General features: G+C 43.8%; 2 protein-coding genes across 3 annotated transcripts in view; both read right to left on the minus strand.

Annotated features, from left to right (window-relative positions):
* FGF18 (fibroblast growth factor 18) overlaps positions 1-5,970 on the minus strand; it is a 34,741-nt gene extending 28,771 nt beyond the window's left edge. The window contains exons 1-2 of the mRNA XM_040630303.1: positions 5,850-5,970; positions 5,640-5,676 (exon numbers count right to left, since the gene is read on the minus strand). Of these exons, the coding sequence (XP_040486237.1) occupies positions 5,640-5,676; positions 5,850-5,881 (69 nt within the window). The 5' untranslated portion in view covers positions 5,882-5,970. The remainder of the gene's footprint in view (positions 1-5,639; positions 5,677-5,849) is intronic.
* Positions 5,971-14,282: 8,312 nt separating this feature from the next.
* NPM1 (nucleophosmin 1) lies at positions 14,283-29,436 on the minus strand. Of its 2 annotated transcripts, XM_008692381.2 has the most exons (11): positions 29,269-29,436; positions 27,169-27,248; positions 26,475-26,594; positions 26,045-26,138; positions 25,600-25,706; positions 25,418-25,485; positions 21,242-21,299; positions 20,812-20,895; positions 20,004-20,105; positions 17,502-17,576; positions 14,283-14,639 (listed from the first exon to the last, which is right to left on the minus strand). In XM_008692381.2, the coding sequence occupies exons 1-11, from the start codon at positions 29,324-29,326 to the stop codon at positions 14,601-14,603; spliced, it is 885 nt and encodes a 294-aa protein (XP_008690603.2). In that variant the 5' UTR covers positions 29,327-29,436; the 3' UTR covers positions 14,283-14,600. The 2 variants fall into 2 exon arrangements, with proteins under 2 accessions (XP_008690603.2, XP_040486234.1); XM_040630300.1 differs by lacking the exons at positions 14,283-14,639; positions 17,502-17,576 and adding an exon at positions 18,617-18,951.
* Positions 29,437-72,089: the final 42,653 nt, after the last annotated feature.

A 72,089-nucleotide genomic window follows, 5' to 3' on the forward strand; every position in this document is an offset into this window, starting at 1 on the left:
ACCCTGCGGAGTGGTACGCACCCAACGCACACACGGAACAGGTCACTGATCCAACAGCGACTGTTCCTCAGTTCTTTCCAGAGTGCCAGCCACCGTGCTAGCTACTCTGTGTGCATTATCTCACTTACCCCCACACAGTCACCTTTAAGAAGAAGGTCCCTCTCATCACCCCACTTCACAGATGGGGAACACTGAAGTGCAAAGGGCTGACGTTAAGAAATTGGCTCAGTAGCACAGACACGACTCAAACCTAGGTCTCCCGTATGCCAAAGCCCATGCATTCAAACTCCATAGGAGTCAGCTAGCTCACCTCGCTGATACCCAGGTGTGTAAACTGAGGCCCAGAGAGGGAGGGCATCCAGTGGGCCAATGACAAAGCCAGGACTGATCCCAGGGGTCCTGAGAGTGCTGCTGCTCTGTGGCCCACGGGAGGCTTGTCCTTGGCCCTATCTTTGGCACAGGAGCATTTTAAATGGCCCACGGGCATTATGCCATTAAGATGGCATAGCAATAATCCCCAAACATCTCCAAGCCCCTACCAGCCAGCCTGATTAAAGCCTGGGGAGCCAATTTACCCACTGATGTTCCAGAACAAGTCCTCACACTCAGGCCTAAAGTGGAGACAACAGTCCTCAGCCCTCTCTGAGGCACAGTGGCTCTCCTCCCAGCCCGGGCCAGCCTGGCAAGGCCCTTGGCACTGCCCTATCCCTGAGTGTTCGGCCACAGTATTATGAGTGGGTGGCAACTCGACCCAGCAAAAAAATGGGGCACACAGAGGTATAACGGAAAGCCCCTGCCCTCAGAAAGGAACCAACCCACATCTCCCCTCTCCCGGTCACCAAGAGGGGACAGTGCCCTGGGGAAGGGGAGCTTACCACACTGCCACACCCAGGGATGGGGGCAAGGGAGTCCTCCCAGTGCCCTGACCCCTGCTCGCCACGTTTAGGAAGCAGGGATTGTTCGGTTGGTTGTTTTCTTTCCATTTTACACATGCGGAAGCTGAGACCGGAGAGGTTTAGTAACTTGCTCAAGGTCACACAGTGAAGATAAGGCAGGGTGACAACGGGAACCAGGCCGGCACACTCTAGAACCCACATACTGCTGTTTAATAAGCCTGGAGCCTAGAGCGGGGTGACCCAGAGTTGAAGCCAGGTCTGCCTCTGTCTTGCTATGTGGCCGGAGGCCGGTGATTTCATCCTTGGAACCTCACTTGCTTGTTGGTAGAAGTCCCTAACTGCAGGCCGGTCGTGAGGCTGAGCCACCGCGCTGTGCGAAGTGCCCGCCCGTCCCACCGTAAGCACACAATGCCTGGCAGAGGCTACAAGTATCGCTGTTAGCCTGATGTGCCTGCACCCTGACTTCCCACACCTACACCTCTCCTGCTACAGGATGACGTCAGAATCCCAAGGTCCTGCTGAGGCTAGGAAGTCTCCTCCCTGTCGCCCTCCAACTCCCTTTAGGGGCCCAACGTGCCCTCAGAGCTACCCTAAGCCTGCAGACACTGGCGGTGCCAACCACGAGATATTTTAACAATCGACCTCCTTATCTCAGAGCAGGTGACGTTCCCGGACTGCAGGAAGGCTGGCAGGGTGCCCCCTCCCCTTCCCTGCTGGGAATGAAGCTGGGAAGGGACTACTGAATCCCCCAGGCCCTACCCTTCTAAACACCCACCTCTGGCTCTGGGACCCTTTCAGTCCAGAGCATTCCAGAAAAATCAGGGCCTGCAGACTCCGAGTCAGGTGCCCTCCGTCACAGACACCTATCTGGGCTCTGATCATCTGTACCAGGGAGACCCTACCAGTGAGACTCCAAGGGGAAGCTCTCACTGAAAACCCTTAGCATGCCCCTGGGAACTCCATTTCCCCACCAGCATTCTTTCTGAAGAAGTCCGTCTGGTGTCACGGAAAGAATACAAGATCTTGAATCCGGAGTCTTGAGTCTCAGCATTGGCCTTGAACAAATCCTTTCCCCACCCTGCGCCTCAGTCTCTCCAACTGTGAAGTAGGGATATTAGCCCACCTACGTCAGGAGGAAGAATGACAGGAAGAAGGAAACAAGCTTCTGGATGTAAGAGCCTTGGAGCCTTGCTTGGTGGACAGAAGCAGGATGTGCTTGCCACCCCACCCCCCCCGTACTTCTCAGGAGGCAGAACCACAGGAACTCTCCCCTCTAGAATGGGGGCATCTTGAGGCCAGGAGCTGACGAGTCTTATTCTCAGGGCCAGCAAGAAGAGGGTTTCCAGCAAGTATTTGTTGAATGAATACTTGACTGGACAGACAGACGGATGATGTCGCGGCCTTAAGAAACTAAAAGTACTACCCAAAGGACAGCTCCTCATCCTCTTCATGTCCCAAAGGACTCTGTCCCTGGCTTTCCTAGTCTAGCCAGCTAGAAGAAAGGTTCTAAACCTCACGGAGGAAGCCAGGTGTGGGGGGGTGGTCGGGTCAAGAGGGGGAGTGGAAGGAAACTTTGAATCTCGAACACACCATGCAGTGAGAGAGGAAGTGTTGCTGTGGGAGGGACAAGGGGTGGGTGGTGGAAGCCCCCCTTCCCTGGCCCGCCTCAAGCCTGGCCTGTCTGTGGAAGGCCAGGACCTAGCCGAGCCTGGCGGTAGGAACAATGTCAGGCAGGTGCCGGCCAAGCTGCGTGAAAGGCCCAGCCCGGTGTCATTGTCAGCGCTCAGCCAAGTGCAGAAAAGCAATTTACCGGTCACGCCGCCTGCTCCCCTCGGAAATTTTTAAAATTCTTCCGATTTGAGCTATCCGCAGTGTCCCAAGTCGTGTGGAGAAGGGATTTTATTAAATTCCCAGCTTCCTGCTTCCTGGGGCTGCTAGCAGGGGCGGGGCTCACCCCATGGGGGGCTGAGGGGAAAGGCAGTGTCTGGCATTGACCGTTGTGCTCTCTCGAAAATGTGGCTGGAGGTGGGGGCCCATTCTGGGCCTGATGGCTGATGGACGGGGAGAAGAGAAGAGGCCAGAAACTCTATTGCTAAGACTGGAACAGTCCCCCAAACCAGGGAGGTGGGGATGGGACGGACATACGTATATCCATTTCCCAGCAGAACAAAGTCCCCTCCTCGGGGGATGAGAATCTCCAAACCTTTCTTCCACACCTATCATGTATCACTTCCGCCTCGAGGTCACCCATTTCACAAATGATGAAGCTACAAGTGAGGAAAGATGAGGCTGGGGCTCAGGCCCAGTTCACCAGGTTGCAAAGCTCTGAGCCCTTCCCACGGGCAGGGAGGCCTCCCCAGCCCCTGCTCAGCAAGGGAGCTCCTGTCACCCCCTCTAAGCACGCCCTGCCAGGGAAGTTGCTGCTCTAGCCTCTGCCTGCTCAACACCACCTCACCAGGGACCGGACTTCACACGCCCAGCAACAAACACTTGAGGCCCACCCCTCATCTCTACCTCTAATTGCCACTCCACCTTTGTTCCTAGACCATGAATGGGGACATGAGCCTGCCGTTTCTTTATCTTTTAGGAATCATAGATGCTTTTGAAAATCTGTGGGGAGCTGACAGCCCTCTCCAAAACACAAGCACATTTGGGCACCATTTTGGTGCAAAGTATCAGGGGCCTGCCTCCTCCATAATCCCAACCTTAGATACTCTATGGGTGCATGGACCATGGGTTAAATACATCAGTCTTATGGCAATTTGGATGGGGAAAGTCTGAAAAGAAAGGAAGAGGTAAGACAGGGGGGAGAGGAGGCTCCATCACCTGCCTGAAGTCCTAACCCTGAACCACCCAGCTCTTTCCGGAGAGGCTGGCTCTAGCACTAGGCCGGGAGGTCGAGGTGGGATGCAGGGTCCGGGTTCCCTCCCTCGTGCTTCCCCAGAGAACACAAAGACCACCCAGCAACCCCTCCTGGGCCCTGCATTAAGGACCAAGAGGCAGCAGGCAGCAGGAGGCTTGAGCAACAAAGTCCGCAGATCTCTCTACCTCCATGCCCACTGCAGCATTCCCCCAGCCCCAGGTGCAACATGCAGGAAAAGAGCTCTCACCCGGGTCAGAGAAGCAGATCCCCTGGAGTTACCCTGGGGCCTGCCCTCTGCTTGGGAACTCAGCTGAAAATCAGGCAGGCCATGCCTGGCACTGGCCTCTCTCTCTGACACCAGCCATTCTCCACCCCTGCCCCCGCCACCACAGGGTCACATCTGCTTTGGCAAACAGCCAGTTTTAAGTTACTGACTCCAGTTATATTGATTCAAGGAGTCACTGGGGACCTCAGCCTGGCCAATGCTGGGGGAAGAACCCATTGGTCCGTCCTTCCGTCCGTCCATCCATCCTCACAGCCCCCAGCCCCAACTAGCTTCCCCCAGCCCAGTGTCCATGCCGATGGTAATGATCCTTCCAGGAGTGGACGGGGAGGTAAGCAGACCCACCACCGCACCAAACACTGAAAGAGGCTACTGGGTCTCAACAGCACTCAACACACACAACATTCCTTATGCCATAAAGCTGGGAGAGCCACCATTTTCCCTGCTCTCGGCTCTTCTGGGGCATCTCTGGAACCCCAAAGGCTGAAACCTAAGCATCCTCTCTAACCCTGTGAGGACACCTGCCTTCAACCCAGAGGGGGAAGGGGCAGATAATCTCTTTTGGCCCCAATCCAGCTCCTCCTAAGGCCCCTCCCTTGCAGCTCTAGGTGGGTGGGGGGCTAGGGCAGCTGGCACTTCCTATTCTCCTTCCCTTTGCACCCCCCCCCAACCAATATCCCTCAGGAAGCCTCCAGGAATCTGATTCAATTATCACAACTGACTTTAGTTATTCCTGAATGTTTTGTTCTTTCCCTCTTCTCTTTCTCTGCCCCCCCCCTTTCCTTCATTTCCACAGCTTTGGAAGCCAGAGCGTTCCAACTGTCTGCGTGCCAAGACCTTCCCGAGTCTGAAAGCTGCTGAAGTAACAGATCAGATTTTAGCAAGTGCTTTCCAGGCTGAGCGCCAAGCCCTCTTCTGATTCACAGAGAGCTAGCGAGCGGGGAGCAAGGCGGGGAACCAGCCGAGGGCTGCACCACCTTGGGCGAGGGTGTGCGGAGCGTGGCCCATTCCGGAGCGGCTTCAAGGGCAATGGCCTCTCAGCCCAAGCGCCCGTCTCTGCTACCTCTCACCTAGTCTCTCCTAGACCTGTCTCTGTCTCTCTCCCGCCCTCCCTCTCTCTCTTTCCCCTGCAAACGCCTTTGAAACCACAGACTAATTTACAACTGAAGCTTTCTCCCTGGACTCAAAATCCATTCGGCTCAAAAGAGCCTTTTTGTTTGGAAGAGCGAGCGGAGATATTAAGGGACGGTTGGCAAAAAAAATCCCCAGGTCCCAACTCCTCGCCCGTTGTGGGCAGGGAGCTTGGAGCTGGGCACACTGCAGCGGCTGAGTCCGCTGGCTCCCGAGATCTCCTCCCAGCCCAGGCCGACAGGGGCCGCGCCAGTCTGAGCCCTGCAGCAGAGCCCCTTGCCCTTGGCTGGTCCCCCGCCGGCGCAGGGCGCGCGCGGAGCCGCCCTTTGGCGCCCTGGGAACAGGTGCACTGGGCTCGGCGCCCAGTAGGGGTGGGGAACAGGGAGGGGGCGCGGCCCAGGGGAAGGGGGTCGACCTGTACCGCGAGGCAGGGGCAGGGGGAGGTCAGAGTCAGGATCCTACGTACCTGTACCTGGAAGCACAGCAGCAGGAAGTGTAAACACCTGCGAGAGAGAGATGGAGAGGTGGTCAGTGGGGCCTGAGGGAGGGGGGCGCGCGGACAGACAGACAGATACTCAGTCGGAAAGTCAGACGAACAGCCGGGAGGGCAGACAGAGTCACAGGCACACGGACAGACGGCCAAGCAGGGTAGGCAGCCCCGCGCGCGGGCGCTTACAGGCAAGTGCAGGCGGAGGGCGCTGAATACATCGCTGGGCGGGGGGGAGGCGGCGGCTCCTAGCCCAGCCTGCACATGTCCGCTCCGCGCGGCCGGGACCGGGCGCCTCCGCCGCCGCCGCCGCCGCCGCCGCCGCTGCTGCTGCTCCCTCCTCGCCGGCTGCTGCTGCTGCAGACTCTGCTGCTCCGGGGCGCTCCGCGGCGCGCCCTGCGGCATCAGCGCCCCGCGCGGCTCCTCCCGAGCGCTGCGCCCTCCGGGCTGGCGCGGGGGCTACGGGGTGGCCGCCGCTGTGCAGGAGGCGCCCGGCTGGTGCGGGGAAGCTTGCTCACTGCTGGCCGGCCGGCCGTCCGGGCGTCCGCGGGAGGTTGGCTGCTCGGTTCACTCCGGGGGCAGCATGCGCGGCGGGGCTGAAGCTGGGGCGCGATCTCCGGCCGGGGAGCGGGGCTGTGCGGGGCCAGAGGTCAGCGCTCCAGGGCCGGGGCGCGCGGCTGCAGCGGGAACGCGTCACGGCCGCACCGTCTGGGCGCCCGCCGGCTCATGTCTCCTCCTCCGCGTCTCTCCGGCCGTGCGCATCGCCGCCTCCCACCACTGGCGGCGGCCGGGGCGTTTTCTACGCGCGGGCGGCGAGGGGGCGGGGGGCCGGGGGCGGGCCCGGGCCCGAGTCGGCACAATGAGGATGCGGGGCCCGGGGGCTCCCCCCTCGGGGCGCGGCCGGACGGGCGCTCAGCTCGGCTGGGTGCGCCGCGCCCACATCAAAGGCGGCCCAGCCTGCTTGCCTGCCTGCCGCGGCCTCTCCACTGCCTCCTCCTCCTTCTCCTGGCGGCCCCGGGTTGGAGGGAGGCGCTCAGACTCTCGGAGACGGGACCCGCAGCTCCGAAGGGCCAGAGCCCGAGAGGCTGGAGCTGGTGAGCGCTGGAAGCCGTCGGAGCTCTGCGCCCGGGCGCAATGACCCGCGCCGCGGCGCAAATGCTGCCCGAATTGGGAAGGCGGCAGTCCCCAAGAACGCAGTTAGATGCGGAGCGTCCTCACTCACCCACATTCGCTACTAGCACTCACTCACACCCACTAGCGCTTGAGTGGGGAGCCGGGAGGGGGCGGGTCAGGCCCAGCCCCTGGGGCGGCTCCGTTTAAGGGGCTTCGTTTTCGCCCGCCCTGTGAGTCCACGCAGGACCGTGGCGTGTCCCAGATGCCCTCTCGGACGGCTGGCACTCTGAGACCCCTTCTGATCTCTCCGTCCTTGCCCCTGTGGGGGAGGGGGTCTCCAGGACTTCTCTTCCCCTCACCCCCCTCCAGAGCTCTCGGGTCGGTTCTCGCGCTCCCAGCTGGGCTCTCTGGTAGGCGAGCCAGCTTTGGAAACGCGCGGCTGCCACCTAGCGGTCCCGAGGCGTCGCTGCAACCCCAGCCCGGGAGGGCTACAGAGCGCAACCAGCAGAACTCTGGTCAGCGACCACTCTAGGCCCTCAACTGGCCACCTGGCTGAGACTTGCTTCCGTTTGCATCCTAAGCAGTTTAGTTCCTTTAACCAGGACTCCAATGAGGATATCTCTTCTCCCCGCCTCTCCCCGCTTCAGAGGCAACACTCCCGTCCTTTCCACCAACTTCAAAACGTAGGTGTTGTCATATGCAACTGCTCCTTCTCTCTAGCGCCGCAGACTGTCCTTTGGGCTGATGCTAAGGGGAACAAGTGGGAAACAAACCCAAAAAGCAAATTCAGGAACCCCTACGAGTTGGTTAAAAACCTGGTGTCGCTGGCAGTGGTTGAAAATCCCACTGTACTACAGCATCAACTGAGGTAGCTGCCGGAAATAACTGTTCCGTGTTAACTAGTCCTCTCTGCAAGCTCTTGTGAAGTTCCCTTTCAAAGCTGAGGCTCTTCAACAGGTTGCCTCTGTTTCAGCATTTCACACAAGGGCAGAAAACCTTTTTTGAAAACTAGGTGCTGGGTGACAGGGAAAGCTCCTGTGTGAAGGGCTGGGCTGAATTTACTTCGACATTCTCATTGCCAAGATTGGTCTTGCTTTTGTAATCACTACTACTTTGGACTACCTTTAAATGGAATGGGTATATAACAATCTTCTGCATAAAATGCTTGCAATTCTTTTCAATGTTCAGATGAAGTGTACCTGTCAACCTCACAAGTAAAACTATCACCCAAATAAAGATTGACCCAAAAAGTCCAGTCAAGAGAACAGTTCTGAGTAAGAGCATGAACTCAAGAGTCAGATTTGAATACTGCCTCCAACATTCACTTATAAATTCCAGCAAGTAACAGTCTGAGACTCTGCTTCCTCATCTACAAACCATGGCTAAGAACAGTAACAACTCAAGAGTTGTTTTCAGTTACTGAATGAGGTCATTCAGAGTCTGGCACATAATAAAGGCTCCAAAGGTTTTAGCCATTATTAATACTTATAATTATGTTTCTCAGATTTTCACTTTAATGATTTCATGAAGTAGGGAGGCACTATCATTCTCAAGAGTTGAAGAGGTGTCCAACCAGAATCTGTCTTGACTCCAACTTGTCATTTAACCACGTTTTTTCTTACCATGTACATCTCGAATATAGTTTTCACATATTTACTTACTATATATGTTATTTTCATATGAAGTTTTCCTATCTGAATTTGACACATTCATATTAATATGTACCACTAATTTGGTAGTCACTTCTCATCAGTTCATTCAATCACGATTTATTGATCCTACTGTCAGGCCATGGGTGAAGACAGACAAGTTCCTGTTCTAAAAAAGCCACTTCACTTTTAGGGAAAATGGAAATAAGTAAGGGAAGTCAAGAGATAAATCTAACTTATCAGTGCTTTGAAGAAAACCAATGGGATAGAGAATACCTCCTGGTAATACTTAGGCTAAGCCTCAAAGGTGAAGAGAGCTAGCCATGCAAAGGAATATCCCAAGCAAAAGAAATCAAGTGCCTACAAGTAGAAAAAGGCTAGGTACAGGCAGGATTAGCCAGGGGTGAGTGGCAAAAGTTCAGGGTAAAAACAGGCTTCTTACCTGTTTACATGCTTGATCATGCCTCACAGGCTCTCAGGTAGCCAAAGACCTTTTTTAAAGGCACGATTTATGTACAATTTTTAAGTCCATCTGTTTTAAGTGTGCTCAGTTTAACCTAGATCTATGTAAACACTTTTGTAAGGCATCCTCCCCACACCCATTGCTGGTCCCAAATTAGTATTTTTTGGCACTAGCTTCTAGTGTAATGTATATTGAACCATGTATACTATGTGCTATTTTGTGACCAGCTTCTTTCGTTCAGTATGTTTTTGAGATTCACCCTCATTCATTGTTGCTTTTATCAGGTTTTTTTTTTTATTGCTAAGTAGTACTCAACAGTGTGGATATACTAATTTGTTTGGCAATTAGTCTGCCAAAGGCTTTGAAACTAAGGGTCAAAATGAACTTGCTTTTCAAAAGCTTATCACAGGTGCTAAAGTAAAGAATGAATCAGAATGGTCCAACTGTGGCAGTTGGCAGGCCAAGGAGAAGACTTACAAGTCCAGGCAACTGTAGTTTGGGACGAATGGCTGTGTACTACACCCAGTTTCCAGTTGTAAGCTGGTAAACTTGCAATTTTCTGAGCAGATTCTCATCTGTAAACCCCCTTGTCTTATGCGGAACTGAAACTTTAAAGGGAGTTGAGAATGTATATTGACTGCTAGTGCAATGGGATGTACACCCGGCAGAGCAGTTAACTGTGTTGCTTACTGACTAATCCTAAACATCTAGAACTTTGGGACACAGTATGCAGTTAAATGTTTTAGATTCCTCCTATGTTTTTCCAGTGTGAAAGTAATATACAGCACAGCAACCTGACATTTACTTTCCACTTTTCTCCAACTTAAGACTCTCAAAATCTCAGGGGGTCTGTACAAGTATTTTGGATACAGAAAGAGAGGAGAACCTCCAGCCTAAGAACACAGCATAAACAGAGCCTCGAGCCTATCAATAGGATTAAGTAGTTTAATAAGAGTAGACAGACTCTTAGCACAGACGAGGCTCTACAGTTTTCTCAAACCCAGCTCTTAGAACTTTCACAGCATTAAACAGGACCTGTACTGCCAAATGCATGAGTCAGGGAGCAACTGGCTCCTTGGCAAGAACTGGCTGGAAGGTAGCCTTAGACTTTCTGAAATAACGTTAACCCTTTATTGTTAACTACACTAGAATGTTAAAAAATTAAAACAAACTTTAACCCTTTATCTCCAGAGCCCAGACCACTACCTTTCATTCAGAATCTCAGTGTATGTGACCCTCAACTTTCTTAGGACCATTTCAAACAAAAGCCCCACACCCTAGACTATTTCTCTCCCTCATTAAGCTACTGGTTATCAAGACCCATAGTAGCTCTGCAGCTTTGCGACACACTATAAACCTCATACTAGTATCATTTGCATGGGTCCACATAGACAGTCTGCTATCCCCAAATGGCCTTAGTAACTTATTTTGTTCTGTGGCTGAAACTGAAGTTAACAAACCTTACATGATTAAGGTTATCAAATGAAGAGAAGCTTCCCTCAGTTACCCAACAAGAGCAAGCACTGCCTTCCAAATGCTGAGGATTCCCTGTTGCTTTTCCAAAGGGTCTGATCTGATTATCCATGAAGTGAAGCTAATGAGCACGACCCACCCAGACAGTTCCTAATTGCCGTATTTTAAAAGACTGAGAAAGAGCAAGCACGAGCAGGGGAGGGGCAGGAGAGAGAGAAGCAAACTCCCTGCTGAGTGGGGAGCCCCATGCAAGGCTCGATCCCAAGACCCTGACACCATGACCCAAGCTTAAAGTCAGAGGCTTAACCAACTGAGCCACCCAGGCGCCCCGGCCATTCTTTACAAGAAATGGATCATTCTAGGTCTGAGAAAGAAAATGAAGATGAACCTGGAATATTGTCTCACTAGAAAAGCAAGATGCTATCAGACTACTAGAGTCTGTGATGGTAGAAACAAGCTCGAAGGGGACTCCAATAGCCAAAATAGATTAAGGGTGAAACACCAATACATAAATATATAAATCCAGGATACTTAATTAAAACTCACTACTGAGGTTGCTAGAACATCAACCTATCATTCTGAAAACTGGTAAAGAACAGAACATTAAAATGTTTTTCAAAAGTCAGGTACAGAGGCAATACAAGTGGGGATTTTAAAGAAAATGCCTTCAAGATAGTGAATGGTATCGCTAAAGAACTAAGTCATTAAACACTCATATTCAGCAGACTGGCTTAAGAAAGGGAAATACAGTTATTCCATCAAAAAATACTTTAAGAAACCAAGTATTATTGCTGGTACCATCTACTATAAATTCCCAAAATTAAGGAGAATAAACCAGGCTTCTCTTACAGGTCCCTCTACCACTATGAATCAAGATTAGGGACACTTGCGGCGCCTGGGTGGCACAGTCGTTAAGCGTCTGCCTTCGGCTCAGGGCGTGATCCCGGCGTTCTGGGATGGAGCCCCACGTCAGGCTCCTCCATTAGGAGACTGCTTCTTCCTCTCCCACTCTCCCTGCTTGCGTTCCCTCTCTCGCTGGCTGTCTCTCTCTCCATCAAACAAATAAATAAAATATTAGGAAAAAAAAAAAGATTAGGGACACCTGGGTGGCTCAGTTAAGTGGCTGATTCTTGATTTCAGTTCAGTTCATGATCTGAGGGTCTTGAGATCAAGTCCCTTCTCCCAGCTCAGTGGAGAGTCTGCCTGAGATTCTTTCCCTCTGCCCCTCCCCTCACTGAAATAAATCTTAAAAAAAAAAAAAAGTTAGTACTAGGGGGACACCAGGGTGACTAGTCAGTTAAGTGTCTGCCTTTGGGTCAGGGTCATGATCCCAAGCAGCTCCCCCTGCTTATGCACTCACTCTGACAAAAAATTTTTTGAAGATTTTCTATTTATTTGTCAGAGAGACAGAGAGCAGCAGGCAGAGGTAGAAGTAGGCTCCCTGCTGAGCAAGGAACCAGATGGGGGACTTGATCCCAGGACCTTGGGATTACGACCCTGAGCCAAAGGCAGATGCTTAACCAACTGAGCTACCCCGGTGTCCCATAAATAAAATCTTTAAAAAAGATTAGTAGTAGGGACAAGGGAATTGTTTTTTCCTGATTAGTCTTAGAAAACTAAAAATGCTTTAATTTTTTTTCATTTTCTCTAAGTAGCTTAATTCTATTTGTTTTTAGCAATTAAACCAATATTGATGTAAGTATGGCCAATCTCACTTAACAGTTTGCACTGCGCAAAAGTGTTTTTTAAAGGAAGAATTTCCAGTCACAAGCCTAGGAGTTCAATGTTCAGATTACCATATTTTGTTGGCTAAGGTCCAGTACCAAGCACTATTAGGTGACTTTGGAGGCACCAGAAAACATGCCCTACCTGGAATCTTCTTTTACAAAGATGGATCTGATCGGCTTTATTGAATGTGCAAGAACAGGACCACCAGTAAGGCCAACAGCTTTCCCTCAGAATGGGGAGAAGTCCTTTTGGTTTTCCTGCTACATTAAGTAGCCATTAGCTAAACCCAAGAGTTAACTTCTACACAAAGCAACTCAAATAATAAACATACCAGACCTACATTTTGGTTAAGACATTATAATCCAAGTATACTTCTACTTCTCAACATTTTAAGCAACTAATTACCTAATATATAGTCCTACAACATCACATACTGTGTGATGTGAAATCACATCTATCTAGGGAAGGAATGACTCAACTTTAATGTATTTAGTTCTTGGTACAACTCTATGGCACTATTTAACACCAGTAACTTTTTCAAATTCATGTGGTTAAGCGTTTTGGGATTCTATCAATTTAAAGTAATTTAAAGTAGATGACCTTTAGAACATTAAACATAAAAACATCCTTTAAAATAGTGGTACTTTCCAGTGAAATTAAGAACAACGAACATTTGCCATTTCCAACTGAATCTCCATTAAAATAAAATATAAAAAGGGAGAAGCTACAAGGACAGACACCCTGGAGAGGAAACGGAATAATCCAAGAAAACCAAAACCTAAAGAAATGACTAGAAGAGGCACCTGAAGCCTGGAAAGTAGGATTTGAAAGACAGTACTGTACCAACCCTTTCCACCCTTCAAAGTAAGGTTACTCGGAGCGCCTGCTGGCTGGCTCATCCCATAGGGCATCTCTGACTCTTGATCTCAGGGCCGTAAGTACAAGCCCCATGTTGGAAGTGGAGCCTACTTAAAGTAAAATAAAAAAAAAATAAGGTTGCTCTACCAAAACCATTCCAAAGATTAAAAGGCTGGTATCTGCTCATTCCCATCAAAGTATCTCAAACTACAGCCTACTCAAAGAGATCAATCCTAATCAATATAAAAAGCTAGAGGGTTAAAAAAAAAGAGTAAACAATGCATGATGTGAAAAGGGTTTCTTCAAACTTTAATATGTCCGCAAACACCAAGGAAGAGCATTTAGAAGTTAATAAAACAAAAACCAACACAAATTTGATGACATAAGTCCTTTCTCCTAAAGTTTAAACCAAAAGGAATGATGAAAAACATCCAAGAGAATCAAACCAAAGGCCCAAGAACAGACAGAAGGTAAGCAGGACAGCAAAATCTCCCAAGAATACGGTCCCAAACTGGAGAATCTCTGGAGAACACACCTAGTCTACCCAGGGCCCAGAACAAAATATAAAATTTCAGGAAACCAGCAATAGGGCAATCTTAAACCAGTTCTCAGGAAAACTAGTCATATCCAAAGAACATATGAAAATGGCAACAGACTAAGCCAAAAAGGGCACAATTAAAATTCTGAGGAAAAGATTTAACAGGACTGAATTTTATGTCAAAAGTTTTCAGATTAAAAGTAGTCAGAAAATACTTCCTCCATGTATTAGCCAACTACCGGGAGACACCACAGCGAAACAAGAGGAGTAATAGTAATCTAACCACAACCATCACGCAATTGGGCAAAGGGTAAAACAGGTAAAAGATGCCCAGGATTGGCCCCGGAATGTCCTCATGTAACCACCACACGCAATAAATTTATCATTTCCCTATGGATCTAAAAATGTATAAATTATGTGCTATTTTGGGCAAACTGAAAAACAGTCAACAGAATTCATTTTCTGTTCTCGTTCAGATGAAGAATCCAAGTTATAAAAAGCTGTTGCAAGGTGTTCGATATGCCAGATTTTCCCAGTAAAAACTGGGCTAAAGTGGATAGGTGGTTTGAACATTTGGAAACACACTTGCATGGTCATAATTATCTGTTGTCAAGGTGGGAAGCTTTAAACATTAAATGCTTACAGTGAAAAATAGATGGGTTAACTCTGAGAGAACTATTTGGAGGGGTAGGGCAAGGACTGTTTCTCGGGATTTTAGGATATTATTTGACACTTAACTACGTACATTTATTTCTTTGACAAAGTGTAATAAGGGTAAATAATAGAAAGAGAAACAGTGCTACTTTATTAAAATACTGAGTTTATTTCACATGTATATTTTTGTCTCCCCACCATTTCCATTTGTCTGACCACCACTACTACTATGTCCTATCATAACATTCCATACATACTTAAAACCAAGCAAAGGGTGGAGTTCCATCTTTAAAAACTAAACAGGCATTTTGGACAACACATTCTTGGCAATGGAACCTGGACAACATTTATCAGACACGGTAGGGAAAGTTCTCACTCTGCATTATAAAAAGGACAGCCAGATATCAACTGTTACAGAAATGAAATAAGACGGAAAATTTTAACAAACTGTTTAAACTATTTTCTTAAAGAGACTTCCTCCACTGCCAGAGATCTTGAATAGCCTGGAAAAAAAAGAAATGCGGTTAAAGAACCACAACACTTTACATAGACACCAATAAATTAAACCATGTCTCTTTGTTCAACATATCTATTTTTCATCCTACCACCAAAAAGGTTCACTACATAATTAAGAACTGATTTCAAGGAAATTTATACTCAGACATAATTTAATTTCAAATACTTCAAATCAGACATAAAATCATGTGAATCTCTGTAAGCAGAGTCAATGGTACTAGTATGTATGTAACAGCTTAGATAAATGAAATGGAAGAGTAGAGAGACCCGTTTCGCCAATGCCATCTGCTTTAGGGCTGCCAGATTTAGCACATAAAAATACAGAACATACAGTTAAACACATTTATTTGTAAGCCTATGTAATACATACTAAAAAATTATATTTACTCGAAACACACCAGATCAACTACTCTAAAGACTTGCTCTTATCTGGTTAAATCACTTAACAACAATCTTCCAAGACACAATCTGCTTTTCCATTCTTAAAATCTAATGATTTAATGTTGTCTACGGAAAAAAAGAGCATCCCTGTCCATTTCTATGTCCTCCTTCATTCAACACATGAAGTCTATACTTGTTCTCATGCTAGCATTAACATCCATGTGAATCACCCTTCAAATGACTGTCTCGTTTAAGTATGGTTATTAATTATCCATTTCAAGTTGGCATTTCTTTTCCTAATCATAAATAATGTTCTTTTTAAAGGCATCTTAAAATGCCTGGCTAGCTCAGTTGGTGGAGCATGTAACTCTTGATCTTGGGGTTGTGGTTCAAACCCTGTGATGGATGTGAGGGTACTTAAAAAAAAATCTTTAAAAATATAAATAAATAAAAATAACAGTCCTGACATTTGTCAACTCTACAGGGTTCAACAAATTCCTTTAGAACAACGGAGTACAGTTCAGTGAGCTCTTTGAACTTCTCTGAATTTACATAATCCTATAGCTAAACAGCTATTTAAAACTATATGTAAGAAATAAGTAGGCTTTATCCAATGACCCATTTAAAAATGTCACTAAAAACATTTAGAGTCTTTTCTTCAAAAGTATGATTCCAGTGCTTCAAATAAATAGCAGGATTCTCTCTACTATTATTCAACAGCCACTAGGTTTCAAACACAGGGACACTAAGTAGCAAATGTGAGCAAATCTCACAAAAATCTTCCCTCTGTTCATTCAGTTCAATATAAATGCTTAAAAACAATCTTATGACACTCCAGTCAAAAGAAACATCATATGCCACTTGAGCAGTACTATGCAGAATAGGAGGACAGCAAAACACCTTTTGCAGAATCATCACTGCTTTGAGTAAACATTTTATCTTTACATAAACATTCACCAAAATTTGATCTGTCGTTTCTCCACAAAAAGCAGTACAATTGTTTTTATTAACTTTTAATTCAAGAGCTTCTGCAAAAGATTTGCTAGTATTTAAAAGTGCCATCTGGAAGGGATTTTTTTTTTACTAGCCAAATCCTCATAAGCAACTTTTTCACACAAAAAAATTGCATAAGCAATGGAAAAAAAATTTTATACGTTGTGACCTGTATCTGTAGGTATGCTGTAAAAACATGAGGCACTTATAGTTTCGATAATCTTTGCAATAGTAAACAGAACTACTTTTTACTTCTGCAGAAATTTCATCCTTCCACCTGAAAATGGGCTTTCAGTTTTAGACTCAAAATACTTCTGAAAGCAGTGAGTTCACAGTCATTTCAGCTGCCAAGACTGATAATATACTGTGTAGAAGGCCTTTCAACTTTGGTTTTTATCTTCTCCTGAATTTTTCTTAATCACAGATTTTATTTCACCACTTTCTTTGGTACTAGTGATTATGCTTGTTAGTAAATGCTGGTTTACATCTTTCCACTATGCAATATTGAACTAACAACTGCATACTGCAGTTTCACAAGGATTTTTGCTATAAATGGTCCACTATTCAGAAGATTCACACTTGAATTTTGGGGTTCAAATATACACAAAGAGAATAGCAACCAAAAGAGTGTAAGATTGAATTTCATCATTTCACAGCCATGTGTCAATAAAGGCTGAGCTACCAATAGTAAACAGCACTGAACACTGAAAGGGTTTCAAACTGGAGAAAAATAGTGCTGCCATTTAAGTCATCTAAGTACTAAATAACTGGCAGAAAATTAGCTCAAACTGACCAATTTCTTCATTTACTGAAAAAAATTGAGGCTTAGGGATTCTTGACAAAAACCATTTAACACAGAATGTTCTGTATATACAAGACGCCTAGCAACCTTACCTGTTTTTACATTTTCCTTTACAATCTGAGTCAGCAACCATAAATAAGACAATAAAAATAAATCCATGAATTTTCTATTGACAAAATAACACATAATATAAAACTTAACAGCTGACTCAAACTAATATATTGAGTATTAACCACAATTTGGCTTCTTGCATCCAGATTTTACACTTTAGGTTGATTTTAGTAAAATGTGCTTCCCCTAAGACCTATGGAGTAAATGGTCTTCTCTTCACAAGAAAGCAAAAACTTCCAGACTACCTCAAGTACTCAAATGGAGTAGCAAGGAAACCACAGAATACTTCCTTAGCCAACAGAGTACCAAAAGTAAAAGTGAATTCAGTAACCAAGAAATAATTTACCAACTATATAAAAAGCTGAGCAAAATCTACTAAAGAGTTATCTTCTCAATCTCTGCCAACTAAATTCTTAAAAGTTTCCATGTATTTATAATCTGAAGTATTGTCTGTGTTTAGGAAGCTTTTAAAAGAAGCCAACACTTAAAGAAACTAAAAAACTCATAAATAAATCACAATAAAGTATTTGGATTTGGTCATGTCCCCTGAAAACTCAGTTACCTCTTGGTCAGTCATCCGGAAGCAATTCTTCACATAATTGATGAACTTGGCTTCCACTTTGGGAAGAGAACCACCCTAGGAGACAAAAGCATTATTAAGGGTAAGTACAGAAACACTGTTTTTGAGATACTATGAAATTCCTCACAGATTTTCATGCTATTACATGGATCATTGGTTCATTCCATATCCATTCAACTCTTTCACTTTAAATACTTTGTTTTTAGGCCCAGAAACACCTACTGGGCAACAGTATTTAGAACCTAGGTCTTTCATTAAGGAGGACAACATGATATAATGAGCACTGGGTATTATAGAAGACTGATGAATCACTGAACTCTACCTCTGAAACTAATACTACACTCTATGTTAATCAACTGAATTTAAATTTAAAAAAGAGGGGGAAAAAACCCGAGGTCTTTCATAGTATTCCCATACTGATAGCTTGTCAAAGTTCCAAATTCTCTCCAACCACTCTAAAAATACAAAATATAAGTTACACTTGAGATTCTTCAGGCACTCAAATGTCAACTATTAATACACCGCCCAGAACGAAACACAAATGTATACCCCCTTTTGAGCACCATATACAAAGAAATCAAAATTGCTTTATCACTTAATACTAAGAACTAGGTCCCTACAGCACAATGCTAACCCAGGATTCCATTCAGGACGTATATGAAATCGAATGGGGGGGGGATTAGTCCCACATTTCACTAACTAAAACTTGGAACCTCCATCAATTATGGACATAGGGAAGAAATCATAATAGTATCAGCACCAAATTGTTTACAAAATATTTCGTCACCAAGTATTTTCAAACATAGCAATTACTGCAAATATCGAGATGCTCATATTCACTACTTCTGAATGATCTTTTTTAACATACTAAGTATATCCTTTGTTTCCTCTTTTGATAACTAAATTTTAACTTTCCTTGTCACCTAAATCTTCTATGCATTTTTAAAAGATCAAGGTTTCAGAATGCCAAAGGAAGCATGGCACAAAATAGGTTAGGGATCAGACGTATAGTGTAAGATCCTTAAATTGCCTCTATAACCTAGAAAATAAACCTCACTGTAATTTCCACTTTTAAATTATTGTCACATACATTCTTATTTGATTCATTAAAATATTTATTGAGCAGCTAGGGAGATACAAAAGCGATTAAAACATCGTCAAAGAGGTGAGACAAATGCACACATCATAGAAAGCCAAGTGTAAGGGGTCACTGGATCACAGCAGTCAAAAGAAAAGTGCTTTAGGAGATCAAGAGTGAGATTGCTTCCAGCCTGGAAGGGGGTGTGGGTGGGTGGCAAATCAGGAAAGGGGATCTGAGACTTCAGTCTGGATTGTTGATGACAGTCAGTATGGACTATATTTGTCTCTCCTTTTCCTCTCTCCCCAGCTTTGGGTTTAATTTACCAGTAGTGCCCAGGACTGTTCAATTCGCCTGTAATTAAATCAAGGAGACAGGACCATATTAAAATGGGGGGGGGGAATCTAAAAGATGTCATTTTAGCATTGTATGCAAGGGATAAAAATAAAGCAGTGATACCAGAAGCTAGAAAGGTATACAGTAGTCTAAAGCAAAAACAAACACACTCTGGTTCTACATGTTATTTTTCCAATTGACTCTTCGCAGCACAAGGAAATCTACTGAAGCCAGGTAAAACTTAGAAAGCACAGGAAAAACATGGGAAAAGGAGAGTCAGCAACTTTTCCTCACCATCCCACCTTTACTCTCACTAACTGGGGTCTTATATTGTAACTCACAGAATTATAGCTTTTCTCAAATGTTTCAAGACATTTAAACTGTTTATTCCATATTACTGCAAGTCCAAGTTCACTAAGGTTTAGTAAGTTTAGTTCCCCAATCAAGTAAGCAGCAGGATGAGAGCTAATTTCTTCTCAAATTTGCATGTAAGACAAAAGGAAACTAAATGTAAGCTTATCAAAGATTCAAGATATTATCACCTATATTGACCAGTAATATCTTAGTGTAAAAAGCACAGAGAAAGGACTCAAATTTGTTAGAAAATGTTTGATAAGAGGCAGTCATGAGTATTTTTTTTAAACTATACCACCAAGCAACCAGACTGTCTCCACTTTTCCAGTGGCTTGCAATTTTATAAAAGACTCAAACGCCCTCTGCTGGTTCTGTAGCATCGTACAACCACAAAGACGAGCAAAGGAAACTATCAAACTTTTAACACCCAGGTCAGAATGAATCTTAAAACCAACTTACTTGTATTTCTTTTATAAAAGAAAAGAAAACATACGTAAATTCAAGTACATACACAAAAAATCATGAGATTACAAACAAATGTAAAAAACCAAATAATCCATTTCTGAAAACAAAATGAAAAACACAACACAAAAGGGGCAGGTAGATCAAGAATAAAAAAATAAGCAACAATCTAGTTCCAAGCCTTCACAATAGTATTACTTTAACAGAGGGGGAAGAAACCTATCTAGTTTTTCAGGAAAGATCCTTTTACTCACTTTTTCTATACTTGCTTGCATTTTTGCTTTAATGTCTTCTACAGAACTAGGTCCTTTCGGTGTTTTGGGAGTCTTTTCCTGTTTTTTGAAAGAGTCCTGACCCTGGGGGGGAAAAAAAGATGAATTTCAAAAAGGTCCCTAGAGTTTGGCTCTTAAGACCCATCTCCTACCTACCTGGATTTTCTCAAGAAAATCCCTCTTATTTACAATCCTTCCTTGTAAAATATACACAACCAGTGTTGGTGTTGTTATTGTAAATGTTTGAACAATTATTTTTCTCGTAATTACCATCCCTTAATAAAGGAATAAAATAGTTTCAGCTTGTTTTTATAATCAACACCAGAGCAGTTCTACACTTAAGTATGCACTGAAAGGAAACCACTTAAAGGTTTCAAAATTGAAACCCAAAGGCCCCAAGAATGAAGCAAGTAAATGTGGCTTGATATGCCTGAGGCCCATCCTGTAGCTTCTAATAATCTCTAAGTCCAGATACTGTGGTTCTTTCAAACTGTTAACACACAGCCAGGGTTGAAAAACTGCACTCTGCCATAAAATAATACTTTTAACAAACTCCTTACAGGACACAACTGTTTGTAATGCAATAAAAATCTTTCTGTTGGCATCTTCCTTCACTAGAATGCCAGCAGTCACACATATATGACAATAATTACCAAGAAGCACAATTTAGCTTTTTAAGACATAAATTACAAGTGTTCTCAAATTTCAGACTAGCTTGTTTCACAGGAAAACTTTTAAGTTTTCTAACTACTTCAATGAATGCTGTGTTTATGTGTATGTTGCCACTTACTTTTGTTCTTGGTGTTGATGGTTTTGAGTCTTTTCCATTCTGGTTTGATTTTTGTGCATTTTTGGCTGGAGTATCTCGTATAGACTGCAATTAGAAATTCATCTTAATCAATGCCCTCCTACACAAGACATGAGTGCAAATAAAACTTCCCCAAACCACATAACAAAAGCAGCAGCCATTCTCACAAAAGGGGTAAAGAACTAACATAAAGTGGGAGAAGGCCACATGGATAAAGGAAATAGATCTTTCTGCACTACTAGGAAAGTTCTTAGGACGACAACCCTACTCAGGACTAATTTAAGTATGAGATCATCAACTCCTCCCAAGCCAGCTTTCATGAACTACAAAACAAGTGAAAAGCACTAAAAAATTTCCATCATTTCTGTTATTAGTTATTTCTGACAACCTCATACCATTGTATCCTACTTACTTTCTTTACTGGAGCCTTTTCTTCGGCTTCCTCATCATCAAAATCATCATCATCATCACTACAAATTAAATAAGTCATTACTGATTCAAAGCACTCATAAGCCAAAAAAAGCATAATGTAGAAATTGGATGAACCTACAAGTTAGTCAATCAAGACTTAATCAAGATATTAGGACTTTCAAACTTTTGGGGATTGACAAAAAGAATTAGAAGCAGGATCCTGAAGAGCTATTTGCACGATCATCTTCATTACAGCATTATTCACAATTTCCAAGAGGTGGAAGCAACTCGAATTTCCATTAACAGTTAAATACATAGGAAAATGTCATACATACAATTAATGGAATATTCACGTTATTCTGAGAGTTATTACAATATTCAGATTTTTTTAAGATTTGAGACAGCAAGCAAGCATGGGGCCCAACATGGGGCTCTATCTCAGGACCCTGAGGACCATGACTTGAGCTAAAAGCAAGTCAGACACTTAAAACGACAGCCATCCAGGGGCCCCTGGAATATTATTTTAAAGGAAATCCTGTCACATGCTAAACACAGATGAACCTTGAGAACATTATGTTAACTGAAACAGAAGTCATAGAAAGACACATACTATATGATCCCACTTAAATGAGGCATCAAAATTAATCTTTATACTCCTTATAAGAACCCCAGAGTAGACTGGTGGTTGCCAGGGCCTGGAGAATGGTGGAAATGAGGGGTTTTCATTCAATGAGTATCATTTTCAGTACTACTAGATGAAACAATTTAACAGCTATTACACAACAATATGAATATGGTTAACACTCCTGAACTGTACACTTAAAAAATGGTTAGGATGGTAAATATTTTATTCTTTTACAACTAAATGAATAAAAATAAAAATTGGAGGTTGTGGTTTAAAGGTATTAAACAGAAACACATCTTATGTTCACACATCAGTAGAAATATTCTTACTAAGGTGGCAACACTCCAAATTAAATCTACAGATTCATCACAATCCCTAAGAGTCCCAGCTGGCTTCTCTGTAGAAATTGATCCTAAAATCTGTATCAAAATTCAAGAACCCAAAGCTGCCAAAAACAATCTTAAAAAGAACAAAGTTGGAGGATTCACTTAGTGTTTTCAAAAGAAACCCCACAAAGACTACAAAGCAAAAGAAATCAAATTGTGTTTCCCAGTGTTTAAGGATAGGCACACATCAATAAAACTGAAGAGTCCAGAAATAAACCCATATATTTATAGTAATTATTTTCAACAACAGTGATCAGACTGTCAATTCAATGGCAAGAAAAGCCTAACAAATGGTGCTGGGACAACTGGAAACATACATAAGAATTTAAGTTGGTCCCCCACTTCACACCATATACAAGAACAGATTCAAAATGCATCAAAGATCTAAACATAAAACACAGTAAAGGTTTCAGAAGTTTGGCCATGGCTTCTTAGGTTTAATACCAAAAGCAAAAGCAGTGAAAAAAATAAAACAGACATCGCAAATCATTAAAAACAAAAATTTAAGCTAACGTGACATTGTATGGTCAACTATGCTTCAATTACAAAGAAGACAATAAAGAAATTAAAAACTTTTGTGCAAAGGATGCCACTCAAGAGTGGAAATACAACCAACAGAATGGGAGAAAATATTTGTGAATTGTAACTGATAAGGTGCTTGTCCAAAAACATAAAAAACCTCTTATAACTCAATAATATCAAGACAAATACTAGTAATGCTACAGCATGCATGATTCTTAAAAACCCAAGACAAAAAAAATCACATATTGTATATCCAGACCAAAATCACATATTGTAACGTAGGATTCCATTTACATGAAATATCTAAAAGAGGCAAATCTATAAAAGACAAAGTACATTAGTGATTCACTAGAGCTGGGGAATACAAATATGGTTATAGTATGGTTTCTTTTTGAGGAAATGAGAAGTATTAAATTTGTGGTGATGACCGCACAGCTGTGCAATGTAACTAAGAACCACTGAATTGTACATTCTAATTCTACATAGGTGAATTGGGGGGGGGGAATCTAATCCGAGAAGTCCATTTAAGTATTAGCTAATAGTGGATCCAGTTCATGTTTTAATTACTTCAAAAACTTACTTTTATACTAGCTAAAATGTTTCTTTTCCACACTACGTAGTCTCTAAAACAGGAGCAACTGTGTGCACCAAGAAAACACCCATCTTTCCAGAACCGGGGTAAATTTAATATGATGGCCTAGTATTATGTAGTACACATAAAGCTATATATAGAGAGAGAAAGTCCTTTATTCTCAACAGTGATTCTTTCAATTTTGGCTTTAGAACCCAATCCCTGTATGTTATGTTCCTCCCTACATTAGAAACAAGATGACAAGGATTTCTATAAAATCAGTTATCATAAGCAGTTTTATTTAACTATCCCTACCTATAGATTTAATCTGACTACCTACCCTTTCTTCCCTTATATGAAAACTTACAAATTTGGACCTTGATTAACATCTATATATATTTATTTCATTCCTCCCTATCAAACTTGAAGACAACTTAGAGGGGACATGAAGAACACAAACTATTCTACACTGTGGTTATATCAGGAAATGCACCCAATTTAGAGACAGGAAATCTTTCAACCCAAGCAGAATCAAGGTAACAATCGAGTCCTACTCCAAAGCCTTCCTAGAAGGGATTGTCTCCTCACTGAATAGGCTACCGGACATAAACACTAAACCTATACAAAGGTAATTTGAAATCAAAGACTCAATAAAATTCAAATTTAACTAAGCACATATACCATCCATATTTTTCATTTCTGTTTTAAGTCCATTTCCCATTCTCTTGGGGTATATCATTTTAATTCTAATGATAACTACTCTCAAAAGTAGTTAACAGTGAAGTGAGGGGCGCCTGGGTGGCTCATTTGTTAAGCGTCTGCCTTCGGCTCAGGGCGTGATCCCAGGGTCTTGGGATCGAGCCCCGCATCGGGCTCCCTGCTCTGCTGGGAGCCTGCTTCTTCCTCTCCCACTTCCCCTTGCTTGTGTTCCCTCTCACTGGCTGTGTCTCTGTCAAATAAATAAATAAAATCTTAAAAAAAAAAAAAGTAGTTAACAGTGAAACACCAACTACATTTTAAGTCTGACATGCAGGTAATCTTGAATTTTTAAGCATTCAACTCTGTCTTTTCCTATTTTCTGCCTTCACTGTTATGCTCAAAGGGCTTTTTTAACAACTACCAGCTTGGCTAGTTGAGGTTAGTTACTGAAAACCTCTCATATTTGATCATTACCTAGTATGTGCTTGATGGGTCTTTCTTAGATTCTATTTGAATTATGTTTTCAATAAATATATATGGACCTACCTGGGAACTCAGAACAAAGCTAACAGGTAATTGAAAGTTCAACCTATCAGAAGTTACTGGTACTACTGCACATAGGAAAGACCAATTACAAATAGCATTTTATTTTGTATATGCATGTAACTCTACCTTTGCCTGATCAAGTTTAAAAAAACTGTCATCAAATTGTTTCCAAACAAATTTTAAATCCTCCACAAAAATCATCTTAATCTCTTTTTAAAGATTTACTTGAGAGACAGCGCACAAGAGAGAGCACGATCAGGGGCAGAGGGAGAAGCAGATTCTCTGTTGAGGAGCTTGATCCCAGGACCCTGGAATCATGATCTGAGCTGAAGGCAGACGCCCAAACCACTAAGCCACCCAGGCACCCCTTCTTAATCTCTTAGAAGAATCTCATTTTATCAGTAAGGACCAAAGAGAACCATGAGCCAAAATCCTCTGTGGGGGGGAAAGAATCATGAAGTGACAACTTACAAAATGAATGTAGCTGGAACCATTCAGATTCTTTATACCCAAACCACTTACCATATACTGCTCAATAAAAACGTACCAGGAGACTATCACAGGTTCACTAAATCCTCCCCAGAAAAAGTATCTAGTCAAATACATTTGGGAAATGCTTCATATTCTTTTGAAAATTTGCAATACAATGCAGCATTTAAAGGCTCTTAATCCCATAATATTCTTTAATTCAGCTATTTTAACTCAGACTGACAACCACTGACGGTTTACCCTTTAACTGTATTAATTTCACAGGATGACTGTAGTAAATAATTTTCATAAACTACTCCCCATACAACTGTGTCAAGCTTCTAAGAGCATACTACTTACTCTTCATCATCATCATCATCATCATCATCTTCATCATCATCTTCATCAGCAGCAAGTTTTACTTTTTTCTTAAAAAAACACACACACATATAAATATATACACCCATATACTCATGAACAAGTGCTGACCTTAATCACAAAACTAAAGGTCCGAATAAGATAGCCACAGTAATTTCACCTACCTGTGGAACCTTGCTACCACTTCCAGAGGCAGAACGCTTTCCAGATATACTAAGGAGTTTCACGTCCTCTTCCTCTTCATCTTCTGACTCTGCATCTTCCTCCACAGCTAAAATAAAATTTATTAGCCACTATTAAAATTCAATCAACAAGCAAGAAACTCAGGAAAAAAGAGCGTAACATACAGTAATGAGCATTTAAAACCAAAGACTCTACTAGAAAAACAGCAAAAAGGGAACAGAGATTTTTTAAAAAGGACTTTTCAGGGCCAATATTCTACTAGGTTTTAAATGCAAAAAAAAAAAAAAAAAAAGCTGCTTTTCCAGTTATTTCCATGTGAATGATTACAAAGACAATAGTATTAGACCTAAGCATGCTTTACAAAGTTCAAATAGGGAACAAAGCAACTGCATTTGAGAATAAACAGCCTAATACGTAATAACATACCTACTAAGTGCTGTCCACTAATATGCACAGGCCCTGAACCACATTTCAACCGTAAGACCACAGGTGGTGTTATTTCAAATCCCCCAAGGGAAACCTAAAAAGGAGAAACTTTTAAGGTTAAATGTTCGGTATAAAAACCTGTTCACAACAGACTTAGAAAAATGTTTGCGTTAATAGGCATTACAGGCAAACTCACAAGCCAAATGAACAAACCAGTGAACCTGTTTTTCCACTTCTGACGAACAACCAGCAAACCACTATGTTCAAGAGTTGATCATTCAACCCCACAATGACAGAAGACGCAGCTACGGCTACTAGTAGAACCAAAAGAAATTCCTCCTTCTAAGTTCTTGGTGTAACCTAAATGACATCTACTTTAATGCAACAGAATTAGACCTTGACATAAAATCCAAAGGTCAAGTGCTCTTACCGTTGGCTGTACAGACATTTTCAAAGTTGCCAGTGTGACTTTAATTGGACTGCCTTCATAATTCATTGCCTCTGCTTCAACAATGTGCAATTCATCCTTTGCACCAGCTCCTAAACTGACCTGAACAAAAAGAGTATTTCACCTTAAGTTCCTATTTTACAATCCCCCCAAAATTTGTCTTCGAAGAAAAAACAAAGCAATTATAAACCTATTATTACCAATGATAGGAAACTAATTTGTGCACATTTTCTTCAAGTTTTTTTATCGCCTTACCAATCAATTTTTCATATTTGATACATTCGAACAAATGCATAGAAATATATTTGATGGTGGGTATAGCTGTAGGTATCAGCTACCCACAGTATGGATCACCTAACATATACTGGCCACCTACCACAAGTTAGGCAGTAAGGCTACAGGCCTTACTCTGGAGTGCAAAAGATTCATCGCTGTCATAAAGCGTTTTATAATGCAGCCAAAGAAGCAAAGTACATTAATATGGAAAGCTGAACAGAAGTGTGACTGAACTTCACATGATTACCAAATGACAGGTAAAGATGCTACGTTTTATACCACAGGTGTATATACAATAATCAGTTATCAAAAATATTACTGTGAAAGTGTTAAGTCACACAAAAAAGAATACACAGATATCAAGAAAAGTAAAGCAGTTTATTTTGGAAAATTTAAGTACCGTTCTTAAAGATAACTGGTGCTCGTTTTCATCATTATCCACCTTGAAGTGATAATCCTTGTCAGCCTTTAGTTCACAACCTGTAAATGAAGAAAAAAAGCAACAAAGAATAACACTGAAAACTTAAGGGAAGATAACCAAAAAGGTAACAGTTTTGTGAACAAGTTTTCTACTGTGCTAGCTACCAAAAGGCAAGGCAGAAGTAGCTCTTCCTGGATTTCTTGAACACAAATGCCTGTAAACATCAAGTACCATCCATATACAGCTTTATAAATTCCACTTCCCCACTTAGTATACTATTTCACTTTCAACTACACTACTATTACTGTTTTTAGGTAGAAACAGGCTCGAAGATCTAGTAAATCTGGAACTGAAACCAGTATCTAATACTAAGTCTAATGTATAATATTGATAAAACCCTACTGTTTAAAAAAGATGAATTAGCTACCTAAGCACCCAAGTGGCACACTTAGAAATGAGAATGGTTACACAAACACGTACATGAACAGCTTCTATTTACAAGAGAAAAACTACAAATGTAAAAGAACCAAAACTTGCTACAGGGGTCAATACCCCAACTTTGAAGTTAACAGAAATGATGTACATTAAATTATGCTCAGAAATTATATTTAATAATAGATATATCCTAGGGATATTTCCAATAGAAAAGATTAACACAAAAATACGGTATAAATTGATCAGAAACTGTGGCTACTCAAAAGGGCTAGGAATAAAAGCCTTAATGTACTGTAGGAGTTATCTACTCCCATTCCCATTCCATCAATAGGCAAGTTGTTTCAAGTACCATCAGAATAACATTTTAATTAAATGATTCCATTTAATTGCCATCTAACAGTTACTGGTACAGAGATGCCTAAATGTTATCTCGATTAACAAATCTCAGCATGATATATAAGGAAACAAATGTGGGGCAGGATTTGCACTTCAAAGCCTGACAAAGACAGGGCTTCAACAATTTCATGAAGATTGAAAACCAAAGCTATGGTACCGGGAGAGGAGGGGAAGATTCCAAGAGTACCAGCTCTTACTGACCCAAACTGAACCCTACACACACTTCCCATCTTTTCACAGGAGCTGTTTGCTCAACGCAGCACAGAAGGCTGTTTCCACCAGCCTCCCTTCAAAAATAAATAAAGCACCACCTATAGAGGCAAGGGTCTTGGGTTAGATCTACCTAGTCTCTACCTACAAGTACAACCTTCGTTAAGTCACTTCAGTTCTGAGCATCAGTGTCGTCATCTGCAAGTGGACTAATTCAACCTACCAATGTGAGATAACAAAAAAATGCTCTATAAATGAGAACTGCCATTATAGATTTTAAGCACTGAACAAAAGACTTCCAGAATCTTGGCTCTACCAGCCACTTCACCCAATATTTCCCGCCCAAGAGCTTCAATTAAGCCCCAGGATGCCAGGCTCCGGGGTGACAAGACAGCAAGGAGACCCGGATGTAGTGCCCACACCCCCTCCTTCCCCCAACCACGTGGCAACCACGTGCTCCCAGCAGTTGCGGCCTCCTCACGCCCGGCGGCGCCTCCCCTCCCCCCGCAACCGGCCGAGGCACCGGGGCTGAGTCTCGGCCCTAGAGCTCCGCACTCCTGAGACCTGAGAGCAACGCCAGGCTCTAAATACCCTTTTCCCCCAGAAAGGAAGACCATGCCCCACACCACGGACTCCGACAACCTCCAGCACCAAGCCCGGGCCCAGCATCAAAGACACCAGACAGGAATCACAAGCCTACGAAATCACACAGCCCAAGAGAAAATCATGCCCGTGGCTCTACCGCGTGCCCCAAGCAAAGCCGAATCCTCGGCCTGTTGGTTCTACGTTACCTCAGGCCCTGGGCCTCGGATCGCTCTATCCCCAGGCTTCAGGCCGCCCCTCCTTCCACCGCTTCGAGCTTCAACTCTCCTCTCCTTACCTCCCATCTCTTAGGCTGCAGGGTCCCGGGACCTCGCTTCCCTCCCTCAGGCCTCCAGCCTGCCCAGCTTTCTCTACCAGCCCAGGCCTCAGGAAGATTCCCGCCCCCCCCCAAGCCACCAGGCCCTGCTCGGCCTCGCCCCAACCCCCAGCACTTACCGAAAAGATAGTTCTGGGGCCTCAGGGGGCTCATGTCCATGTCCATCGAATCTTCCATGGGGTGGTGGCACGCACTTAGGTGGGAGAGAAGGCGGACGGAGATAAACGACTACTGCTCCACAGAACAGCCGCGCAGGACGGAATCACACCAGGGAAAGGACGCGGGCTCCCTGCGCACATATATAGCATCGTGAAGATCTCGCGAGAGCTCTCCAAGTCCCGTCTCCGCGCGCGTGCTCGGGAGCCCCCCTCCCCGGACGGTCGCCCTCTCGCGCAAGCGCTCTTCAACCCCACTCCTTTCTACCTCGCCCCCGACCTCCTTCAGGTACTTCGCGGGCTCCCACCGAGCACGCGCGCTCGTACCCCGGCCCCACCCCTCGGCCGCCGCCGCCTCCTGTGCGCACGCGTGCTTTCCCCGGGTAGCGCGCGCTACCCCTCTCCAGCCCTTCCACGTCCTCTCCGGCTCTGGCGGGCCGGCCGAGCGCCAGGATTCTGCGCTGCCCACCCTGCAAAATGGCGACGGCAACCCTTAGCTGTACTAGGTACGGAGGGCGAGCCGGTTGTAAATGAGCCAGAGAGCAGCTCGGTTCACCTTTCTCCATCACTTCGTACCTCTCGGGGCCTCCAGACAAGTATAACCACCTCGGGATTTTGACTTACCTGAAGGCTCGGAGTTCATTGTTTCCCCAAAGTTAAAGCTTTGGGTGGATTACTGATTATTCTTTGTTGGGAAGAAAAGATGTAGCTGCTGTCCGGCCTTATTCAACTGCTTTTATAGCTCTTTCCTATCTGAGGAAACCTCTCTGAAGTTGAAATCCCTCATCTTTATGTCATTTGGGGGCCCAAAGGGGACTGAGTGAGCCTCTTCCATATGAGCAGGGCAGGAACCAAGCCTGGCTGATTTCTCCAGACACAAGATTTTAAAAGGGCTGCATACCCGCAATATGTCCCCATGTAAGATCCTGTGAGGCATATGTGACTATACCCACTCTGGAGACAAGGAAACGGGCCAAGTGCCCAAATGGATGTGGTAAGACAGGATGCTCTAGCTCAAAGTCCAATGCTAACATCCCTCTAAAAGACTGTGGAGGAATATGTGTAGTGCAATTCTTAATCCAGTTCTTAATCTTTAATATTGCTAAGACTGTCTGACCCCTGAAGAAAACATACGACTTATAAGAAATGCAGACACCTCGATTAGACTCTTTGGGAGTGAGTCTGGAAATTATTCTCAACAAGCTACATCTTGACAGAGGATCCCCCACCCCTGGAGCCCCTCGGCACTGGTGCATTTTAAGGACTCCCCTATTTATCTTGTTTACATCAACAGATTAAATAATTTAAGAAATAGTGGAAGGAATAAAAATAGAGCGGTGCCTCACCTTTTCTCCAAATACAATCTAGTTGGGAAGATAAACTATAATACAGGTGAATCAACTATTAATTAACAGAATCATAATTCTAAATTTGGAGAAATCAGTGAAACTAATATGTGAAAAGGAACAAGTTGTGCCCCAGCCCCAACTGAAGAAGAGTCTTCACCAGTCTGGCTCTTGGATCTTTTGAGATGCAGAGTATGGCCAATTGCTAGAGAAAATGCTGACTTAGGTGGATATATATGTAAAGAGCTGAGAAAGGCCGAGAAAGGGAAGGACAACTAAGCAGAGGATTTGAGATTATTTAAAAATAAAATCTTAAAAAAAAAAATACTTGGGCGTGAGAAAGCCTCAAGAGGAGCTGTATAGGAGAGTGGAGGATGAGAGGTTACTTTTCTTTGATGCCATGCCAGTATGAGTTGGAACTACTTTGTACTTTCTTTCTGGATTCTGGACCATGATTATTCAAATGAAGCTCTGCACAGAGCCTGAGCCATGTGAACCTTATCTCATGTTATATAACAAATACATTTTTTTTTTAAGATTTTATTTATTTATTCGACAGAGACAGCCAGCGAGAGAGGGAACATAAGCAGGGGGAGTGGGAGAGGAAGAAGCAGGCTCCCAGCAGAGGAGCCTGATGTGGGGCTCGATCCCAGAACGCCGGGATCACGCCCTGAGCCAAAGGCAGACGCTTAATGACGGCGCCACCCAGGTGCCCCAATACATTTGTTTTTTAGATATCTTCATCACCTAGTCTAGATATTATCTCACGGAATCAAGCAGTTTAAAAAAACTACTTACAGCATTTTTTCAGATTTTCAAATGTAATGAATGCTCACTTCTTAAAATAAATTAAAATTAATTAGGCTTATACAAAGTGGAAAAGTAAAAGTGCCCCTCTTTCCATATTCCCATTCCTATTCCCAAGGATTAGTCACCGTTAATAGTTGTGTGTGATTTTTTTTCCTTCCAGACTGTCTACCTACCTATGTGTACAGAGAGAGATGATATAGTTGGAGGGTCTTTTGCATTTTTCTTAATGTGGATGATTCATATATTGTTCAAGTTGCTTTTTTCAATTTGTTTGCTTTATTCAAGAATATATTTTGGGGGGCGCCTGGGTGGCACAGTCGTTAAGCGTCTGCCTTCGGCTCAGGGCGTGATCCCGGCATTCTGGGATGGAGCCCCACATCAGGCTCCTCCGCTAGGAGCCTGCTTCTTCCTCTCCCACTCCCCCTGCTGTGTTACCTCTCTCACTGACTGTCTCTCTGTCAGATAAATAAATAAATAATCTTTAAAAAAAAAAAAAAAGAATATATTTTGGAGGGGTACCTGGGTGGCTCAGTCCTTTAAGTGTCCCACCCTTGATCTCAGCTCGGGTCTTAATCTCAGGGTTGTGAGTTCAAGCCTGAAGTTGGACTCCATGCTGGGTGTGGAACCTACTTAAAAAAAACTATATATATAAAATTTGGACACTTCCCTACACTGGTATATAATATGGATATGTTATAATTTACCTGTCCATTCCTCCACTGATGGACACTAAAACTACCTCCATAATTTTACTATAAGAAATAATGCTTTTGTAAATATTATGGACTGGAATGTCTGTGCCCCCCCCCCAATTCATGTTGAAGCCCTAAGCCTCAATGTGACTATATTTTGAAACAGAGTATATTGTGGAACTTTTGGGTTTTCACCAATCTTATATATGGGTAATGTGGTTGTAGACTTAATTTGGACTTGTCTTTTACCCTATTTATTTAACCACTTCTCCATTGTTGGATATTTGGGTTATTTTTAGTTTTTCAGTGCTGTAGACTATAGAATGATAAACATGCTATTTTTTAAAGATTTATTTATTTATTTTAGAGAGAGTGTGTGTGCGTGTGAGTGGGGGGGGGCAGGGGGAGAGAGAGAATTTCAAGCAGACTCCCTACTGAATGTGTGCAGAGCCCAACACAGGGCTCTGTCCCATGAACCTGAGATCATGACCTGAGCTGAAGTTAAGAGTGGGACACTTAAGCGACTAGGCCATCCAGGCGCCCCAAATGATAAACATCTTTAAACATACACGTATTCTTGAAAATTAAACCTACAGGTCAATACCATAGCTTTGTTTTATTGGTTTGTTTTTTTAAGAGATGAATGATTTACAGTAAAATTCACCTTTTCTAAGGTACGGTTCTACAAGTTTTGACAAATACATGAAGTTGTACAACTACTACTCCAATCAATATAGAGAACAATTTCATCACCCCAAAATCCCCCGGTCTTTTTGTAGTTAACCTCACCCTACCACCTCTAGCTCCTGGCAATCACTAATCTGTTTTCTCTCCCTATAGTTTTTGCCTTTTCTAAATTGCCATATAAATGAAATCATATAGTACATTGGTATTTGAGTCTGGTTTCTTTCACTTAGCATAATGAATTTGGGGTTCATCCATGCATCAGTTGTTTATTATTTTACTGCTAAACAATATTCTATACTACATATACTGCAGTTTATTTCTTCATCAGATGAAGGATTTATGAGTTGTTTCCAGTTTTTAGCATTTACAAATAAAGCTTCTATGCACTTTCTTACACTGATATCTATGTCAATATAAATGTTAATTAAAAATTAGGCAACTGGGGACACCTGAGTGGCTCAGTCAGTTAAGTGTCTGCCTTCAGCTCAGGTCATGATTCCAGGGTCCTGGGATGGAGTCCCACATTGGGTTCCTTGCTCAGTGGGGAGCCTGCTTCTCCCTCTACCTGCCGCTCCCTCTACTTGTGTGCGGTCACTCTCTCTCTCTCTTTCCNTCTCTCTCAGACAACTAAATAAAATCTTTTTAAAAAATTGGTAACTGTTCAGAAGTGGGATTGCTGGATTAAGTGGTAATAATGTGTTTAACTACGTAAGAAAACGCCAAACTGCTTTTCTAAGTGGTTGTAGCCATTTCCATTTCCACAGTCAGTGTTTGGTGGGAATACCAGTGGCTCCTTCCTCCATGCCAGCGGCTGCTACTGTCAGTTCTTTTTTCCTTATAGCTTTATTGAGGTATTTCAGTAAACGTACATGTTTCAAGAGTGTACAAACTAGATGGCATGCCTTGGGTTTCAAAAACAGCTCATGTCCAACTCAGGAGAAGTCCTTTCAGAGGAGGTGGCATTGGAATGACCTGCAGGTCGTTCTTGTGTCGAAGTTACAGTAAGCAAAAAAGATCCTTTCACTGGGTAGTGGTATTTAGAAATCAAGAGATAGGTGCTAGATGTGCTTATTGGTAGTAGGAAGTCATCTATCTGTAAGTGTGTGGGCGTATATATATATATGTTGCATGTATTGTATGTATATGTACACACACACACTATTAGTTTAATCTCCAATTCCAAACCCACACCATAGGTTTCATTCAGCCTTTCCCTTTCTTTATTTTAACTGCTTTCTCTGACAGTGAGAAACCTGGCTGTCACTATCTACGATATATTTACTTACTGGCTTCAATATACATACTGTAGTTTCAGAGTACTAATCCATATCTGTGATAAAAACAAACTACTAAGTAAAGTATTTGTGCTCAATTTTTCCCCTTTGGCTTTAGAGCATATTAGTGTGTGTAGAGTCAAAATATTTCTTTCCGAAGTTACTTAGCTTGGTTCTTTTCTGCTGCCACCCCCAGTATGGTTATATTGTTCAATACAGTTAGGTTTTCGTGTATATTCCATTTTGGGCTCTATCTCATCTTTGTTGATTATATTTTGTTCATATTTTTAGTATGTGAAACATTTGCATGGCGTTAAAAGTCAGAAATATATAAAAAGAATTGCTCAGAGAGGTGTCCTTACCCTTTCTATCCTATCCCCATCCACTGCCCGTACCTAACCAATCTCATTAGTTTTGCTTTATCCTTTTTGTGTTTCTTTTTGCACAGTTGAGATGCAGAGACCACATTATGGTGAGGAAATCACCTTTGGCACAGAATTAAGAGGGGAGGAATCTGTAGTCAAAATAAATAAGATTTTAGGGGTGCCTGGGTGGCTCAGTCGGTTGAGTGTCGACTCTTGGTTTCAGCTCAGGTCATGATCTCAGGATTGCGGGATCAGGCTCTGCATTGGGCTCCACATTCAGTGCAGAGTCCGCTTGGGATTCTCTGTCTCCCTCTCCCTCTGCCCGTCCCCGACTCACGCTCTCCATCTCTCTCTAAAATAATAAATAAAATCTTTAAAAATAAATAAATAATATTTTAATGCAATATTTTTAAAAATAAAAATTAATGCAAAAAATCTGTGATGACAAGATTTCAAATTTTTTAATCACTTTTTTAAAAATTTATTTTTATTTGAGAGAGAGAATGAGAGAGAGAGAACACAAGCCAGGGGGAGAGACAGAGGGAGAAGCAGACTCCCCAGTGAGCAGGGGGATCCCGATGCAGGACTCGATCTCAAGACCCTGGGATCATGACCCGAGCCAAAAGCAGTCGCTTAACCCACTGAGCCACCCAGGTGCCCCAAGATATCAAATTTTTGAATAAATATGACCATAGAGTTGAGCCATATTGGAACATGAGGCAAAAGGAAAAATGTGAGCCTTCCTGTACATGTTTTTAGATAGTTTTCAATGACTGATATTCCCCAAGAACATTAAGACAGATGAAAAAATATTGAAAAATTAAAAAGTAGGTAGATTAGTACATTATTTATTTTTATAGCACAACATATATTTCAAATGGACAAAAAATTAGTATTGTTTACTATATCTTAAGATAAATTGCCTTTGAATGGGAGCTCCCTTTCCAGTACTTTGAGGTCTACAAGACGTATCTAGCAAATGTTCTACTGTGGAAAATGAAGACTGCTTAAATCGAATGGGGGGACTGTGGTTTCTTTTCAATTAATTGCTGTAACACTGTCCTTCAGGTGGCTGAGGGAGTTTCCTGTTTTCTTTAGACATCATTAGTTACCAAAGCTCTTGCAGGACAACTTTGATGCTATATGAATTCTGCCATTTTGCCAGCAGTGATATGGCTCTTGGGTCCACCACTCCATTGGAACTATTAACTCCATTCATATTCATTTTTGTCACAAATATTACAAAGTGGGGTGCTTCTGGGTATTTAAGGTACTTAGGGCTGCATATTTGGTTTTCATAAACTGTCCCAGCCGGTGGTGGCTGCCATCTTGCATCACTGTTGCTCCTCACAACATTATTTTTAATTTAAATATTTTATTTATACCAAAGCAGACTTCACTATAATTTTACTTCAGCTTAAATTAATTAAAAATTATTTGAGATTGCCACTTGGTCAAAAGAAATGATCAAGGAGCACCTGGCTGGTTCAGTCCACAGAGCATGCATCTCTTGATCTCGGGGTTGTGAATCTAAGCCCCACATTAGGTATGGAGCCTACTTTAAAAAATTATAATAAAATAAAATAAGTGATCAAACATGGCAATTCGCTCAACCAAAAACAATATAAACAAATAAGTAGATTTTTGAGAATATTTATGAATTTGCTTCCATTAGAGCCAATGGTATATATATTCCTTTTGCCTAAGCTCCACATGGCTCACAGAGCATTGTTGAGCAGATATATGCATAGTTTCTTAGCTTCCCCTTCTTTATTATACAAAAGGTAGCATACTATGGGCACTCTTTACACTTTGCTTTTTTTCATCCTAGACATTTCTCCATGTCAGTTCATAGAGAGATGAAGAGATGCTGAGGGGAGTGACCTCTGAATGGTCAACCAGAGGGTACAATGCCCAACCCAGCAATTGTGCCTTATCGGGGGCTGTTTGTGACGAAGACATGAAAGCATCCTGCGAGACCCAAGGCCAGCATTTGGGCATTTGCTACAGGAGGTCAGTGATGCTAGCTTAAACCACCACCATCAAGTTAGACCCTGCTTTGCTTCCTCCCGTCCCTCCTTTCCACCCTGACTGGGGGTACTAAGAAGCAGCAGGAAGCATAGAGAAGTAGGAGTGAACATAAAGAAGAAATAGAAAACAACAACAACAACAACACACTTTTCCTTCACTCTCACAGGTTTCAAGCCTGCATGGACCTCAGAAGATTTCATCTACACCAGAAATTGAAGATCTGACTTAAATCCACCCAGATTTTTGGCACCTGAAATGAGACTATTCTAATACCTAAAAGTGATGGAAAATCTGATGGAAAATCTAAGTGGTCTGCTCAATATACCACACAGATGGAGAATGGAGAATCGACCAAGTAGGTTTAAAGAGTAAGTGGTGAGAAAGAATAAAGCTACTTCCTGCTTCTCTCCTACAAAGTCTTGGCCACTAAATATGCCATATTCACAAGAGAACCTAACTCAAACTCAAACTAGCCGGGGAAAAAAGATACAAAGCAGCATTCAGGTAGGATTTGATAAACAGTGGTATAACGTGTCATCAAGGTCACTGTAACTTAAATTCTCTCTGCTCCACCCTCATCAGCTCTGTTCATGGTTTGAATTCCCTCATAAGACCAACACAGACAAACTTCCTGTTAATATCTGGGGCTGGGTGTTGAGAGGGTAGAGACATCCTTCATCAAACTGTCAAAGAAAAGTCTAGGGATTTTCTCTAATTTAATTCTTAGGTCACAGGTTCCTCCTCACCCCCATCCATGATCTGAGAGATGCTATGTGATGATTGGCTCAGGCCTAGGTTACCTGTTCATGTCATCTAGCCCCTGTGGGAGTGGAAATGGAAAGAGAATTACAGTGAAGGGTTTAGGCCACTCAGAACCCACCCTGGAATTGAGGAAGGGGTCAGTCCTACCCAAGGCACATGGCTAGAAAGTTCAGGATCCTCTCGGTCATTGAGTGAAAATTGAAGAGGCGACTTCAGGATATGTTTTGTTCCGGTAGATGTATTTGTTGGTGGTTGAGTCTATTAAGCTACTCTAAACAGTAATAATAGCAACCAGTTTTTAAGTACTTTTTATGGGCCAATCACTATATTAAATACTTCCTGTGCATAATCTCATTTAATCCTCATTACAACTCTGTGGGGCTGGAACTATTTTAATCTCTGTATTAGTTTGCAAGGGTTGCTGTAATGAAGTGCCTCAGACTGGGTGGCTTAAGAATAGAAATGTACTGTTTCATGGTTCTGGAGGCGGGAAGTCTAAGACTGAGGTGTTGGCAGGGATGGTACCTTGGCTTTTAGAAACATCATCTTGATCCCTGCCTCCATCTTCATGTATCATTCTCCCTGTGCACGTGTATGTGTCCAAATACCCCCCTTTTTAAGATTTATGTATTTATTTTAGAGAGAATGAGAAGGGGGAGGGGCAGAGGGAGAGAATCTTTAAGCAGACTCCCTGCTGAGCATGGAGCCCGATGCAGAGCTCCATCCCATGACCCTTGAGATCATGACCTGAGCCGAAACCCAGAGTTGGACACTTAATCGACTGAGCCACCCAGGCGCCCCCAGATATCCCTTTTTAAAAAGGACTTCAGGGGCACCTGGGTGGCACAGCGGTTGAGCGTCTGCCTTCGGCTCAGGGCGTGATCCCGGCGTTGTGGGATCGAACCCCACATCAGGCTCCTCCGCTATGAGCCTGCTTCTTCCTCTCCCACTCCCCCTGCTTGTGTTCCCTCTCTCGCTAGCTGTCTCTATCTCTGTCGAATAAATAAATAAAATCTTTAAAAAATAAAAATAAAAAGGACTTCATTTTTGTTGGATTAGGGACCCACCATACTCCAGTATGACCTCATTTTAACTTAACTAATTTTATCTGCAACAACTCTGTTCCCAAATAAGGTCACATTCTGAAGTATAGGGGCTCAGACTTCGACATATGAATTTTGGGAGGACACAGTTCAACCCATAACAATCACCATTTTGCAGGTTTGTGACAATGGGATTAAACAAGTTAAGTAATTTCCCCAAAACCATAGCTAGTGAAAGGGAGAGACAGACCTTTGCTTGCCTCCTAAGCCATGCATTTACCTCTGCTATTGGGCTGTCGTCAGATTGTTACCCAACAGACTATGCTTTCTACAAAGGGAGTGGGACCATTCAACTCAGCACTTCTCTTCTATGTTAACCCATTAGAAATAAGGAAAAATAATTTATATAAATGCATAAGATGGGATAAAGATAATTGATCTGTCAGAACTTACTGCCTCTTCCCTACCATCCTCCTATCTTTTCAGTCCACCTGCGCAAAGAAAATTTTGAAAAACTTTTCTTTGAATTAAGAAATGTACTTCCCACTATTTCACTTTGACGTTATCCGAAGAGACTTAAGAAGATTTGTTGAACTGTATTTAATTGAAATAGATGCCATGCAAAGACTATGCAATATAAAATTGGAGGCTAGATCAAAGGATGAGCCTAAACTGCCATCTTCCCCTCTACTCTTCTATTATCAGATTTTTTTTTTTTTTTACTTTTTTAAAATTTTAAGTAGGCTCCATGGGGCTTGAACTTACAACCCTGAGATCAAGAGTCGCATGCTCTGCCAACTGAGCCAGCCAGGCACCCCTGTTATCACATATTTTAAATCCATTTTCTCATCATGCCCTTGCTTGAGGCTTGCAGATGCTGAGAGGAGAGAACAGAGTCCAATGAGAGCAAATGTAAGGACCGCCATAGGTGGGGATGACAATCAAGTGGCCAAGGTGTACTATATATTTCAGGATGTCCCCAAACAGCTTCCTTCAGGATGGAGAAATCTTGCTGCAGTGAGGCTTAACCTAGTTAGAAGAAGGGAATTCCTTCCATTGACCTCCAGTAATAAACTTCACCAGGTTTTACTGTATTTACATGACTCTCTTTTCTCACAGTGAGTTTCTCAAGGGTAAGGAACTAATGTTGCTTTTGCATGCTCCCCTAACCCATGGACTAGAAGGAAGAAAGGAAGGGAGGGAGGAAATACTAATGCCTCTACATTAGGATTGTACTAAAGTGTTTCATGCTATTTGAATTCTTTATCTGTTTTCTAGGTCTGATAATTTTTTCCGGGTTTTTTTCCCTGGCCTACCATATGACAATAATTAGAAGAATCAATGATACCATCCACAAGTTAACCCCTCTTTAAGAATATTGCCTCTTTAAAAAATTATTATTTTCTTTTGGAGAGGGTGGTATAAGTAGAATTAGTGAGCAGAAAGAATGATAGTATACTTAGAAACTATCTTCACATTTTTTATTAGAAATTATTCAAGTGGGTAATAAAGATTAGGTCACTAAAGTTTAGGATCCACAAGAAATCAGTATGTATAATGAAGGTAGAAAATATTGCAAATCAGCTTTTACAACCCTATTCCAACCTCCTAATAATATAGGATGATCTTGGGAGCAAGCCCTGAGACAAGGATTCAAGCAAAAGTGATTGATTAGGAAGTCCTCCCAGGAAAAGCTGGCAAGAGTGTGGGGAAGTAGGTTGGGAAGGGAATGAAGCCAAGCCAGGGTGTGATATCTGGTGAAGTGCCATGGTGGGTAACTTTGGCTCAGTTCCACAGGAGAGCTCTGGACAGTATAGACAAGACTTACACTGTCCTGATGGGGAACAAGGGAGCTAGAGAATGTATACCTCTATGCCCTTCAGTGATTGGTTAAGGGCTGGTGTGTGTGTGTTGAGGGTGGGAGAGGGGAGTGGGAATTGTAAATTCCCAAACACTTTTGGCCACCTGTGCCCAAAGGGACAGTGGTGCCAGCAATCTGGGGGCACCCCTTGGACAAAAAGATGCAGGTGTTGGCTGTTGGAAGAAAAGGCACGTGGGAGCTGAGGTGTCCCGAAATTATAAAGGAAACTATAAAGGAGGATATGGGGAGCATATGGATAACTTGCACTATTCTTGTGTGCTTCACATTAGATCCAAACCAGTGATTCTTTGGGAGGTTGGATCATCACAATTTCTAGCCAAAGAGATGTGTAAGAGGAGAGAGAGTGGAATGAGCTACAGTCCCTGCTTCTATAGTTGGTCCTGAGGCTGTAGTTGATAGTTATCATCCCCTACTACCTACCTGTTCTAGAGTCCCTCTCACGTCAGCTAGCACTTTAATTAGTCTGAATTGCTTGCCTGTTGGGGCATTCTAGACCTTCACTCCAGGTGGCTTGAGCCTTTGCTTACTGTGTGCTTGTCAGGCCATGGTTGCTGAATTGTCCATTCACAATTAAAACCAGGCATGGCAACCTCAAGAGATGCCCAGTGGAGTCCCTGAGTTACAGACATGTTTTTCCTTTTTCCTATTGTGTCAAAGCTACTCTATATCCCTGTAGAAGGAAAAAGGTCAATTACTCCTGACAATATAACTTTTTTCTTTGCTGATCTTCTGTCATGAGAAAGTCAAAATGACCAAGTAGCAGCCAGAGCTTTAAGTTCAGTAGAACATTTATTGTCCCCTGATGGACAATAAGTAAAAGTTCTCTCCACCTACCCTACCCTCCCATCACAGGCCAGGACCTCCACATGCACCTAACCTAAAGTTGCAGAGATGAAAAGTACAGAGTCCCCAAGAAGACCACTGAAAGTGGACAGAGGGCCATTCTTAGCTACCATTCCTTGGCTCATGGACCTATGTATTCTATCTAATGGGAAAACAGCTCCATATAATAGCAATTTATATATATCACATCTGAAGGTCAGTACCCCAGCCCTACAGAGTTATCTTCAGACTTAGCTGCATCTTATAAAGGCCATTCCAATGTTCTAGTAGTCTAGAATTTTGGGTGATGTTATATATGCTAAGACCAATAGACCCTATAGTTACATGTCTATCAATCCTCCTTTAGTACCATAAAGTGGGCCACTTGGTCCAAGGTGATATTATGTGGGATCTTGTGTCAGTAAGTCAAAGACTTACTGATTTCGGCAGGATGAGTAGAATGGAGGGGGTCTAATATTACCAAATCACCACCAGGTAGTATGGATGGTTGTATGGATCTTGGAGAATGACAGTAGGTCATCATAAGTGCAATCAGTGGTAACTTCTCTTGCATTGCTGTTCCAGATGTGGTTTCATTTCTGGAGTGAAGGAACACATCTCCAGGACCTGCTATTAAGCTATTGGTCTGAAGAATGTTTTTCCCCCTTATACCTGTTAATTAAGACCATGAGATACAGTTTACTTTCAGATGGGAGGGCTAGCAATATACTTCAACAATGTACCTCAGGGCTATATCAACTGTAAGGCTCTCTGTCATGATCTAGTCTGGAAGCACCTTGATCGCCTTTCTGTAGGACATTAAGCTGATTCATATATTGATGATATCATGGTGCTTGGAGCTGGTGCACAGGAAATAACAACTACTTAGGTATCTTGCTAAGACACTTGCCTACAAGAGCAGAGGAAACAAATCCCACAAAATTTCAGGGATCTGCCACCTTGGTGAAATTCTAGGGGTCCAGTGGTCTGGGATATCTCAAGACATCCCCTCCAACATGAAGGACAAACTTCTGTGTCTGTCCCCTGTTACCACTAAGAAAGAAGCACAATGCTGAGTGAGCCTCTCTGGATTTGGTAGGCCACGTATATCTCATTTGGCCATGCTGTTCTAACATATTTACTGAGTGACCCAAAAGGCTCCCAGGTTTCAGGAGGGCTCAGAACAAGTGAAAACTCTATAGTAAATCCAGGCTGTGATGCTGTTCCACCATTTGGGCAGCATGACCCAGAAGATCCAATGATGCTTGAACTATCTGTGGAACATAGGGATGCTATATGAAGACTTTGGCAAGCTCCCATGGATGACTCATGGCTCAGACACTTAGGATTTAGGGACAAAGTTATGTCATCCTCTACAGATAACTATTCTTTTTTTAAAAAATTTTTTTATTATGTTATGTTAGTCACCATACAGTACATCATTAGTTTTTGATGTAGTGTTCCATGATTCATTGTTTGCCTATAACACCCAGTGCTCCATGCAATACATGCCCTCCTTAATACCATCACCGGCCTATCCCAGTCCCCCACCTCCTCCCTTCTGAAGCCTTCAGTTTGTTTCCCAGAGTCCATAGTCTCTCGTGGTTCATTCCCCCTTCTGTTTACCCCCCTTCATTCTTCCCTTCCTTCTCCTACCGATCTCCCTGCTATTTCTTATGTTCCATAAATGAGTGAAACCATATGATAATTGTCTTTCTCTGCTTGACTTATTTCACTTAGCATGATCTCCTCTAGTCCCATCCATGTTGCTGCAAATGTTGGGTAATCGTTCTTTCTGATGGCTGAGTAATATTCCATTGTATATATGGACCACATCTTCTTTATCCATTCGTCTGGTGAAGGGCATCTTGGCTCCTTCCACAATTTAGCTATTGTGGACAATGCTGCTATGAACATTGGGGTGCATATGGCCCTTCTCTTCCCTACCTCTGTATCTTTGGGGTAAATACCTAGCAGTGCAATGGCTGGGTCATAGGGTAGCTCTATTTTTAACTTTTTGAGGGACCTCCACACTGTTTTCCAAAGTGGCTGTACCAACTTGCATTCCCACCAACAGTGTAAGAGGGTTCCCCTTTCTCCACATCCTCTCCAACATTTGTTGTTTCTTGCCTTGTCCATTTTTGCCATTCTAACTGGCGTAAGGTGGTATCTCAGCGTGGTTTTGATTTGAATTTCCCTAATGGCTAATGATTTTGAACATTTTTTCATGTGTCTGTTAGCCATTTGTATGTCTTCATATGAACAGAAAGTATCTGTTCATATCTTCTGCCCATTTTTTGATTTGATTATTTGTTTCTCGTGTATTGAGTTTGAGAAATTCTTTATAGATCTTGGATACCAGCCTTTTATCTGTAGTGTCATTTGCAAATATCTTCTCCCATTCTGTGGGCTGCCTCTTTGTTTTGATGACTCTTTCCTTTGCTGTGCAGAAACTTTTTATCTTGATGAAGTCCCACAAGTTCATTTTTTCTTTTGTTTCTCTTGCCTTTGGAGATGTGTCATGAAAGAAGTTGCTGTGGCCGATGTCAGAGAGGTTACAGCCTATGTTCTCCTCTATGATTTTGATGGATTCCTGTCTCACATCAAGGTCTTTCATCTACAGATAACTATTCTTTTGAGAAAGGCTTGCTCTGGGCACTAGTGGCAACTAAACATTTGACTGTGGGGCACCAAGTTACCAAGTGTTGTCTCACTCATCCAATCATAAAGTTAGACATGCACAGCAGCACTTCATTTTCAGATAGAAGTGGTATAGATGAGATCAGGCTCAGGTAAATTCAGAAGACACAGGTGAATTTCATGAGCAAGGGACCCAGGTGCCCATGGTCCTCTCCTCACTTCATTGCTCCTTTCTTTCAATCTGCATTATGGCAGATTGTATTTCTGAGGAAGACCACAATAATATGTCTTATTCCAGGTACTCTTCTAGAACCTTGACACCCTCCTTTAAGAAGTGGAGTCTATGTACCCTCCCCTTGAACCTGTGTCTTTACCAATAGAATTAAGGCAGAAGTGATGTTATGTGACTCCCAAGGCTCTTGGAACACTCACTCTTGGGACCTAACCACCATGAGCAAGACCAGGCAATCTGTGGAGGTGCCTACCTGGAGAGGAACAGAGGCCTAGCCTACAGTCCTGACTACACCTTAGCCAACAACCAGCACCAACTGGCCAGCTGTGTGATTGAACAAATTGAAAGTCCATCCTCCAGACTAACCCAGCTAAGTTTCAAAAACCAACTATTCAGACATGGAATACAGATGAGCCAGCCATGCTGAAGGCCCAAATAACACATTGACAAGCAAAATAAATTATTGTTGTCATTTTAAGCCACTGAGTTTTGAAGTGGTTAATTATATCACAATAGATAACTGATATGCCACACATGGCCCTGAAGTTCCATGAAGAAGAGACATCCTCTTAGTAGGCAGAACTCTAAGCAGTGCACCTGGTCATTTGTCCTGCCTAGAAAAAGAGATGGCCGGGGGACAGATCTACCATGATTCATGGGTATTTGTCTGGCTAATTGTTTTGCTGGATAGTCAGAAACTTGAAAGGAGCATGATTAGGAAATCAGTGCCAAGGAGGTCTGGGGAATAGGTATATGGGCGGAGCTTTCCGAATGGGCACAGGATATGAAGATATTTGTATTTTATGTGAATGGTCATCAAAGAACAACCTCATCAGAGAAGAATCTCAGTCATCATCTGGGCAAGATGACCTGTTCTGCCAACATCAGTCAGCCTCTTTCTCCCATGACCCCGTCCCTGCTCAGAAACTTATGGGAAAAAAATGGCCAAAATGGCAGAAATGAAGGTTATGCATGGTCATGAAAACATGGATTTTATAGCCCCACCTGCCAATGGCAAATATCAACAGTGAGCTTCCAGTGTGGCTCCATTTCCCCAAGAGATCAACCAGTCATAAGATGTTAGATTGTTTTCACTGGATCAGTTCCATATTGGAAGGGATAGCATGTTGTTCTCACTGGAGTAGAAACCTAACTGTACATAGACTTGCTTGTCCTGTCTACAATGCTTCTGCCAAAACCAACATCCATGGACTTAACAGACTTTTTCACTGTCATAGTGTTCCATAATGCATTCTTCTGACAAAGGAACTTCCTAGCAAATGAAGTGACGCAGTGGACCTATGCCCGTGGAACTCTCTGCTTCCATGTTTGTCATCATCTGGCCTCATTGAATGGTGGGATGGCCTGTGAAGACTCACTTACATTCTCAGCTAAACGGTAACATCTTGTTGGGCTGGAATAATGTTCTCCATTATGCAGTATATACACCAAATCAGTGGCTAATATATAGCAGGATTTGTGGAACCCCTTCCATTTCCACCCCTAGTGATCCCTAACAAATGTTTTGCTTCCCATTCCCTTAACATTGCTGGTCTAGAGGTATTAGTTCCCAAGGGAAGAAGGCTTCCACCAGAGGTTATAGCAATGTTTTGATTAAACAGGAAATTGAGACTGCTGCCGGACCATCGTGGACTCCTCAGGCAAAACAGGAGTTTTTGTACTGACTAGGGCGAATGATCTTGACTATCAAAGGGAAATTGGGTCGCTAGTGCAAAATGGGAGGAAGGAGGACTATGTGTGGAATGCAGTCATTTCCATGGGATGCATCTTAGTTCTGTGTCCTACTGATAAAACTAAATGAAAAACTACCACAATTCAATAACTCAGTATTTAAATTACAGGGTATCAAAGGTGGAGTGTGACTCAGCTATAGGAAGTAATCCTTTACAAAAAAAGGTGGTTCTTTATATCCTGTGTTTGAGAGAGGGTTAGCATGCTCTTTACTGTATGAGGGATACTTGTAACATGTTAGCCAGAAGCATGATTTTGCTGTTGTCTTTATTTGGAAGATAAATATGGTTGATAGAGGTAAGGTGAACTCTGGTGGTTTTGTAGGGTGCCAACCTGGCTAAAGTGGAACTATGTTACCTGGAATTCCCTTCCCTGAACTCATAGTTTAAGGTTGGTCACAAGAAAAGTATGGCTGAGATTTGGAAGGTGAGAGCAAACAAGCGGGCTTTAGGGCCTGAAGATCAGTATGGGGGGACTCCAGGTGCTGCTGCAATGCACTTATTTTGTCCCTCATTTGCTGGCTCCTACTCTGCAATTTCTCCTTCTGTTCCTCTGTGTCCCGGGCCGGGTGCATGGCAAAGGACACCAGCTTCTTCTGCAGGTCATCCATGGCATCAAGGGTGGAGACTCTCAAAAACACATGTAGGTTCCAATATGTCTTCCTGTGTTCCAGTGTGTCCCCATTCTCTCCTGCTTCGCATTCCATTTTTATTTCCCACTTCCGGCCCTGTTGACCTACAGCAACTTCAGACACAAAGATTTGCGTAGACTTCTTCATTGGCTACTCTTTGTCGTCCCTGGCTAATGACTTCTCTCTGTTCCTCTAACTGTCCTCTTCCAGATTTTTACTGCCCCAACTAACCCCAACCTGACCCTGCCCTGAACTTGACCCTGCAAATTTCTGTTAAAAACCAGACAAGAGGGGCAAAATAGAGTCACTTGTGCTAAGCCCCTCATCACCAAACCAAGATTTAATTTAATTACAGTTTCAGCTCTCCCAGAAATGGAATCTTTATAAACCAGTCAATTAGGAATCTCCTGATCAGTGCTAGTTAGGTTATCTGCCTGATAGACCCCTGCCATCCCCTGAAGGAAAGTAACCTTGCAATAACCATCCCACTTGTTTGCCTAATATAACTTCCTTGTTCCTGCTCCCTTCTGCCTCTAAAAGTCTTTCACTTGTACAGCACCTTGGAGCTCCTTTTTATCTGCTAGATTGGATGCTGCCCAGTATGAATAGATTTTTGCTCAAATAAACCCTTAAAATTTTTCCTATGCATCCATTTATTTGTTTAATATTTTATTTATTTCTTTAAGTAACTCTGTGCCCAACACGGGGCTCGAACTTATGACCCTAAGATGAGGAGTCCCATACTCTATCAACTGAGCCAGCCAGGTGCCCCTATTTTTTGATATTTTAAACACACTTAAATTTGGGGCACCTGGGTGGCTCAGTCAGTTAAGTGCCTACCTTAGGCTCAGGTCATAATCACCGGGTCCTGGGATAGAGCCCCACATCGGGCTCTCTGCTCAGTGGGGAGCCTGCTTCTCTCTCTCCCTCTGCAATCTCTCCCATTCTTGCTGTCTCTCAAATAGATAAATAAAATCTTTAAACAAAAATAAAATAAACACTTAAATTTTTTAAAAATTTCTGAAATTCAAATTTAACTGGATGTCATATATTGTTACTTGCTAAAATCTGGTAGTCTTAATTGAGGAATAATTCATAGTGATGTCTGCTATTATATATAGGATTTTATATATATGCTTGGTCTTTCATTCTGACTCAAAAAAAAAGAGATGGGGGGCGCCTGGGTGGCACAGCGGTTAAGCGTCTGCCTTCGGCTCAGGGCGTGATCCCAGTGTTATGGGATCGAGCCCCACATCAGGCTCCTCTGCTATGAGCCTGCTTCTTCCTCTCCCACTCCCCCTGCTTGTGTTCCCTCTCTCGCCGGCTGTCTCTATCTCTGTCAAATAAATAAATAAATAAAATCTTTTAAAAAATTAAATAAAAAAAAAAGAGATGGCCAGGGGTATAGATATACAGTGATTCATGAGTTTGGTAGAATTGGACTAATCATCAATTTTGATCCCTAATGAAATAACAGGTCCAGTTCATGATCTCAAGGAACATTCATATAATTAGGAGAAATGTTTAGAATCTTTATGGTGGAGGGACCAGGGCCACACCACCTGAACCCACTGATCAATCTTAGATTCTCTGAAAGAAGAATAACAGACAACGTGATGCAATAGAAAGTACACAAGGGTGTTCATGAGTTCCTGTTGTCCACAAACAAAATTCAGTCCAATCAGGTCTTTAGAATAGCTACCAGCTTTTAGGAAATACAGGGTTTAGTAGAATAAGTTAGATGATATCAAGAAAAAGCAATCAACCAAATACATAATGTGAAACATTCCACACTTAAAAAAATAACCTGGTTTCCAACAAATCAAAGCACAAAAAAGAAGGGTGGGGCCTGTGTCGAATAAAAGAAACTCATGAGACCACACAGCCATGTTTGGATTTGGAATCAAATAAACCAGTTGTAAAACATCGTTGAGTATTGGCTGGTATTGGATATCTCATGGCTGAAGAAATGAGATCCATGATCACAAGTTTTATACATAATACTATTTCGTTTTTCCTCCTCTCTTTCTTTCACTTACTACATTACATAGAGCAAGTTCAAATACAGAGTATTAATATGTGGTTATACCAGAAGACAAATGAACATCACTTAGAGATGGATACAGTGATGTTTGGGTTTCTTTTTGGGGAAAAGCTCATTATTGTTTGTATGAGGTAGGAGTCCATGAGGAAAGTATGTTGGTTCTGGATATTATTTTCGTTTGGAAGGTTTTTTAAAGATTTTATTGATTGATTGATTGATTGATTGATTCATTTATTTATTTGAGAGAGAGCGAGAGAGCAGCAGAGGGAGAGGGAGAAGCAGGCTCCCTGCTGAGCAGGGAGCCCGATGTAGGGCTCAATCCCAGAACCCTGGGATCATGACCTGAGCCACAGGCAGATGCTCAACCGACTAATCCACCCAGGCACCACTGGAAGATTTTTTTTGGTAAGATTTATTTATTTATTTGAGAGAGAGAGAGAGAGCATGGGGGTGCCAGAGGGAGAGGGAGAGAGACTCTCAAGCAAACTCCATGCTGAGAGTAGAGCCTGACATGGGGCTCAATCTCATGACCCTGAGATCATGACCTGAGCCGAAACCAAGAGTCAGAATCTTAACTGACTGCACCACCCAGGTGCCCTCTTGGAAGATTTATTGGCAGAAAACTATATACAGATGCGGTGTTGCCAAATGGGTGGACTGTAGCAGATATTACAGATTGGCTCATTTAGCTCCATTCAGCCACTTTGTGTCATGGCTTGCTGCCTGCTAAGAACTGGAAAGCAAAATTACTGCATTTCCTAGACTCTTCACAGCTGAAATTTTTCAGATGACCTACCTTCAATGTAGCAGTGTGTCCATATGAAATATGGACAATAGGAATGAGTATTATAAGACACCAACCATAATTCTGTTTCTGCTAGCAAGTAAGATCATAGAGGCATTTGAACTTTCATGACATTTGTAGTAGAAGACCCAGGGTCCAATTCCAGTTTTTTGGGGGTAGAGAGGCATCCGTTTTAATAGTGTAAATCATGAGAAAGGCAGTACAAACCTAGAGCTTGCATCCGTGATGACAACTTTCTTATTCCCAGCTTCCCAAAGGTGGCAGACGTGGCTGCCTTGGTGAGCCAATTCCACACTGTGGTTCTGGAGTTCATTCCTGGGAGCTCAGTCAACTCTTCCAAATCTTCTAATGATTTTATAATAACTAGTAATAAATCTTGGCTTCCAGCTAGATAGATTATGTTATCTGCAATGGCATCTTGACCCATACAATTGGTAATACCTTGAGGGTTCAAGGACACAGGCCCTTTCACGAATCCCACTGATTGGAATATAAGTTGATACAACCAAGTTTTTTGTGCCTTTAAGACTCATATCCTTTGATCCTATTGCTTACTTATAGAGATATATTCTAAGGAAATAACCAGAGATGCACTCAAAGCTTTGCATCACATACAATGACAATATCTGGGAGTTGTTAAAAATAATGCTTTAAATTATAGTGAATGACATGGAAAAATATTTATGATGTCATGTAAAATGAAAAAGGCAGTTTATATATATACATATTTCAGCACTATGGGTGAAATGACACGATTCTTTGGATTTGTTTCAAGATATTTCAGAAAAAAAATGAAAAGCCAGTAGAGGGAGAGAGATGAAATACAATTAACAAACTGTTGATAATTATTGAAGCCAGGTGTTGGGCCGATGGAGATTCATTACAGTTTTCTCTCCTGTTTTTATATATGTTTAAGAATTTCCATCATATAAAGCTTTAAAAGTTTAGAAAGAAAGCAAAACAGAAAATAAAGTACAGCAGTGCCTGGGTGACTGAGTCCTTAAGCAACTGCCTTCAGCTCAGGTCATGATCCCAGGGTCCTGGGATCAAGCCCCACATTGGGCTCCCTGCTCAGCGGGAGGCCTGCTTCTTTGTCTCCCACTCTCCCTGCTTGTGTTCCCTCTCTTGCTGTGTCTCTCTTTGTCAAATGAATAAAATCTTTTAAAAAAAAAAGAAGGAAAAAGAAAAGAAAGTACATGCATAGTATGTGCTCACTTTTGTAGCGATATTAATACACACACACATACACAGAGAAGAGACTGAAACGTACATGAAGATGAAAAGATCAGTGGTTGCTGGAGGTTAGGAAGGAGAGAGAGATGAGTAGGAGGAACACAGAGGATTTGCAGGGCTATTTTTATATATCAAGCTATTCTGTACGATACTATCATGGTAGATACATGACCTTATACATTTGTCAAAACCACAGTCTTGTACAACACCGAGAGTAAACCTTAATGTAAACTATGAACTGTGGCTGACAACAATGTCTCGTGTAGGTTCACTGGTTGTAAGAAATGCCCCACTCTGGGGGAGAATGTTGATAATGGGGGATGGGGCTGGATGTAGAGGGGGCAGGGAGTTTATGGGAAATCTCTGTATCTTCTACTTCATTTTGTTGTGAACCTAAAACTGCTCGAAAAAATAAACTCTATTTCAAGAAATACATCCAAGTGTTAATAGAAGTTATCCCTGGGTGGTAGGATTAGCTTGATGTTTATTTAATTAAATTTAATTAATTAATTAATTTATAAAGATTTTTTTTTATTTATTTGAGAGAGAGAACACAAGTTGGGTGAGAGGCAGAGGGAGAAGCAGACTCCCCGCTAAGAAGGGAGCCTGATGCAGGGCTTGATCCCGGGACTCCAGGATCATGACCTGAGCCAAAGGCAGGCACTTAACCAACTGAGCCACCCAGGCGCCCCTGATGTTTATTTTTTGAATTGTCTATGTCTTATCAAAATGTGTATTACAAGTTTATGTATTAATGGGTTCTATTTAAATTGAACCAGCCAAGATAATTTAGAAGATACTTTGGCCAGTTTGGTTGGTAAACACCAGCAGTCAAAGGGGCCACATAGATCTCTCAGAACAGGGAAAAAATTACCCTCAGCAAGTGACAGTAGAAAGATCCCACACGTGAGGGCACAGATGAGCTACATGAAGACATGAAATACATCGTGAGGTGGCCTGTAAGCCGACTGGTAGAACTGGTGGCAGTCTAGTTCCGCTCCAAGAAACTGTAGCCAGCATACAATTTCAGAGAATAAGGAAGGGATGTGCTTATCCCTTAGAAACCTAAAACCAGACCCCTTATTCCCTACCTGGCCTGATGGAGGCTGTGGGAATCAAAAGGGATCCTATCATACCGAGATAAGAGACGGACAGGGAAGTGTAAATTCTCTCCATGGAGGTCTACCTACCTGGAAATTACACGATGACCTTATTCCTGCTTTCATAGACGCTTTTGTGTTTTCCGTGGTGAGTTAATACCCTGAAATTCTGCATCCTATATCTGCTTGTTCATTCCACAGGCATGTCTGAAGGGCCTGCTACGCGCCAGGTGAGGGAAAGAGAGAAATCACAGACAACTCCTAGGTTTTGGGGCTGAGTGAATGGTGATCCATGAACAGAGGTGAGCAGACCTGGAGGTAAGGCGTGTCTGGGCTGGGAGTGGTGCAAAAACAGGTCTGCCTGGGAGGTGCAAAATGTGAAATACCCTTCAGATGTGAAGGCCGCTGGATGCAGGAGCCCCCGTAGCTTGGCGGAGAGGATGGGGATGGAAAGAGAATTCCTGGGAGTTCTGTCAGGCACACTGGTTTCCTAAGCCTACTGGGAATTGGGTTCACAGTCAGTATTCAAGTTCTGAACCCTGATGGCTTGAGGACCTGACCCGGACCTGCCCTGACTGTTGGGTTGTCTCCTCACTAAATTCGGCTGAGTTGGAAGAGTGCTACACTTGCAGAGTACAGCAGAGGGCGCTGTGAAACTAAACTGCTCCTAAGGCCCAGGGAAGGTTTATGATGTCTCAGGTCAATTTTAGCTTTTAGCATAGTAAAATAATTAAGAAAGGGTCTGTACCATATCTTGGCTTGTAACCTAAAACAAATCAGACTCTATAATATTTTACCTTGAAATAGCACTAAATTTGTTGCGAAATACAAATAATGCAGTTAACAAATATTAACAAATGGATGATTTAAGTGATACAGTTTATGGTTTATAAGCTTTCTTTAAATTCACAATGAGTAGCAAAGAGCAGGTATTTCAGGATGGATATATTTATGCCTAATTATATGCAGAGTAAAATTCTGATTAAGTGTTGTTTGAGCAAGAGTTAAGAATAGATAAAATATGGACACTAATTGCAGTAAATGTGTTCATTGACAAGTGATATTAGCAAATTTTCCCTCCTCCCCCAGCCAGGTGTGAAGTAGTTCTGATGATATGTGTTACTTGTGGGCTTAAGTGACATTAAACCAAAGGATAACAAAGGAAAAAAGTAGTAAACATATATGCAATTCAAAATTGAAAAATAAATATTTCTCTATTCACTTGGCAGCTTTCTGTAGCATTAAATGAGATAGTCTGCTAGTCTTTGTAGAACACTTAGCACAGAGCCTAGCACAAAGCAGGCAGTCAATAAACGCTAGTTCCTTTCTTCCTTTGTTCCCTTTATTGAATTCTCTTCTCAATTTACTTCGTGTAAAAATATTGTGTTTCCCACATAGATTAGTAACATTAAATATCATTCTCTGTTATTGATTTGGGATGTTAGGAATGCAAAAGATAAAACGCAGAGGCTCATGGCAGATAGAAAGTAAACTTACGACGGAGAAATCACTCTGTGGGTTTGTTGTTGTTGCTGTTTGCTTTTGATAATGTGCAATTACAGAAATTTACAAAGATCCTTTTAAGTGGGCAATGTCCTGCTTTCAGAGCCAGTTTGCTCAGGCATAGATCAACTCAGAGACTGACTGTCGCCTTGCTATTGAATTAGAGCTATACTTTTGACAAGTATGGCAGCCACATCGTCACTTTAATCACCCAATAATCCACTGTGTCTCTTTATGCTAATAAATAAAACATCCTTCGTTAAATATTTCCTAGTAAGCAATAGCCGACCTGTAATCTCCACCCCTATATGTTACAAAGTAAAATGATATAACAGTAATAAAATCAAATCAAACCATGTCTAGGAGTTTTATAGACAACTAATAGCGGCGATTGCAAAGTGCACATCAGATACCAATTGAAGGGTACTTTTCTCTTTAATATAATGTACTATGCATATTTCACTAACTGTCTCATGATATCAAATGAATTTAACAAGATGATTATGTAGGTCAAATTACTTAGTAAGTTCTTTTAAGAATGGCTTTTAGACCTATTATGACTTTTAATGGTGCAATTTGTTAAATGATTGGAATTTCTAGAATCCTGCCTGCAAGTGCCTGTCAGAGACACTTGCTCTGCCCTGGTGATCTATTTTTAAAACCTACTTCTCGCTTGTGGCAATTGAAACAAAAACGACCACCGAAGAGCGACTTCTCAAAGCTCATTCCTCATTTTCAATTATTTAAACTACTTCTTTATCGCCAAATTGTAATTTGAATATTCTCCTTTCAAGTAGCCTTCTGACCAAATTTCTTTCAACTTGATATGAAGATGTCCTGAGAGTTCTTTTTTTCCTCCCAGTATTAAATATGGCCCTGCTTAATTTATCGTAGGAACTATATACAAAATAGATACTATCAAAGTTTAAACTTTTAAAAATGGTGTGAAGTTCTATAACTGTACATCTGTGATGATAAATTTAAGGGAAAAACTAATGAAATACAATTGAAATATTCAGTCTTCGCACATGGAGTTCTTTGTCTACATTGTCTTTGGGCATTTTGTAGGTATTTCAATTCAGTTTAAGAAAGCCCACTCTTTGGGGCGCCTGGGTGGCTCGGTCAGTTAAGCATCCAATTCTTGATTTCAGCTTGGGTCATGATCGCAGGGTCATGGGATTGAGCCCCACAGCAGGCTCCCTGCTCAGTGGGGGGTCTGCTTGAGATTCTCTCTCCCTCTGCCCTTCCTCCCCACTCTCTCTACCTCTCCCTCTGCTCCTCCCCCAACTACTGTGCACACTCTCTTCCTCTTTCTAAAATAAATAATCTTCAAGCTAAGTTTTTTTTTAAAAATCGCCCATTGAAATCACATATAATATATGTTATATGCTTAAAACTATTTTTACAAAGTATTTGAAATTATCTTAATGTACTAATTAGCCTCAGAAGTCAACATCCTTTAAACACCAACCTTTTGTCTTTGGTTTCTACACACTTTACTTTGAAATTCCTCTAAGACTCCAAATAGCCTTAAAATCTTACTGCTTCCTGGTAATTCTGATCAATCCACATCCCAAAGTTTGACATTCTTCTTACTGTAGAGCAGAGAGCATTCTGGAGCAGAAGTTCCAGGTACAGGGGACGGTAGTGGTTCTGTTCTTTCTCTACCCCTGGACTCACAGGATGACCCTGGATGAGAATCCCTTGGCCCCCATGGAACCCATTGTCACAGCTCGGAAATGAGGCTAACAACTCCTGATTCCTACTCCTTGGGGTAATTACTAGGCTTAATGAGCTCATTGTGCACATTTTCATTTTCTCTTTCATGCCTTCAGTGAGTCCTAGGTAGGGGGCAGAGTAAAAGCGAAACATGGAAGTCTGCTTGTATGTCTGGGTGAAAGTCACTATAGAACAGTGTTATTTAATTTTTCTACTTCTTTCAGTTCAATGGTTGCAACATTCACAATCCTCTCTCAGCCCATCAACCACAAAAACTTAATTAGATATTATATCTCCTTGGTTTAAAATAGTATTTAATTTTACATAATGTGTTCAGCCAAAATATTAGGATTCCCTAAACAGAAATGTTCCCTCTATTTTTTCCCCTTGGGCTTTTATTTCAATTTTTTTGTAGCTTTTAAAAAAATTATTCTGCTTAAAGTATGATTTCGGCAGTTTCCCTCTGTGAAACATCACTGACTCCCCCGCTATCACTACTTAATTGAAGATGTAATCCCCACTTAGTGACTTCGCAGCCTCCCAGATACCAAGTGTGGCAACGAGTAAATATTAACATTCCCGTTAAATGCACACTGCCTCTTATTCCTTTCCCCCCACAAATTGTCTTCCTGCTCCTCCGAGTGTCATCTAAAGTGAGATTATATTAACCGTGCCTTATATGGGGCTTAGAGCACTGGAGTGGAAATTAATGGGCAAATATCCTGTTCACTTACAGAGTAAATGAACACTCGATCTTTGGGCCCTACCCAGGTGCTACAGAGAGGCGCAGGCGAAGAGGGCACATCCAGCGAAGAATGCCACACGGTGGGCCAAATTAGCGTCCTTGCCTTTCCTGATGGGCAACAAATACAATTAAAGCAAATTTTAAAATGAATAAATAACCTCCGAACCCAACAGCTTGGGGCTGTATCCAATCCAGCCAAGACTACCCTCTTAACGATCTCTCTAAAAATACGCTGGCACTCTCTTTCAGTCCCTGGGAGTCTTGGTATTCGGTCAGTTTGCTTTTCTGTTCCATGACACCTCAGTTCCATCTGTGGGGTGAACACCGAGGCCGGGGTAGCAGGCCACCCTGGGCTCCATGGGGGATACCTGGCCTCCGACCCAAATAACGAGAAACAGAGCTAACCAAATTCAGGGGGAAACTTCGTCGATTCCAGAATAGTTAGTTTTCCTTCCTTACAGTAGACATTGAGGCCTCTTCCCTAAAGAAGTGTTTGTTTCCCCAAAGACAGCAGAGGGCACTAGAGTCTGCCACACCGCGAGTAAGGCCGCCTCTCCCCACCCTCTCACCACAAATGGGTGACACACGGAGGTCCGGAACAGCTCCGTGGGGAAAAAAAAAAAAAAAAAAAGATCCCCCCCACCCCCACCCCGCCAGGTATTGCATCTATGTAATCTGGTGCTGCGAGAGAGCCTTGCTGGGGGGCACCCTGCTTCCACTCCGATCTGTGTGGCGGTGGGTCCAGTACGCATGCCCCCATTAGCGTTGACACATGCGTGTACATAGATGCACATGGATCATTTTTTTAATCAAAACTAGAAGGGAAGATGATTGCATAACAGCAACCTCAATTCTACTGAGAGACCTGTCCCGGTGATCCTAAGGGGCTCTGCGAACATCTGCTCAGCATCAGTCCCCCACGAAGAAATTATTCTTCTGCTCATTTGAAAGACAGGTAAACTAAGGGTCAGACTGCTCCAGATGACAAAAGCAGTCTCCATCAGCGAAATAATAAAGCTTGGGAGCGCAGTTAGCAAAGGCTCTCAGAGTCAGACAAGCATTCATTTGTTATTCCAAATAGCATTTAAGGCTGACATTAGTTATGAAGGCCAAAAACCGTGGTTAAAAGGCCTCTTCTTTCCTGGAGCACCTGGGAAGCTTCCAGGCCATTAACTGTGCTCGGTGGCAGCCCAGTTTATTCAGAAAGCATTTGTTACCGAGGAAGGGTAGGAAATGAGTCAGATCGCTTCCTGGCCCATCAAAATGCGGGAGATGGATCTAGCTGTGTCCCCAGCCCGGAAATTCTACCTTTATCAGAGGGACCATCCTAGGCTCCTACGGGGGCGTGGGGGGCAGTCTGTCCCGGGGTTACCTCGTACAGAAGGGTCTGGAAAGGGTTGATTTTAAGATAAGGCTCTTTTCTGCTTTCTCCATTTGTTGCTCCTTTGCGTTCCTTTGAGGGGCTCAGAATCTCAACGTTTTGCAGACTGGGGACCGTTTCTCTCCAAGGCAACTCAGTTTCTTTCAGCAGCACCGTCCCGCTCTATGGCAGAATGTCTCCGTGAGGTCACTGTTTCCCCGGGCTGCTCTCAGATCTGGGGCCACAGCGCATCAAGGCCAGCCACACATTTATCCTCAGCCCCTGTCCTGCATGCTAGCACCTGGGGTGATGACCCTGCTCCAACCCTGGTCCTGGGTTCGTGACGGACGCTGCCCTCCTGTCCTTTTCTCACTGCACTCCTCCAGATGCCCCTCACCTGGGCACAGTTCCTGTGCCCTCTGGGGTGCAGGCCCCTTTGGGAGTTAGTCTCAGGCCCATCTGACTAACTACACAGCCATTTCTACCACGAATGTGCTTTCTCTGTATGTTGAATGGGAAGCAAGGGCCCAGGAATCCCCTGGGACAGATTTCCCACAGCACTCTGGGTTTTCTGCTGTTCCCTTAACTCTTGACTGCCTTTTGTTCACTCTTCCTCCAGCCTAGGCGGGTCAGCCAGCTTTGTTCTGTGGACTCATCATCTCGCCTCTCAAATCCGCTGTTCAGACCCACAGTCCCACGGAGCTTGGGCTTTAAACTCAAAAGATTTTTCTCATCCTACTGTGCTATCCCTTCCCTCAGGCACCGATGCCCCCTGGGTTTATTGATGCCGCCTGGGCTTATTCTGCTATGGACCCAATGGGGGAGGGGGCTGGAGAGCAGGGCTGCAAGGAAATACTGGGAGGAAAAAGGGCAGCTGAAAATCAAAACACTATTCTTGCCCGTATACAATAAAAGCAATCCAAATATAAATAGAGAATCAGGGCCAGAGAACATGTAACAGAGGTAGAAAATCAAGTCCAGAGGAGAAGAGCATCGAACTACCATTCACGTGGTAACATACAACTGAGCTCAGAATTTGTGAGCTTCCTGGCAGCCACAGGGGAAAAACAAAAAGGAGACGCAGTCACTTTACACACTTGTTTTCAAAGCAGAGAAAAATGTACAAACTCATCAAGAACAGTAAAAAAGTGTTTCCTTTGGATTTCAAAAGACTTGTCACTTGGGGCTTTACAGTGGCAGCCCCAGGGGAGAGAGGAGGAAGTTGATAGGGCAATCCAGAAGTGAGCTTCAGGCTTTTCTGGCGTCCTGGTGGCTCCAGACCACAAGCTTGAAATCAGAGCAGAAAGGTTGTCTGGATGGCTGGGCATCCTGTTAGCTAGCTTTCTTGCCAGCTCCACCCCCTCCCAGCCTCCCCCCACTTTTTTTTTTTTAACATTTTTAAAGTAGCAAATATTTGGCATTGATTTCAAAAATACAGGGAAAAAGAAAAGAAAATTAAAACACTGAAAAAGAGTCCAAGGAGGGGACCCTGGGTGGCTCAGTCAGTTAAGCATCTGCCCTGGGCTCAGGTCACGATCCCAGAGTCCTGGGATCGAGCCCCGCATTGGGCTCCCTCCTTAGTGGGAGCCTGCTTCTGCCTCTCCCTCTGCCGGTCGCCCTGCTTGTGCTTGCTGTCTCTTTCTCTATGTCAAAAAAAAAAAAAAAAAAGTCCAAGGAGTGAACAATCCTTGGTTGTCCTCCTTCCCTATCTCCCATTTCCCAGCTCCCCTCTCCACAGCATTCTTGAAACTAGCTCTTCCTTCTCTCCAGAGTCAGTCAATTCATGTGTTAAGAATGTTTAGCTGTTCTCATCTTTTTTTTTATACAAATGTAAGTTAGCATGCACCTGGCACTGGACTTGCTTTTTCACTCTTCGGTGTATCTGGAGATGGTTACATATCAGTCCATTTTTGTAATGGTTGCATAGTATTCAATGACGTCATTATTCCCTATGTTTTTAAATCCACTCCCTATTGATATTTATTTATTTACAATCGACTGTTTTTTTAAATGGTGCTAGGATTGAATTACCTCGTACATACTTCTTTGAAACATGGAAGTGTATCTATTGGATAAAGACCTCTTTGTGGAATCATTCAATTAAAGGAATGGGCATTTTAAATTAGTAACGATATTGTCAAATTGTACTACAAAAAGGCTGGACAATTACCACTCCTGCCAGCAGTGTATGAGAATGCCCGTTTCCCCTACTCTTCCAACGTGGTATAGCGTCATTTTTTTGTCTCGGCCAATTGGATAATATTGTCTTCCTTGATTGTTGGCACTGGCCTGTTTAAAGAGGAAGAAAATTAGGTGGGAGAATGCTCAACAGTCAGGATCATCTAAAGTATGCAGACAGGACCACCTCTACCATGTGTGAGCCCACCGCACAATGAAAATAAGGAGCCTCTTGCTGAAAAATTCAGTATTCCAAGATGGCGGCAGTCAAGCACTAAAAGTGCAGGACTCTTGCAAGCATGGGGTCCCTGCACAGGTGGCCAGCCTGTGGCGCTGGCTCTGCCTCCAGGGAGAAAGAGAACAATGGGATGCCAAGCAGTCATTACAAATGACAAGCCTGAGCTGTCCGTCAGGAGAGGAGAACACGTATGGAAAAGGAAATAGCAAACTGCTCTTGCCCGCCGCCTGCAGCTTCCCGGACAGGGGTGTGCTTGTGCTCACAGACATCAGCTCACACTCAGGAAAGAGCTTGCACACTAACAGTTACTAGTTAGACCACAGGAGCTTGCTCCGGGCAGAGGTGGCAATTTCGGAGGGTTGTGTGTAGGGAACCCCATGTTGCTCTGTCCAGGTTCCCCCAAAAGAATAGGGGTACGGGCAATTATTTGGCAATGATCCCAGGAGCCAGTGGCAAGAGAGTAGGGAGGTGAGACAGGAGGGGAAGTCAGCCAATGAAACGTGTGTTTCCAGGCCAGTTCCCATTGTGGCGGCTGGAGTTCAGTGTCCCTGGGGACCTCTAGGAGATGGGAGAATATGCCTCTCAACCCAGGGCCAGGCAGCTGGAGTCCTAATCCCTCAGCGCCCTGCCCGTTATTGGTTGAGGGCAATAAGCAATACCTCCCTGTTTGGAGGGCAACAGAGCACATGCTCCCATGGCCAGGGAGAAAGTCCGCAGGTCGAGAGGCGCAGGTGTGGACCCTAAGGAGAAGGATGGTGCAGCAGAGGTGTTGGTGTCCCTGTGCCCGCATCCAGTCCCCTCGGTACTCCCCTTCCTGTGCCCACGACTGCAGTCACTTTGGAGAGTCAGCCACCACAGGAGCAAGTAAGCTTGCACCGGTGGTAGCGTTCACATCAGCAGTGATACAAAGGACGGAAGTGCAATGTCACGGTCATGGGGGTGAGCATCCTCTTGCTTGGTTTACTCCTGAAGTAAGTTTATGGCAAACACAGTCTGAGCTGCCTTATGAATGGAAGACTCAGGGTTTGCTTGCTGCTGGCTGAGGGTGGTGGATGCCTGTGCCGGGGCCTGGGGGGGGGGGCAGCTATACACAGGAGCAAGGAAGGAAGGAGGAGCCTGGAGTCCTTGCCAGATTTCTTGTGCAATATTTTGCAAGTAGACCATATATTACACACAAGTTGGCAAGTGCAGCCATGAGGATTTCCCCCTACTAACAGTTTCTCTGTTGAGACAAAACACTTGTAGTCTCCCACTAACTCAATGCTCCTATGTCTGAGAGCTAGTGAACTGACCTCTCCATGACTAATCCACCCTTAACAACAGCCTTTCCGTCCCCTCCGTGGTTCCTGCGGGCTCATTCAGGAGAAGTGTGTCATCCGCCACCGCGCCTGCATTTCCCCAAAGGCCCACTTTTGGCCAAGGCAAGAATTCTTGTCTTTTTCCTTTAAGGAAGAATTGGATGCTGAAATTCTATTTAAATAGTGATCCTTTAGTTTGTTTCCATTGGAAAATCTTCCTCGGGACCTTTGAGCATTAAGCATACTTTAAACGAATCAAATCAATAGATTCGCATCTTTAACGTGTCGGCAAGGCTGTTCTTCAAAAAGCCTTTTCAGAGTTTGAATCAGCATCAACCCTGTTTGTTCTAGGAGCTGAGAGCTTGGTACCTTCCAAGAATGGGCCCCCTTTTCCAGAGTTATCCACGGGCTCCTTCCCTGACGGCCATCCGCTCTGAGTTGCCTGTCGCCTCTCTGGAGTCAGCTGGCGGTATTGAAGCCAAGAGTGTATGAAGGAGGCCAGAGGGAGACAGACAGAGAGAACAGCGGGGGCAGGCGGGCAAATGCATCTGTGGTCTCGGGTATTTCTGCCAGAACTGACACGCTGCCGCCTGCCCCCCCCCTTTTTTTTTTTTTTTTTTTTTTTTGCTTGACAAGAGTCTGGAAATGAGTGTATCCAGACTGGCTTTCTGTTTTCCTTGTTCAAAGTTCTTGTTCAGGAGAGCTGGGTGGTGAACCCCCCACAGACCCAGCCCACCCTCAGCTCTTGTACTTAGAAGCCTGTGGGTGGGCTTCTCTGCAAGTGCATTTGCGGAAGGGCCTGTTCCGCCTCCAGAAAATAATCGGCCCTGCTATGTATGCAGCAGCTACGAGGTGGTGGGCAGAGAGCAGCAACGCAGGTATCGTTACGCCCAAATCACAGGGAAGGACCCTGTGCTCAGAGAGGTGAAGTCACTTGCCCCAGGGCACAGAGCTCCGAGGGGGATGCTGGGATTGGAAGCTGCCAGATCTCATTCGCACCCCTGCCTCCCTATCAGGCGTGACCGGAGAGTTCCGGGAGGTCTGGACTGCACACTGTCCTCTTCAGTCCCCTGGTCTCTGTCACTCAGGCCTGCCACACCTCTCCTCTCTCTCGTCAGAGCTTTCTCATTTGAAAGGAGGTCTCTGGAGCCCAGTGCCATCCTACCTTCCCTTCTTGGAAGCCCCTCTTTCACAGCTTCAACCTTTAGTCCTGCTTGCAGCCTCACCTCCAGACCCTCCTCCCTGGCCACCAGGGGGACTTCCCAATAGTTCAACAGCCCTCCTCCCACCACCACACCCTTGCATAAAGTCTTTCCACGCCTCAGCGGCACACGCAGATCGATGTTCCAGTTCCTAGATGAGGAATTCAACCCCCATGAATGGACCCTTGCCCAACCAGCTGTCCTTTCACACATCATCCTGCCACCCTGTCCACTTCCTGTCTGGGGGCAGCTTTTCTACCTGCACAGTTACAGACCATCTTTCCTCTGTGTCCCTTTGTGCCCAGTCCTTCCACCTAACCTGCTCCCCCCACCCGCAGCCCACCCCGTCTGAATGCCCACCCCCTATGTGAGTTCCTCCAGGACAGGGAGCCTTTTACTGTGCTGTCTCCAGCACTGGCCCCAGAGTAGGGCCCCTAGTGGGGGAGGAGGAAGTGTATGTCGAACCCAAAGGTGAATGAACTGACTTTGATATTTGTAAGGTGGTAACCACACCTGGAAGGATTTTACTGACTCCCCCCCACCCGCTGCCAACTCCCTTGCCAGGGAAGGTTTCAGCAGCAGATTTTGATCAAGGAAAGGGGCACCTGGGAGATGTCAGTAAGAAGGTGAAACACTGGGAAGGCATTAGGCGTTGGAAGAAAAACAAAGGAAACTGAACAGATTCCAAATGGCACTGAGTACGTTTTCAAACTTCCCGCCCTCACATTGCCTTTCTATGCCTGGCTCACCTACTTGTACAAGGTGACCTTGGGGCCAGGCAGGGACTTTTCTCCAGCTAATCTCCCAGGCTTCTGTCCCTTCTGCTCTCTTGTCATCCCCACTGAAACTGGCCCTGTGTCTCCCACCAGCCCCCAGTCCCCACTCTGCACATTCTGCCCTGCAACCCATCCAGACCTAACATGTATCTAAATTCACTCATTACTGGAAAAGCTATTGGTGTTGACGTGTAGGGACATCCATTTTAATTATGGAAAGGGACCTCCTTATCAATTATTTAGAGCCCACAGAAAATAATACACTGAAAATAAGAGAGAAAAATTAGCTCTGTCTCTTGCCTCGAAAATTTGACATGGGGGCTGTCATGGTACATGCATATGCCACCACACTACACTCACACGCACACACACACGCACACGCACACGCACGCACACACACGCAGAGACACACAAACACTGAGGTCCATCCCATTCTCCAGAGTCTAAGACCGCTATCTTTTGAAAAGGGATAAAACAGCAGAAATTAAAATGTTGGCTGTTGGAGAAAAGCCGCTGAAAAACAGGAAAACATTTTCATGAGTTGGCATAATGAATTCAAAGAATATTTAGTTGAGGTAACTGATACCCCTCTGAACTCAAATCAGTCTGCAGAGCTAGTCAAAACAAAGTGAAAGATTGGAGATAATTACCCAAGTCAGTTAGGGTAAATACCTTCTGAAGCTTCCCACTAACTGAGGTAAGATTTTCCCTGGGCATTCGTCCTTCGGAGTTGCTCAGTTGAGAAGCGTCCTCACGCTTTGCACGTGTAACAGCCATTTTATCTCATAAATGTTTTAGGTGCAATGTGTCCACACTGGCTTCTGACAATTGTAGGAAAATGGAGTATGTTTTTACATCTTTAAAAAACTGGGGAGTCGAGACCTTAGTGGGTTCCTATCATTTTCAAGGCATGGTGCCCGCCTTTAGAAGAGACAAAGGCCAGGTTGGGCCCTTAGCCTCCAGTGTCATCTTTTGTTGTCTTACTTCTTCCGTGTTTCATCATTTTTTGTTTTTTTAAATCTTGGTGTCCTATGTTTTAAAAAAAAATCAAAAAATTTTGAGCCAGATAAACTAAAAAAAAGATTTTGGTGGCAGGACTACGGGTCTCTTTCTTTTACCCTCATTCCTCTTCTGCCTCTTAGACGTTATTGTAACTTTTGACTTAATTTATCTTCCAAAAATCTTTAATTTTTTCAAATGACCGTGTGATACAGTAAGAAATGAAAGCCTCCTCCAACACCAGCATTCTTTCCCTGGCAGGAACCTGAGCAGATCCTCTCAGACTTTCGTCCTCTGCCAATACAAGGCACACCAGCAGGGAGGGTTTTTTTACTGGGATGTCACATACATAGGATTTTGCAACTCGGTCGTTTTACTTCATAGTGCATTGCGAACTCTTCCCATGCTAGCAGCTACCAATTTCTCCCATTCTTTTGATGGTTGTCTTTGATTCCATAGCATGAATGATGTTGTTTTATGTGACCAATCTCTAAATGATGGACACCGGGTTATTCCAGTGTTTCCTTCTGGCAACCCGTGCCGTGACGAACACGCGGGTACGTGGAGCTTTGGACACTTATACCAGTATTCCTTAAATGCCTTTTTAAAAAAACTTGAGGTGAAATTCACATAGCATATACTTAACTGTTTTAATCGTACAATTTGCTGTGGCATTTAGTGTGTTCTCAACGTTGTGCAAGCACCTCCTCGCTCTAGCTTTGGAGCTTGTCATCACCCCCGAAAAAACACTCCTAACCCATCAAGTAGTCACTCGCAATTCCTCCCTTCTGTCCCTGGCAACCACCAATCTCTCTTCTGTCTCTGGGGATTTACCTTTTCTGGTCATTTCATGTAAATGGAATCATACTATATGTGACCTTCTATGTCTGACTTCTTTCATTTAGCATAAGCTTTGGAGGTTCATCTCAGTTGTAGGGTGTATGGGTACTTCTTTCCTTTTGACGGCTGGATAATATTCCATTGTGAGTATAGACCATAATTTGCTTATCCATTCATCCATTGAAGGACCAAAATCCCTTCTCAGAGGGAACAGCTGGGAAGAGCAAGGGGTTCAGGTGACCCTCAGACGTTGGTGCTGGTCTCAGACATTGTTTATTTTTCTCTCTCTCTTTTTAAATGTTTTATTTATTTATTTAATTTTTTGAAGGAGAGAGAGAGAGAGAGCACAAGCAGGGGAGAGAGAGAAGCGGGCTCCAAGCTCCAAGCGGGCTCCCTGCCCAGCAGGGAGCCCGACACAGGGCTCGATGCAGGGCTCAGTCCCAGGACCCTGGGATCATGACTTGAGTGAAAGGCAGATGCTTAACCAACTGAGCCACCCAGGTGCCCTTTTTGTTTCTTTTTCTTGAAGGAGCCCAGGCTATACTGATTGCTGCATATCCTGGAGAACGTCTGTCCAAGAACTATTCTTGGTTTTGTTTTTTGTTTTTCTCTTTTAACCAAGAGTAAGAGAAAAGCATCACTGGCCTGCGAGTGCCTCATCATAGGGAGTTGCTCAAGTTCGAGAGAGTGTTAGGAAGATAACTGGCTTGGTCACGTTTTTATTATGCGTGCTAGGAAAGAACCAGCTCACCCTACAAAGGATTCCTGCTGCTCCTGGACCTGGTCCTTGGAGGCTGGAAAAGTGGGCACTGAAAACAGCCTTTTTTTTTTAATTTTTAAGATTTTATGTATTTATTTGACAGAGAGAGAGAGAGAAAAAGGGAGAACAAGCAGGGGGAGCAGCAGAGGGAGAGGGAGAAGCAGGCTCTCCACTGAGCAGGGAGCCCGACATGGGGCTCGATCCCAGGACCCTGGGATCATGACCTGAGCCTAAAGCAGACGCTCAACCGACCGAGCCACCAGGCGCCCCTGACATCAGTCTCTTACACTTCAGCCGGGGTTGAGTGGGCCTGGCGGTGGGCAGGGAGGTGCGTGATGTCCTACGATCCAACACAATCTCTCTCTCTCCGGTCACTGTTTCTCCTGAGCGCCTACGAACAGAAGTTGTATGCATGTCTCCTTTTCACTTCATTTTTCCCCTGGTCCCTTAAATCTTTTTATAAAGCCTATTCTGTGCCAGGCACCGAGGATCTAAAGAAGGTAAGAAATGGCCCCTGTCCTCATGTCACAGCAGGGAAGATGAGCACATAAAGAAAGAGCACTGCTCCTTTGGGGCAACAGGACAGAGGAAGGATGAGTGCGCACAACTCATCCAGATATAAAAATGGAAGCATCCGACTGCTTGTCTGGATGCCCATCTGACGGACGTCATGTGCACAAAGGTGCGGAGGAGTAATGGGGTTGCTCGCCTCTCACATGGGCATTGCCTCGCAGGAGTCAGTGCTGCGAGGTTTCCACTGACCTGGGTTCAAATTCCGCTCTACTTCCTAGCTGCATTACCTCAGGCGAGGGCCTTACCCTTCCAAGGGCTTTACGTCCTGACCCCAAAAATGAGGATAATGCCAGCTGTCCGCTGTAAGGATTAGACATATGTAAGCAAATGGCTTACACTCACTACTCAGTGAATATCATTGGTGCTTTTCCTAGTTCCACGTTGATCCGTTTTTCCCATGGCTTGTGAGCTGCCAGCATCCCAGTCTCTCACAGTCCTATTCCCAACTCCCTAAAGACAACCATGCCCCAGGATTTGTCTCTGAAGAGCCCCAGGCTGGCCTGTTTTCCTCTCCTACTTTGCAGAAAACTTGGTGTCTTTCAAGTTAGAACTGGCATTCAGCACCCATTCTATTCAGCTCCCAGCAAACCCCTTCTCAAGGCAGAGCCTCTCACCTCCAGCCAGTGCTCCTGGGAACTCCAGCAGCTTCTGAGAATCACCCAAATCTGGCCTCCCACAAGGGGGTCGTCCTCTCCTGACAAATTGAGCCCGAAGCTGTTAAGATCTCTTCTGTTAGAACTTTTTAACGGCGTCATAAATCTTTTATTAACATTTGGTATTATACTAATTAAAACTGTTCTCTGTATGTATTATTAATTTCCCTAGCACTTCTTGCTGGGGTGACGTTTTTAGCCAGCTAAGCAGAATGTAGCACAGTAAATAAGAAGAAACTCATTTCCAGACAATTAGCCTTGCAGAAAAATAAGTTGGTTAATGGAAAGCATGATGATTACAAATTTTACCTAAATAAACAGGGTATCTTAATGGTAACTCTTCAAGCTAAGTAAACAGATTGGGGTGGTAATGTCCTAAGCAATACTTAAATGTAACAGTTTAATAAATTGGTAAATTACTCATTTCATCTTAGAACAAAATGGTAATACTGTAGTAATAACCTAGTATATATTCCGTAAATATGAAGCATTATCACTTTAGCTCTGTAGAAATCACCACAGTGATATGTCAGCATTGATCTAAAACTGCAGCATTTTATCTCAAGTTTATTACCCATTTTTGAGAATCGCTGAGATTTTCAGAGCATAATGGCAATAAAAGAAGAATTTAAAAAGCGCTTTAATGTGCATAAGTTAATCAGAGGTATCCTCGGGGGGAAAAGGAAATTTGGTAAAACATGAATTATAAGCATCATTTAAACTTACTTTGGACACTAGAGATAATAAATGGCACCATAATTTAGAAATAGCTTTTAACATCAATGACGGTAAGTACCACTTTACTGTTCATAAGAATTGCAGAGCAATGGTGCTGAGGCCAATTTTATTAGCCATTTTTTTCTTTATAAAAGCAATCCAGCCCTTTCCACAACTGAGGAGACAGGAACAAGAGTTACGTGCTAATATGCAAAATGCATTTAAGTTTTTTGAAATAGAGAGTAATAAATTGTGCCAAAAGATAGAGTCTGGAGACAAATGAATGATCATTTAAAGAGAATAAGGCGCTCTCAGAGTTTACATATTTGGGGAAACTTGATAAAAAAAAAAAGCCAACAAATCGTTCATACATTTTCCCATTTGCCAAAGCATGCGGGTGTGCTTTCAAATCCAGGAGATGAAGCCATAAATCCCAGCGATTGGGAGATGCCGCAACAAAAATATATTTTTGTAAATTGTCGCCATTGACAAATCATTTTTAAACTATATGAAGTGCAGGTTCAACTTTCTCTTCATGGTGCCCTTCCTGCAGAGAAGCCTCGGATTCTGACCTCTGCTTACCAAGCACAGCCCGACGGGGTGGGGTCGCTGGCTGCCACTCAGCTCAAGCCGTGAGGCTCAAGCTGTGGGTAGGACAGTCGCCAGGACTCACTGAACCACCTACTAAGTGCCCAGTGTGCTGAGCATTATAGAGCCCAGGAGAAGCTTGTCTGGTACCGTGCACGGCGAGGTTGGCCAAACCTGGCGTATGTGAAAGAAACAAATCCAAGATGTCAGCCCAGACCTTGACCTTCAGAATTTAGTAACTCCAGATTCAAGGTCTTTTGCTTTTTACCTGATGAATTTGAGGAAAGACAGAACAGTCCACCTTACTGGATCTTTACGTCTTAGATGCAATTGAGTAACATAGATGCTCCCTGCCCTGCTTGGGGTCTTCATCTAAAGCAGCTCCAACTGGAGCTAAGTGGGGGGGACTCCAACAGTGCGACGGGGAAGGAGGCACGGAGAAGAGAGAGGAGAAGCTGAAGGCAGTGAGGACAGCTCCCCGCAAGGCTCTCTGCTGTGTACTCACAGGCCCGAGAGCAGGCCTGCAGGCTTTTGTCCGCCCAACCCTGGTTCCTCCATTTATGTTCATCTTACCTCCAGACACTTCATCACTGTCTGCTCACAATATATCACGGACATGCCCTCCCTCAGAGAGAGTCAGGAAATAGCAAGTTTGCCTGGCCTCCTTGTGGGAAAAGCCACGAGGCTGCTCACATTTCGTGTGACAGCCGCACCTCCCAGAGCCATGGCTGCTCCCATCTCTGTAGAGCAATCCAACTTTGCTTGAAGACCTCAACTTTTGAAACAGAGTGGAGCGTCCTGGGCCAGTAAATAGAGAACTGGTGTAGTCCGACAGCTATGTGACCTTGGACAAATACACTTTAAAGTCACTGAGCCTTGGTTTTCTCATCTGTAAAATGGGGTTTTGAAACTGTCTTAAAAGATGATTGTGGGGGCGCCTGGGTGGCTCAGTCGTTAAGCGTCTGCCTTCGGCTCAGGGCATGATCCCAGGGTCCTGGGATCGAGCCCCAAGTCGGGCTCCCTGCTCTGCTGGAGCCTGCTTCTTCCTCTCCCACTCCCCCTGCTTGTGTTCCCCTCTCTCGCTGGCTGTCTCTGTCTATGTCAAATGAATAAATAAAATCTTTGAAAAAAAAAAAAGATAATTGTGAGGAGTGTGTGGGAAAATAGAAGTGAGGTCCTGAGTACAGTGCTTAGCACATCTTAGGCACTCGGCACATATTGGGTTTCTCACTGCTGTGAAGTCCGAACATCTGCATTCCAATCCACACCCTGTTGGACATCGGTAAGTTATTTAACATCCCCCAACCCAAATTTCTCATCGTCAAAATGGGATCTACTTTCTAGGTCTGCTTTAAGAGTTAAATGAGATCACTTGTGTAAAATGCTTCGTCCACTGCCTGGCCCATAGTAGATGTTCTGGAAACGCTCCTTACTGTTATTATTTAATAAACATGTACTGGGCCATTGCAGCATGCCTATCATCAGTGGCCCAAGTAAGCAGAAGCCCCAGAAGGCGGCGGAGAACCTTGTTACTCTTACTTAGAATAATCTAGATTTTCAACAGTCTAGAAGATTCTCTAAGGGGGAGCTATTACACAGACTGAGTGAGTCAGGGCTCTAAACTCTGACATAACTGGGTTTGAATTCTAGCTCCATCACTTAATGTCTGACCCTGAGCAAGCGACTCATCTTCTCCGAGTTTGCTCTCTTCTCTCTAGGAGGAGAACACGAACGATTTATCTAGTGAACATTCATCTACCACTGGTAATAAGTATAGTAAATGTACCACAGTGCTTACTGTGCGTCAGGCTCCTGGTGGTGAAATGCTCCATGGATTGGGTCGTTTAATCCTCGAACAACCTCGTGAGGAAGGTCTATCCTTACAAAGTACAGATGAGGACACTGAAGCTCAGAGAGGCAAGGTGACTCCTCCCAGGCCACACAGCTGGTTAGTGGTAAAACTGGGATTTTAACCCAGGCCAGTGAAAGCTCCGTACGTGCTGTGGGCATCTTGGTAGAGGAGGCAAACCACATACAAGTGCCACCTCTGTTCCTCGGTCAGAAGTCCTCAGGGTCCGGCAGCTGAGGGTACAGGGCTCGCCAGCACCCTGGGGCCTCATCAGACACTGTTAGTTAGCCTGGGCTTGGGTGGAGGGCCGTGGAAGACCTCTGAATCCCTTAGGGAAAGTGGAAGACCCAGCGCCTTTCAGCCACCTTTAGGGGGCTCCACAGAGAAATGACAGCTTACAATACTCTTGCAAATACAACCCAGGATACTCTGGTTTGTATCTGAAGTTGTTTGGGGGTGATCATTTTCACACCACTCAGAATTCCCTCTGACAGTCACGAAGACATTGGCTTTAATAACAAGGAAGTTTGAGGGACCTTCTTGGATAAAAGCCACTTGGGTTAAAGTCCTAGCATCAGAGGACTTGGGAATGTTGTGTCACACTCTGCACAGTCTCAGTTTCCTCATCTGTAAACTGGGGATTACAGTCGTACCTATCTCCTAGGGTCCCAATAAGGAATACACCAGCCGTTCTCATCAAATGGTAGCTGCCAGGCCCTCTCAGCTGGCCACCATGGAGGGTACAGGTGGCAGCGGCTCTAGGGGTCTCCAAGAGCTGGGGACTGGGTGGGCGTAGGGCCCCATCCCTGCTCAGAGTATCTCCACCCACTCCCTGCAACAAACCAACTTGCAACTAGAGTCATTAATAAAGGCAACCCCTTCCCCGGGCGCTCTCCCTGCATCTTCCTGTCTTCCTGGAGTTTGGTTTCCTCTCTGCTCTCCCCTCCCCCTCCTCCTTAGTCCCATTACTTCCTAGGAACAAAAGTGTGCCAGCTGTGGCGCCCCAGACAGCAGATGCGAACACGCACTGTTTAGCATACTGGGTATTCAGGGTGCCCCTCTGAGCCCACACCGCGCTCTACAGCCCCAGGGGCTCAGCGGGTCTTGTCTATTCGTACCCGCGAGGGCAGACCTTCGGGAGAGGGTTGCGTCTTTTCCCGGAGCGTTCTGCATTTTCCTGCTGGCTGCATCTCTGCTGGCAGAAGGGAGGAGTGAATTTTTCCTGGGTGGGGGATGAAGGAGGCAAAGGGTGCGCTGCCGTCCCAGGTTCCAGGCCTTCTGGAGTTTCAGCGAGTCCCGGATACATCCATCGATCAGTAAGGCTTGATAGTGAAGCCAATACGTTCCAGGTAGCGGGCCAGCACGGGGGCTGGCTTCTTTACCACCGGGGGAGTCTGGGTCAGCACAAATCTCTCTAATGACCCCGCGGCGGGTGGAACTTTAACAGGCTGCGATCTGTGGCTGGGTGGCAACACAGCCAGCTGGGCAGGCAGCCAGGAGCTTTGAGTCCAGAGCCGAGTTCCGGCGGCCGCGTGAGGTGAACCTGGGCGAGTCTCCTGCCTTTTCTGCTCCCCGATTTCCTTATTTGTAGAATAGGAACGCAGGGCTGTTCTGGGGAATTACTGGGATGTTGGAAGGTGTAAACACCTCCGAACAGATATTCTGTTCAAATGTGTTTTTTCTTCTTCCACCCTACCTCCTCTCCACACCAACTGGGAGATGGGTTTAATAACTAACTCACTAATTGGCAGCCGATTTGACACTTAAGGAGAACAACTTTATCGAATCATTTTAAAGTGAGAGTCAGCTACGGCCACTGATCTCAAGGTAACACCAGGACACTGACACGTCTAACCGATCAAGCCAGACCCTAATTCCGGGATGACTTCTCTGCCAATGACTCTACCTTTAGTGAAGTGGGGAGAAATATCCGCATTTGGGGGACACTGTCCTATGGCTGTCCTTTCCTCTCTAAGAACAACACCTCTGATTAAACACCTACGTTCTTAGTAGGTGTTTAATTAGATTTCTTATCCATAAATATATTTGTAAATGCTTTTATTCTCATAATAAGCTGATAATCAGCTGTACTATAAGCTGTGGATTTTCATTTTCCCTGGAAGACCCCTTAGTGACTATATGGCCCTAATTTTACAGATGCGGAAACCAAAGCACAGAGAGTCAAAGCCACTGGCTCAGGGCCATACAGAAAGAAAGTGACGGAGCTGAGCCGAGAACTTCATCCAGCGGGCGGCTAGGTGGCGAGAGGGAAGGCACCGGTCGCTGTGGCAAGTCCGTGAGGATTGTGCGAGTTTCTGAACCGCAAGAAAGTGTGCGACTTGGTCTGGGCGTTGCTGAGAGGAGATGCTCAAACGAGAGCGGATGCTTGCAAATGTGAGGCCTCGGCGCCACCGGCGGGTTTCCCATTAGGAAACCCGGCTTGAGTGTCGGGAAACCTTCACCACTCCAGAGTGCAGGCGCCCGCACCACGCCGCCGCTCTGGGTTTTAGTGGCGCTGAGGCCGGGGTTGAGATTTTGGCGACGCTTCCCAGGAACCTTCAGCGTTCAGCAGCCTAGGCCCGATTCTGGGCCTGGCGGTCTCGGCGGGAGGTTGGAGGCCATATTCTGAGGCCGCT

This window comes from Ursus maritimus, unplaced genomic scaffold, assembly GCF_017311325.1.
Source record: "Ursus maritimus isolate PB19 unplaced genomic scaffold, ASM1731132v1 scaffold_15, whole genome shotgun sequence".
NCBI classification, from domain to species: Eukaryota; Metazoa; Chordata; class Mammalia; order Carnivora; family Ursidae; genus Ursus; species Ursus maritimus.

What these genes read in the sequence shown, in the direction of transcription:
- NPM1 (XM_008692381.2), bottom strand. Translation starts at nt 29,326, where the DNA reads ATGGAAGATTCGATGGACATGGACATGAGCCCCCTGAGGCCCCAGAAC. An exon ending in GTGGTAGCAAGGTTCCACAG is followed by an intron (nt 25,486 to 25,599) that starts GTAGGTGAAATT and finishes TGTTTTTTTAAG; the next exon opens with AAAAAAGTAAAACTTGCTGC. An exon ending in AAAAGGCTCCAGTAAAGAAA is followed by an intron (nt 20,896 to 21,241) that starts GTAAGTAGGATA and finishes TTCTAATTGCAG; the next exon opens with TCTATACGAGATACTCCAGC.